General features: G+C 36.6%; 2 protein-coding genes and 7 non-coding genes across 9 annotated transcripts; 8 read left to right on the forward strand and 1 right to left on the reverse strand.

The window, feature by feature from the left end:
* The first annotated feature begins 23,310 nt into the window (after nt 1–23,310).
* LOC125250710 lies at nt 23,311–23,429 on the forward strand. Its single transcript, XR_007180848.1, has one exon. It is a non-coding gene; the product is annotated as a 5S ribosomal RNA (ribosomal RNA).
* A 1,718-nt stretch (nt 23,430–25,147) lies between these two features.
* LOC125250733 lies at nt 25,148–25,266 on the forward strand. The gene has a single exon (XR_007180861.1). It is a non-coding gene; the product is annotated as a 5S ribosomal RNA (ribosomal RNA).
* A 9,675-nt stretch (nt 25,267–34,941) lies between these two features.
* On the forward strand, nt 34,942–35,060 carry LOC125250609. The gene has a single exon (XR_007180817.1). It is a non-coding gene; the product is annotated as a 5S ribosomal RNA (ribosomal RNA).
* Nucleotides 35,061–35,129: 69 nt separating this feature from the next.
* LOC125250651 lies at nt 35,130–35,248 on the forward strand. Its single transcript, XR_007180828.1, has one exon. It is a non-coding gene; the product is annotated as a 5S ribosomal RNA (ribosomal RNA).
* Nucleotides 35,249–35,317: 69 nt separating this feature from the next.
* Nucleotides 35,318–35,436, forward strand: LOC125250696. The gene has a single exon (XR_007180843.1). It is a non-coding gene; the product is annotated as a 5S ribosomal RNA (ribosomal RNA).
* A 69-nt stretch (nt 35,437–35,505) lies between these two features.
* Nucleotides 35,506–35,623, forward strand: LOC125250716. The gene has a single exon (XR_007180851.1). It is a non-coding gene; the product is annotated as a 5S ribosomal RNA (ribosomal RNA).
* Nucleotides 35,624–35,882: 259 nt separating this feature from the next.
* LOC125250701 lies at nt 35,883–36,001 on the forward strand. Its single transcript, XR_007180844.1, has one exon. It is a non-coding gene; the product is annotated as a 5S ribosomal RNA (ribosomal RNA).
* Nucleotides 36,002–43,157: 7,156 nt separating this feature from the next.
* Nucleotides 43,158–47,093, reverse strand: LOC125265694. The gene is made up of 5 exons (XM_048186069.1): nt 46,990–47,093; nt 46,153–46,262; nt 44,521–45,474; nt 43,810–44,124; nt 43,158–43,505 (listed from the first exon to the last, which is right to left on the reverse strand). Exons 1-5 carry the CDS (start codon nt 47,046–47,048, stop codon nt 43,399–43,401), a joined length of 1,545 nt encoding a protein of 514 aa, XP_048042026.1. The 5' UTR covers nt 47,049–47,093; the 3' UTR covers nt 43,158–43,398.
* A 134-nt stretch (nt 47,094–47,227) lies between these two features.
* Nucleotides 47,228–52,732, forward strand: LOC125265685. The gene is made up of 5 exons (XM_048186058.1): nt 47,228–47,263; nt 47,766–47,844; nt 47,987–48,095; nt 49,275–49,299; nt 49,666–52,732. The coding sequence occupies exons 3-5, from the start codon at nt 48,018–48,020 to the stop codon at nt 52,272–52,274; spliced, it is 2,712 nt and encodes a 903-aa protein (XP_048042015.1). The 5' UTR covers nt 47,228–47,263; nt 47,766–47,844; nt 47,987–48,017; the 3' UTR covers nt 52,275–52,732.
* The last annotated feature ends 19,357 nt before the right edge of the window (nt 52,733–72,089 follow it).

Here is a 72,089-nt window from a genome sequence, read left to right on the forward strand (position 1 = left end):
GACCTATCACAATGCTTAATACGGATTTAAAGATTTTAGCAAAAATTTTAGCAAATAGATTGAAAGAGATAATGCCAAAGATAATCACAACAAACCAGGTATATGGAGTAAAAGGAAAAGACATTGCGGATACAACAATGAGTATAAAAGACACGATAAGGTACATGAGAGATAAAAAGAAAAAGGGGTACATCATTAGTTTAGATTTTGAAGAAGCATTTGACAGGGTAGAACACAAGTATCTTTTTAATGTTTTAAAAAAATTTGGGTTTGGGGAGAATTTTATTAAATGGGTTCGTATTTTATATAAGGGAGCGGTGTCAAGAATAAAATGTAATGGCTTTTTAACTAAATGTTTTAGAATAACTCGATCAATAAGACAAGGTTGTCCTTTATCGGCACTTTTGTACTCGTTGGTGGCAGAACCGCTTGGACTAGCAATAAAACAGGAAAAGAGGATAAAAGGAATAGAGATTGAAGAAATCATAGAGGAGAATAAAATCTTTCAATATGCTGATGACAACATTTATTGTGAGAGGAGAAGAAAGTGTTAAAAAAATAATGGAAATAGTACAGAGGTTTTGTAAGGGGTCGGGAGGAAAAGTGAATGAAGAAAAAACAGTATACATGAGATTTGGAGAGTGAATTTAACAGAGAATTTTAAATTCAAGGAAGTTAAAGAAATGAAGATTTTAGGGATTTTAATAGGGAAAGACGAAGAAAAAGTGAGAGAAAACGTGAGAAGAAATAGTGGGAAGTATTGAAAGAAGAATGAACTTTTGGAAACTGAGGACACTTAATCTGAAGGGGAAGGTCTTAATCTTGAATGTTTTAATGTCATCGAAATTGCGGTATTTTTTATATGTGACATTTATGCCAGTGTGGGTGGAAAAAAGGAAGGGAAGGGAAACCAGCTAGAATTGCATATAATACTTTAATAGGGGTGGTAGAAAAAGGAGGTTTGGGATTAATGGATGTGGAGCAAAGGAAAAAGATTCTAAGAGTTAAATTGGTTAAAAAGTATCTGGATGAAAGAATTAAAGCAGAATGGAAAACAACAATGGAGTATTTTTTAAACAAATGTGGGAATTTTAATCTGGGAGACATTATTTTATGGATGAGAACAAAAGAGTGGATGACTAAGGGTTTGCCAAAGTTTTATAAAGAGGTTTTAAGCGCTTGGGGGAATTTTTTTTTAAATGTACGGTACAATTTACATGGAAGAGAAAGTATTTTAAATCAACCTTTATTCCTAAACACTGGCATTTTAAATCAAGGGAAGGAAATTTATTTTAAAAAATGGTTAGAAGTTGGAATAGTTAAAGTGAGAGATGTTTTATATGAATACAAAGAAGGTTTTTTACCGATACAGTACATTGTAGATGTGATGGAGGAAGCGAAAGAAGATTTTAGTAGACAAGAATTAAAAAAAAAGTATGAAATTATAAAACATGCGATACCTAAGCAATGGATAACAAAAATTGAAACTATGGAAGAAGGAAAAGATGAAAAGGATGTAAATGTAATGCTGGGAGAAAAAATGTGGGTTTTTAAGGAATGCACAGTGAAAATGTTTTATGGAATTTTTAGAGATGCAGTTTTTAAGAAACCAATTATAAATGAGTTTTGGAAAAAGACATTTGAAGGTTTAAAAGAAGAAAATATTTGGAACAACATGAAAGGGAAGATTATTGAAATAAAATTGGGAAATTTGGAGTATTTTATCAGACATAGAGTGATCTTTACTGATGTACTGTTAAAAAAAATTGGGATGGAGCAAAGTGCAACATGCAAAGTATGCTGTGAGGAATATGAGGGTTTTTTACATTTGTTTTTTATACTGTAAAGCTTTGAAAGATTTTAATGAAAAATGTAGGAGTATTATGGGAAAATTAAAAGGGGAGCAAGAAGATATAGAATGGAATAAGATTATAATGTTAGGGTGTGACAAAAACAATAAAAATGAAAAGACGATTAATCTGTTGGTAATGCTAATGAAAAGCGCAATATGGGGAAGAAGAGTAGTTGTTAAACAAGAAAAAAAGGTATTGGATGTATGGCTGGTGTTTAAAAGACAATTGGAAAAATATATGGAATGTTTGTATTACTATTTTAAACAGGAACAGAAAATGGATGATTTTTATAAGGTCTGTACGCCTGAAATTTACTCTGTTTTTAAGGATTTTAATGTGGTAATGCCAGGAAAAGAATAATGTATTTATTTAATTAGGTTTATTAATTTGTTTGTAATGAAATTATTTATGTATTGGGGGAGTTTTATTGTTTTTCTTTTTAAGGTTTTGCAAAGAATGCATTTTTTAAGAAAATAACACTTTTATGTGGAAATGTATGTTTTGTATATTGTATGATACAAAATTTTCAAAAACAAAAAAAAAAAAAAAAAAAAGCACGCCCGATCTCGTCTGATCTCGGAAGCTAAGCAGAGTCGGGCCTGGTTAGTATTTGGATGGGAGACCGCCTGGGAATACCAGGTGCTGTAAGCTTTATGTTTTTTCTGAAAATATAAAGAGTGTCTGAATGTCTTAAATAGATTTCGCTTACGGCCATACCACTCTGAGCACACTTGGTACAATCCAGGAAGTGTTTGACTGCAGAAGGGAGAGAAAGGCTCTCCCATGTGCTTTCTCTGCTTTATTTGTTTGTTTATTGAAGTTTTAAAACTCCAAGCAGTTTATCTGCTTGGAGGAATACAGTTTTAAAAATTATGGACGGATCAAAACGGTAAAGACCCAGGAACGGCAGGAGGAGCAGAAATGGTAATCGACCAAGATGCAATGGACAATGGATTGAGTGAGCTTAATGGATTGAATAAGGAGTTTGATGGACTGAAAAGCAGTAAGAAGAAAGTGGAATACCTGAAAGAAGCAATAGTGGTGATGGATATAATGGAAAACAAAGGAATAAAGGTAGAAGATATCATCAGAGCAGTGACAAAGAAAATTGGAAATGGTAAACTACTGGCATTGAGACCAAAGAATATTTTGGAATATGAAGTGACTTTGATGTGCAGATGACTGCGAATATCTGATCAATGTGTGGTCTCTTTTATTCACCTGCCTGCATATGTGGAGGATGGAAAGATCGAAGACAAGTTAAAGCTGTGGGGAGTTACCCCCATAACAAAAATAAGGATTGTACCCTGGAACAGACATCGCAGACAGCACAAGGTATGTCAACATAAGATTTCCAAAGGAGGTAACATCGCTGCCTTATAGTGCCAAATTTGAAACATCAGACGGAGAAAGGTACTTTAGGGTAATTCATGATGGACAGAGTAAACTCTGCCGAATGTGCATGCAACCTGGTAATATTTTCAAGGACTGTCCAGATTTTAAACGTTTTGATTGTGCTGAGCAAGGACATTTTGCGAGAGGTTGCAAAGCGGATAAGTGCTTGGACTGTAACAAAGCTTTTATGTAATGTGTCTGTGAAATAGAAAGTGAAGTGGATAAAAGCAATGAAGAGATTGAAACAGTAAATGTTGGAAGTCCTCTGAGTGAATTTGAACAGAACACGCAGAAAGAAAGAAATGGGGTGAATTTGAAAGACTTAAATAAAGAGGCTGGACAAAAAATTGAGATGGTGACAGAAACAAAGGATGGTGTGGGGAAAATAGGGAAAACTGATGAAAATAAGAAAATTGACAAGGAGATGAGTGTATCCTCAATTTTATGCATTGGCCCTATGAGTAAGGAAATAGAAGGAAATGTATTGTGTAATGTGAACATGGATGAAATGGAGAAAGAAGTTGAGGTTAACAGAAGAGACAGAGATAATAATGATGAGGAAAAGAAGGCTGAAACTCAACAGGTTAAGAATCAACAGGGAAAGAAATTTAGGGGAGCACGTGTGGCAAAATATGAAGCAATACCTAATCTGAATCTTGTGTTGAGAAAACAAAAGATAAGGAGAATGGCCTTAAAGGAAAAAAAGAGAGAGAACATGTTCTGAAGTTTATTTGAGAGCTCTTGACATGGAATAGTTGAAAATATTTATATGAAGGTAAAGTATGTACTGTGAATGTAAAACTGAATGAAAATGTTTGTATTATTTCCATGTTTTTAAAAAAAGTGAAAGTGTAAACATTTGGTTTTATAAATAAAAAATAAAATAATAAAAGCACGCCCGATCTCGTCTGATCTCGGAAGCTAAGCAGAGTCGGGCCTGGTTAGTACTTGGATGGGAGACCGCCTGGGAATACCAGGTGCTGTAAGCTTTATGTTTTTTCTGAAAATATAAAGAGTGTCTGAATGTCTTAAATAGCCCACTCTTGGCTGCAGATTTTGCTTACGGCCATACCACTCTGAGGGCGCTATTGAGCTACAGGAAGTGTGTTTGGCTGCAGTTAGGAGAGGAAGGCTCTCCTCCATTTTTGCTTTTCTTACTTGTTTTTTGTGTTTTTTCATACTTTTAGTTTATTTTTTGTTTTTTGTTTTTTTTCTTTTAAAACACCTAACAGCAGCTTTTTCTGGCTGGAGGGTGGTTAAACCTCTTTCTTTTTTTCTTTTTTGCAATTATGGACGGAATAATGGATAACGATACTGGACTGGCTGGAGGAAGACGCACGGCAAACGACACTGGACTGGCAGGAGGACCACGAACGGCAAATGACACTGGACTGGCAGGAGGAACACGTATGGCAAACGACAATGGAACGGATCAACGACTACAAGCAAAGAATGGAAAGAACCAACAAGTAAGAGAAAAGTTTGCTGAAAGGAAATACTTAAAGGAAGCTACAGTCATTGTGAATGTGGAGAATGTGATTGAGGTGAAAGCGGAGGACATTATTAAAGCTGTAACGGAGCAATGTGGACATGGTAAAATTTTAGCACTGAGACCAAGGCAAGGTAAAGAATACGAGCTGACAATGGAAAAGAAGGAAATATGTGATAAACTGATTGAAGGACTGAAAGTTAAAGGAGTGATGTGTGAGGTGAAAAACTTGCAAAATCATGATTATGTTGTTTCCTTCATGCACCTGCCCGTCTACCTGGATGACGAAAACATTTTAGAAAAATTGGAGGGTTGGGGAGTTGATCCCATCAGTCAAATTAAAAGGAGATGCTACCCAGGCACCGACATAGAGGACGGAACAAGATTCCTAAAGGTCTGGTTCCCCAAAGATGTGGCATCCTTGCCATACAGCACGAGGCTTGAGACAGCCGAAGGGCAGCAGTATTTCAGGGTGATGCACAGCCATCAAGTGAAAACTTGTAGGCTGTGCATGAGCCCGGATCACCTGATGAAGGACTGCCCAAACTTCACGTGCTACAAATGTAAGGAGAGGGGACACTTTGCAAGGGATTGCAACGCTGTTAGGTGCCCGGAGTGTCAAGAGGTTTTAAAGAAATGTGAATGCTGGATGGAGGGAGAGGAAGGAGGAAGGAGGAAGGGAAAAACAGGTGGGCGGACAGGTGCATGAAGGAAACAATGAGGAGGATGGACAAATTGATGAAGCACAAGAGGAAGAAGGACAGAGCAACAGAGAGGAAGGAGAAAGTGAGAAAGACAACTGTAATAATAATGAACAAACGATCGAGCAGGACACTCAATGGACGGAAATGGAAATATCGGACAGTTTTAATATTTTTATGGAGGACGTGGAGAGAGATGGACATGGAAGGATGGATCAAAATAAAGAAACGGACAGTGAAGGAGAAATAAAGATGGACAGCATGGACAAAGACAGAGGGGGGAGAGGACAAATAAGAAGAAGAGCTTTAAAGGTAAAACCAAATTTGGAAGGTGCAAGAAAAAAAAATGACAAAAAGTAACAGATATGATGTGTTAAGGGGCTTGGAGGGAGAAAATGGTGAATAATGGTTTTTAAGTATTTATTTGTCTTTCTTTTAATGGTTTTAAGTTGTGCTACTTTTAATGCAAGGGGACTGTTGGACATTGGGAAATTTGAAAAAGTAAAAGAGAAATGTAAAAGGGAAGATATTATTGCACTACAAGAAACGAACTGGAGAGAAAATGTTATGATTGATTATAAAAAGAGATGGGATGGAGGTATTTTATATAATAATGGAGATGGGAGGTTTGGGAGAGTTGTGGCTTTTTTAATGAAGGATGATGTTTTTAAAGTGAGTAAAATTGTGTATAAGGACAGGATGGGGAAGTGTATGGTAGTTGAGACAAAGTATGAAGGAAGAGATTTGATTTTAGTAAATGTACATGCACCAGTGGAGGAGAAGGAGTTTTTTAATGTTTTAAGAAATATTGTAAAGAAGTATAAAGAAATAATAATGATGGGGGATTTTAACACAGTTTTTAGCAAGCAAGATATGGCTCAAGGAATGGTTTTTAAAACGGATACGGGAAGAAAAGAATTAAAGGCATTAATGGAGGAAAATAATTTGATAGATGTGTGGAGAGAAAGGAATGAACAGAAAAAAGAGTTTTCAAGGAGACAAATAGTGGGGAATTTTGTATGCCAAACTAGAATTGACTTTGTTTTATGTAGTAGAAATGTGGAGAATTTTATTGAAAAGATTAAGTATGAGGAAACAAGTTTTAGTGATCACAAGTTTTTTTTTTTTATAGTGGACTGGAGTAAAATGCAAAGAGGGCCGGGAGTATGGATTTTAAATACGCAGATTTTAAAGAATGAAGATTATGTTACAAAAGTTAAAGAAATTATAGAAAAAGAAAAGGAAAATAGAATGTATGAAGAGGATAAGAGAATATGGTGGGAGAATGTAAAGTTTTTAATCAAAAAATTCTCGATAAAATATTGTAGTTTAATACAGAAATGTAAAAGATACAAAGAAAGAGAAATAAAAGCAAGTTTGGAAAAGGAATTGAATAAAGAAAATAAAGACATACAAAAGATAAAGGAAATAGAGGGAAAATTTAAAGAAATAGAAGAAAAAGAATATGAGGGGGCAAGGTTAAGAAGCAAAGCAAAATATGTGGTGGAGGGAGAAAAATGTACAAAGTTCTTTTTTGATTTGGAAAAAAAGAAAGGGAAAGCTGAAATGATAAAAGAAATAAGAGGAAAAAACGGGGAAATTGTAGAAAGTAATGAAAAGATTTTAGAAGAAATAAGGTATTTTTATGAGGATCTATTTAGTGCAAGAGGTGTGGAAGAGGAGGAAAAAAAGAAATTGTTAAATCAGATAAAAGCAAAAGTAAGCGAGGAAGATAAAAAAGAATGTGACCAAGAAATCAGAGAAGAAGAGATTGAAAGAGCAATAAGTCAACTGAATAAAAAGAAAAGTCTGGGTATAGATGGTTTGGGAACTGAATTTTATATATGTTTTAAAGGAGTTTTAGTAACGATTTTATAGACATTTTTGAAAAAGAAGAAATTAATGAAAGAACAAGAATGGGGTTAATGAAACTGGTATACAAAAAGAAAGGAGAAAAAGTAGATTTAAAAAACTATAGACAGATCACAATGTTGAACACAGACCTTAAGATTTTAGCGAAGGTTTTAGCGAACAGGTTAAAGGAAGTAATGCCAAGTATAATTAAAACAAATCAAGCTTATGGAGTAAAAGGAAGAGATATAGCGGATATAACAATGAGCATAAGAGATACAATATGGTACATGAAAGAAAAAAAATGAGGAAGGATATGTAACTAGTTTGGATTTTGAAAAAGCTTTTGATAGGGTTGAGCATGGGTATTTATTTGAGGTTTTAAGGAGTTTTGGTTTTGGGGATTTTGGATTGAGATTTTTTAAGGGTGCACTAACAAGGATTAAATGTAATGGGTTTTTAACAGACTGTTTTAAAATCACACGTTCATTCAGACAGGGTTGTCCGCTTTCTGCATTATTATATTCACTTGTATCAGAACCTTTAGGATTGGCAATTAGAGAAAAAGAAGGAATAATAGGGATTGAAATTTAAGAAAATAAGGCTGAGGGGAAAGTTTTTCAATACGCTGATGATACGACGATAATTGTAAAGGGAAAAGAGAGTGTTAAAGAAGTAATGAATGTTGTAAAAAAGTATTGTAGAGGATCTGGAAGTAAAGTAAATGAGGATAAAACAGTGTATATGAGATTTGGTAAAGCTATGGTTTTAACGGATTGTTTTAATTTTAAGGAAGTGGAAGAAATGAGGATTTTAGGAGTTTTAATGGGGAAGAATGAGAGGAAATGTGGGAGCAACTAGTTACAGATATAGAGAGGCGTTTAAATTTTTGGAAATTAAGAACTTTAAACTTGAAGGGGAAGTTTTATATTGAATGTTTTAATGGTTTCTAAACCTTGGTGGTGTTTTATATGTGTCTGAAATGCCTTTATGGACAGAACAGAGGTTGAAGAAATGCTTTCTTTTTTTCTTTTTTTTTTATGGGAGGGGAAACCAGCGAGAATTGCGCACAACACGATTTTAGGGGCGGTGGAAAAAGGAGGCTTAGGATTAATAGATGTGGAACAACGAAAAAATGCTTTGAGAGTAAAAATTGTTAAGAAATACCTAAATGAAGAATACAAAACTGAGTGGAAGAAAACAATGAAATACTTTTTAAATAAATGTGGTTGTTTTAACATGGGGGATGGAATTTTATGGATGAAAACAAAAAATTGGATGACTGAAGGATTACCTGCATTTTACAGAGAAATTTTTAGTGCTTGGGGAAAATTTTTAACGAAAATTGAGTATGATCTGCGTGGGAGAGAAAACATTTTAAATCAACCTCTGTTCTTAAATAACCCCTTAAAACAAGGGAAAGAGATATTTTTTAAGAAGTGGATGGAAGTGGGCATAATGAGAGTGAGAGATGTTTTATATGAGTTTAAAGAGGGGTTTTTACCAACACAATATGTTGTCGATGCAATGGAAGTAGCAAAAGAAGAATACAGCAAACAAGAAATAACAAATAAATATGAAATCATTAAAAACGCTATACCAAAAGAGTGGATTAAAAGAATTGAGTGTGTGGAAGAAGAGCAAAAAGAGAAGAACATTTATGTGAAACTGGGAGAAAAATTGTGTGATTTTAAAGAATGTACTGTAAAAATGTTTTATTGTGTTTTTAGAGATGGTGTTTTTAAAGAACCAATTGTAAATAAGTACTGGGTGGAGAAATTCAAAGATTTAAAAGAAGAGAGTATATGGAGAAACATGAGGGGAAAATGTGTGGAGACAAAGTTGGAATGTTTGGATTATTTTAATAATCCAAACATTATTATTTTATTTTAAATAAAATCGGGATGGCACAAAATGCAATATGTAAAGTGTGCCAAGAAAAAGAAGAATGGATTTTACATATGTTTTTATATTGTAAAGAATTGGAGGATTTTTTAAAGAAATGTAAATGTGTGGTTAAAGAATTGACTGTGGATTGGGATGAAAATGTAATGGAATGGAACAGAGTGGTGATGTTTGCTTGGGAGAAGAAGTGTCGAAACAAAAAGTTTATAAATCTGTGGGTAATGTTGATGAAAAGTGCAATATGGGAGAGAAGAATTGTGGCGAAAAAAGAAAAATTTGTGTTGGATGTTTGGACTGTGTTTAAAAGAAAAACAGAAGTGTACATGGTAAGACTTTATGTGTATTTTAAATGTTAAAATATGTTGGATGTTTTTTACCATGTTTTTACTCCACATGTTTGTTGTGTTTTAAAAGACCTAATGTGGAAGCTGCCGGGGAGCGAAGGAGATTTCTGAATTATTTATGTAAATGTATGATGTAAGGTAAATGTGTGATGTGTGATGTAAAGGAGATATGAGATGTAAAGGGAAAACTGTAATTTTTATTGTATTATTTATTGTATTGTATTTTATTGATTGAAATTTCTTAATTTAAAAAAAAAAAAAAAAAAGTACGCCCGATCTCGTCTGATCTCGGAAGCTAAGCAAAGTCGGGCCTGGTTAATACTTGGATGGGAGACCGCCTGGGAATATCAGGTGCTGTAAGCTTTATGTTTTTTCTGAAAATATAAAGAGTGTCTGAATGTCTTAAATAGCCCACTCTTGGCTGCAGATTTCGCTTACGGCCATACCACTCTGAGCAGTAGACAGCAACAGGAAGTGAGTTGGCTGCTGTTGGAGAGTAAGGCTCTCCTCCATTCTGTTTTGTATTATAGTTTTTTTGTTTGTTAGATTACGCTAAACAAAGCATTTAATTTATTTTTTACGTTTTAACCCCAGACAGTTTTTAAAACTGTTTGGGGTTGAGTTTGATTTTTGGTAGTGAAATAAATTAACAAAGAAGTATATAATGGAGAACGGAACCCAACTGGAAAAAGGATATGAGAAAAATGACAATGAATCTGAAGGAGAGATTAACTTAATCAAAAGGAAAATGGAAGGAAATAATGAAAATCAAGAAAATGAAACAAATGGGCAAATGTGGTATCAAGAAAGAAGAAAAATGGAGTTGATATGGATAAAGGAAGGACTGAACAACAACAACAACAGAAGATACAAGGTAAAGAAAAGGATCATTTAAACGGTGAAAAGAGACAAGAGGAATGTCAAAAAGATGAAATGATAAATAAATTGAGAGGAAAAATGAGATACCAGAGAGAGTATAAAAAAGAAACAACGTTGACAATGAATGTGAAAAATCCTGAACAACTAACTGTGATGATGATAATAAAAGCTATAGAAGACAAAATTGGAATAGGTAAACTATATGGACTAAGGGAAAAAAATGGACTATGAATATGAACTCACATTGGAGAAAGAAACAGACTGTGAGAACTTGATGGATGGAATACTAATAAATGGACAAATTTGTAAACTGAGAAAGCTCTGTGCAACAGAGAGGATGGTTTCTTTTTTACACCTGCCGAATTATATAAATGATGATGATATTCTACAAAAACTGACAAGCTGGGGGGTGACACCGATACTGCCCCTGAGAAGGAGGTATTACCCTGGGACAACAGTGGCAGATGGAACTAGATACATAAAGGTTAAATTTCCAAAGGATGTAATGTCACTTCCTTACAATACAAGATTTGAAACAGAGGATGGAACACAGTTTTTCAGAGTTATTCATGATCACCAGGTAAAAACGTGCACAATTTGTGCAAGTGTTGATCATGAAAAGAAGGATTGTCCTCAAATGGTGTGTCGAGAATGCCTGGAGCAGGGGCATTATGCGCGGGACTTTGGTGCCAAAGACATTGACTAAGGTAAGAGAAGCGGAAAATGGAGAGAGTACATCTGGGATGGAAAACAAAGGCAAAGAAAGACTGAATAAAAGTATACCAAAAGAAGGGATATACATTAAAAAGGTTCTTTTAAAACAAAAGAGAAGAAGAGAAGAATTAAAGGAAAAGATGGAGAGGAAGAAAGATAAGAAAAGAGAAGCAAGATTAGGATTTCTGGAATAAAATTGAATAGAATGATGACTGGTTTTTGGGTGTTTTTATTTTTATTTCTGATGAGTACTTTGTTTTGCATCGCTGAATGCAAGAGGATTGACAAAATACAAGAAAATGGAGAAATTGATGATTTTGACCAAACAATGTGATGTATTATGTTTACAAGAAACATTTTGGGAAGATAAAATAAGTGATGAAATAAGGAAATTATGGGATGGAGAAATGTATATGAATTGTGATTTGGAGAGAAAGAGGGGTGTGGCGATATTAATCAAGAGGGATTTTTGAGGAAAATGACATAGATTACAAAGACACAAATGGTTGAATTATAATAGTTAAACTATTATATAAAGATAGAGAAATAAAATTGTGCAACATTCATGCACCAAATGAGGAAAGAGAAAAGTTTGAATTTTATAAAAGTTTAAATATTTTAATGGAAAAACAAGAAAACGTTTTTTTGGTTGGGGATTTTAATACAGTGTTGCAAAGAATAGATATAGATGATTCAATGATTTATAGAGCTGATAGAGGAAGGAATGAATTATATAATATAATGAGTTGGTAGAGACTTAAAGCAAAGTAGAATAGATTTATTTTTATGTAAGAGAAAGGAATTACACTATGTTTTAAAGGCATTTTATAAAAATTATAGTGAAAGTGATCATGATTTTTTATGGATGATGGATTTTACTGAGATTATCAAAGGACAAGGAATGTGGATGTTAAATACAGAACTTTTAAAAAAGGAAATATACAGAATAGAAATAGAAGGTATAATACTTAATAGTGTTAATGATGAGATGTATGAAGAAGACAAAGGATTTTGGTGGGATAGTTTGACAAATAAAATAAAGAGGTTTTCGATAAACTTTTCTAAAAAAGTACAGAGAGCTAAAAGATTGACAGAAAAATAAAGTTAAAAAAGAATGGAATGAAGAAATTAGAAAAATAACAGAGGGAGAGAAAAACATTGACAGGATAATAGAACTGCAAGAAAAATTGAGGAATATAGAGGAAGAAAAGTGTAAGGGAGCAATAATAAGAAGCAGAGCAAAGGATATAATTACGGAAGCCCTGAACCGCATGGTGAAAAAAAAAAAAAAAAAAAACTTGGTAGGGAGGAAAAAAAAAATCAAAAAGTTATCTCGTTATTTCAACATAATAAGTCGTTATAACGACATAATATCTCGTTATTTCAACATAATAAGTCGTTATAACGACATAATATCTCGTTATTTCAAGATATTAAGTCGTTATAACGACATAATATCTCGTTATTTCAACATAATAAGTCGTTATAACGACATATCTCGTTATTTCAAGATATTAAGTCGTTATAACGACATAATATCTCGTTATTTCAAGATATTAAGTCGTTATAACAACATAATATCTCGTTATTTCAACATAATAAGTCGTTATTTCAACATAATAACTCTTCATTATCTATCAAGTATGATAAAGGACATGTATTTATCAGTGTCCCCAGTGGCGCAATGCTAAAGTATTGGACCGCCAGTTTAGCTTTTACTGTGATCGCCGCGGTTTCGAATCCGCCTTTTGCCGAGTTCGTTCTTCTCTAGTTTCACATCACATATCAAAAAAGGCATTCATTTTCAATAAAAATTAAAACAATGTTATAAAAGTGCAAATAACCTGCCTAACGAGTGTTTAATAACATTAAAAGTATTTATTGGGCAGGGTTAGCAGCATGTTCGATATTACCCACTAGAGGGCAGAATAAGACAGGGAATCAATTAAAGAGCGCAATAGTTATGTTGAACTACTGTAACAATTTGGTGCTCCAAAATCCCAGAGGTTTATCATGGGAATTTGCGTTCATCCCAGGCTAACCTTTATTGAGGTTAAATTTATTAGACCATAGTAAATAAAACAATTTACAGTGCAAATGTCAGGGCTGTCAAACTTACAGCCCGGTGTCCAATCTGATTTGAACTATAATAAAACATAGAGATGCATTAGTCCAGGGGCCAAAAACGTTTTTAAGCGGGGGTTTTTTTTTATAATTTTTTTTATTATTATTCAGATTATGTCGTTATAACGACTTATGTTGAAATAACGAGATATTATGTTGTTATAACGACTTAATATCTTGAAATAATGAGATAGTATGTCGTTATAACGACTTATTATGTTGAAATAACGAGATATTATGTCGTTATAACGACTTATTATGTTGAAATAACGAGATATTATGTCGTTATAACGACTTATTATGTTGAAATAACGACTTATTATGTCGTTATAACGACTTATGTTGAAATAACGAGATATTATGTTGAAATAACGACTTAAGTCGTTATAACGACTTATTATGTTGAAATAACGAGATATTATGTTGAAATAACGACTTAATATCTTGATATAACGACATAATATCTCGTTATTTCAACATAAGTCGTTATAACGACATAATAAGTCGTTATTTCAACATAATAACTCTTCATTATCTATCAAGTATGATAAAGGAGGTTCACCTATCAATGTCCCCAGTGGCGCAACGCTGAAGTATTGGACCGCCAGTTTAGCTTTTACTGCGATCGCCGCGGTTTCGAATCCGCATTTTGCCGAGTTCGTTCTTCTCTAGTTTCACATCACATATCAAAAAGGCATTTATTTTCAATAAAAATTAAAACAATGTTATAAAAGTGCAAATAACCTGCCTAACGAGTGTTTAATAACATTAAAAGAATTTATTGGGCAGGGTTAGCAGCATGTTCGATATTACCCACTAGAGGGCAGAATAAGACAGGGAATCAATTAAAGAACGCAATAGTTATGTTAAACTACTGTTACAATTTGGTGCTCCAAAATCCCAGAGGTTTATCATGGGAATTTGCGTTCATCCCAGGCTAACCTTTATTGAGGTTAAATTTTTTAGACCATAGTAAATAAAACAATTTACAGTGCAAATGTCAGGGGTGTCAAACTTACAGCCCGGTGTCCAATCTGATTTGAACTATAATAAAACATAAAGATGCACTAGTCCAGGGGCCAAAAACGTTTTTAAGCGGGGTTTTTTTATTATTATTCTGGGCTTGCAAACAAACTGCTTTGTAATATAAAAATCAAAATAGGTGCTAATATATTGAAATAATAGGACACGGAGTGTCTATTTACAGTAAGTGCTAATAGCGTCCCTTGTTGACAAACACTCTTTACAGTATAGCTCCAATGTCTGGTTGGGCCACTCAAGTTTAAAAAGGGACAGTTGTAAATCGATGTATTCAGTGGCATAACAATAGCATGTAGGGTTTCAGATTTTGGCTTTTACAGCGATCGCTGCGGGGTCGAATCAGCATTTTGCCGAGCTCACCCAATAATAGAGCTCACTCCTATTTTCTCATAATATACATTTTCAAAAAAATGAAAATAATGTTCAAAAAGTGGAAATTGGAAAGTGTTTAATAATATTAAAAGTGTTCATTGAGTAGGGTTGGTGGAAAGTGGAGGGGTTTTATTCTCCCAATAATGCAGCATCCATTTAATAATTTTAATAAATATAATCACTCTATATGATATTATTGCATCCTGTACAAAAATACTGAGGTACAAATAGTATCTGCCAATACTAGCCTACAGCATCTAAATACTATTTACACTTCTTGCAAAGAACTGATAGGCTACTTTTACATGGTGTCAATAGAATATATTGCTATTTTCACTTAGTATAAATAGCATATCGTGAAAATGCTGCTATTGTCATTTAGTATAAATAGGATGTATCATATTTTCACTTAGTGTAAATAGCATCTACAGTAGGGGTGTCAAACTCATTTTAGTTTGAGGGACGGACTGGAAAGAAATGAACCATATGCAGCCCGAATTACCTTCTTCTTATAATAACCTTTGTGCGCTGATAGTTGCATTGATATTAAACATATGAACAACAAATTAATTTGCAAGAAAACTGCATTGATTTTTTGTTTTTTTACAGTGAAAAGACTATTCGATTTTTAAAATTATTTTTTATTTAATATTTTTATTAGCATCTATTTTAATTTATCATGGCCAATTTCAATTTTTATAAGAAGCAAAACATCTGATTCTGATACTGGTTGCAGGCAAACACTGGCATTTGGATATTAGAGGCATTTTTATCATAGTCAAAGATGTTATGCACATGAGCATGAGCAGTTGTTTTTAATTTAAATTACTGAATAATTTCAAGATTAACAGCAAAAAACTAGGTCTGGTCTGACTTTAGCTTTGTGAAATTATGCTACATAACAAAACAAAATCAGCAGACGGACTGAATGAATATTACTACTTTATATGGAGATAAGAGGAAAAGCCATCAAAACTTTTCTTAAAACAGTTGCCTTCGGAGATATATTCATATCAATCCCACTGTAATTAGGGCCCAAGCGAAAATTCGCGCAGGGCCCTCTTGTTCTTCTAAGGATTATTAGGGCCCAAGCGAAAAATTCGCGCAGGGCCCTCTTGTTCTTCTAAGGATTATTATTATTTTTTTTTTTTTTTTTTTTTTTTTTTTTTTTTCCGTCTTCCGGGGCTTTTTGGGGGCCTTAACATGCTCAAAAACTCTTGAAAATTGGCACACACATTGGAATCCGCGGCCATTAGGACGCCGGAGAGGCTGGTACCCGGGCGTGGCAGGGGGGCTCGACAGCGCCCCCTTGAAAAAAGTCTGAAAATTTGGTCCATATATTAAACACGCTTGCACGTATTAGTATGAAACTCAGTACACATATAGACCTCATCGGGCCGAACAACTTTCGTGCTCTAAGTTAAACACCACGCCAACAGGAAGTCAGCTATTAAGGGTTGTTTGAAAAACGCATGCTCTGGAATTTGATATACTCCTCCTAGACGATTAATCCGATCGCCACCAAACTCGGTCAGCATGAAGTCAAGACACTGATGATTAAAAATTGCCAGGGGATTTTTGATATCTCGAACGGTTTGGCCGTGGCGAGGCAACGAATTTATGGCGAGAAAAAGGAAACAGGAAATGTGTTATAACGTCTGCATACATATATTGATCTTTATGAAACTTCACGAGTGTGTTCGTTATAGGAGTCTGATCACATGGATGTGACTATTGTGAGTCAAAGTTATAGCGCCACCAACTGGCAGCAGGAAGTGTATCACTTTTTGAAATGTTTTGAGATCACCCTCTATTTTTACCTGATTTGCTTCAAACTTCATCAGTGTAATGTCAATACACAGCAGATGTAGACCTATGACAGGATTTTTGATATTTGAAATATTGTTGCCATGGCAACAGGTCAAACTGTAATAATATTCTTGAGTGTTTTTGAGGCTCTTAACATGCTTCAAATTGCATGAAACTCGACACACACATCAATATTGTCAACCAGTAGACATGGACAAAGCCATAGAAATGGGCGTGGTGGAGGGGCTCAGTAGCGCCACCTTTTGACAAAAGTGGGGGGGTTAGTTTTTCCTACAATCACCAAACTCGGTACACATATTGTTCTCATCAAGCCGGACAATTTTCTAATTTACATTCATTAGCTCCGACCAACAGGAAGTCAGCTATTTTGGTTTGAATGTTAATTTTTTGAAAAAACAGGCTATGAATTTTATACTACTGCTCCTACAGGGTTTATCCAATTTACACCAAACTTTTTTTAACTTGTTGCTAACACATTGAAGTTGTTTAATTGCAAACGGATTTTGGATATCTCAAACGGTTTGGCCGTGGCGAGGCAACGAATTTATGGCAAGAAAAGGGAAACAAAAGTGTTATAACTTCTGCATACATTAATTGATTTTGATGAAACTTCGGCTTAGTCTTCGTTGTACAAGGCTGATCACATGGATGTGACTATTGTGATTCAAAGTCATAGCGCCACCAACTGGAAGCAAAAAAAGGTGTCACTTTCAGCATACATTGAGATCACCCTCTTATTTTTACCTGATTTGCTTCAAAATTCATCAGAATAATGTTAAAACTTGGCACATGTAATCCTTTGAAAATGGGCAGGGAGGAGGGGCTCTATAGTGGCACTTGTAGTGCAGTAAATGTGGAGTGAATTTGACATAGTCCTTTGATGTTTAACCGTTTTAAGTGCCTATTGCCCGCTGTGCACAGTTGCCCTGAAGCCACCGGGGTGGCGGTGCCACCGGGCTTGGGCCCGCCATCGCTGCTCGCAGCTATATTTATTATTTTTTTTTTTTTTTTTTTTTTTTTTTTTTTTTTTCCGTCTTCCGGGCTTTTTGGGGGCCTTAACATGCTCAAAAACTCTTGAAAATTGGCACACACATTGGAATCCGCGGCCATTAGGACGCCGGAGAGGCTGGTACCCGGGCGTGGCAGGGGGGCTCGACAGCGCCCCCTTGAAAAAAGTCTGAAAATTTTTTTCCATATATTAAACACGCTTGCACGTATTAGTATGAAACTCAGTACACATATAGACCTCATCGGGCCGAACAACTTTCGTGCTCTAAGTTAAACACCACGCCAACAGGAAGTCAGCTATTAAGGGTTGTTTGAAAAACGCATGCTCTGGAATTTGATATACTCCTCCTAGACGATTAATCCGATCGCCACCAACTCGGTCAGCATGAAGTCAAGACACTGATGATTAAAAATTGCCAGGGGATTTTTGATATCTCGAACGGTTTGGCCGTGGCGAGGCAACGAATTTATGGCGAGAAAAAGGAAACAGGAAATGTGTTATAACGTCTGCATACATATATTGATCTTTATGAAACTTCACGAGTGTGTTCGTTATAGAGTCTGATCACATGGATGTGACTATTGTGAGTCAAAGTTATAGCGCCACCAACTGGCAGCAGGAAGTGTATCACTTTTTGAAATGTTTTGAGATCACCCTCTTATTTTTACCTGATTTGCTTCAAACTTCATCAGTGTAATGTCAATACACAGCAGATGTAGACCTATGACAGGATTTTTGATATTTGAAATATTGTTGCCATGGCAACAGGTCAAACTGTAATAATATTCTTGAGTGTTTTTGAGGCTCTTAACATGCTTCAAATTGCATGAAACTCGACACACACATCAATATTGTCAACCAGTAGACATGGACAAAGCCATAGAAATGGGCGTGGTGGAGGGGCTCAGTAGCGCCACCTTTTGACAAAAGTGGGGGGGTTAGTTTTTCCTACAATCACCAAACTCGGTACACATATTGTTCTCATCAAGCCGGACAATTTTCTAATTTACATTCATTAGCTCCGACCAACAGGAAGTCAGCTATTTTGGTTTGAATGTTAATTTTTTGAAAAAACAGGCTATGAATTTTATACTACTGCTCCTACAGGGTTTATCCAATTTACACCAAACTTTTTTTAACTTGTTGCTAACACATTGAAGTTGTTTAATTGCAAACGGATTTTGGATATCTCAAACGGTTTGGCCGTGGCGAGGCAACGAATTTATGGCAAGAAAAGGGAAACAAAGTGTTATAACTTCTGCATACATTAATTGATTTTGATGAAACTTCGGCTTAGTCTTCGTTGTACAAGGCTGATCACATGGATGTGACTATTGTGATTCAAAGTAATAGCGCCACCAACTGGAAGCAGAAAATGTGTCACTTTCAGCATACATTGAGATCACCCTCTTATTTTTACCTGATTTGCTTCAAAATTCATCAGAATAATGTTAAAACTTGGCACATGTAATCCTTTGAAAATGGGCAGGGAGGAGGGGCTCTATAGTGGCACCTTGTAGTGCAGTAAATGTGGAGTGAATTTGACATAGTCCTTTGATGTTTAACCGTTTTAAGTGCCTATTGCCCGCTGTGCACAGTTGCCCTGAAGCCACCGGGGTGGCGGTGCCACCGGGCTTGGGCCCGCCATCGCTGCTCGCAGCTATATTATTTATATTATTCTCCCTATTTTTTGCAAACAGTGAGCTTGTGCATGGTACAGTAGTTCCTCTGCTGGCCGGTCTGTTCTCTTTGTGTCCGTATTCAGCGTGTTAAAGTCCTGCTTACATACTTCATAAATACACAGATGAAATTTTGGGAAAATATTACAAAGCAGTTTGTTTGCAAGCCCAGAATAATAATAAAAAAAACCCAGCTTAAAAACGTTTTTGGCCCCTGGACTAGTGCATCTCTATGTTTTATTATAGTTCAAATCAGATTGGAGTAAGTTTGACAGCCCTGACATTTGCACTGTAAATTGTTTTATTTACTATGGTCTAATAAATTTAACCTCAATAAAGGTTAGCCTGGGATGAACGCAAATTCCCATGATAAACCTTTGGGATTTTGGAGCACCAAATTGTTACAGTAGTTCAACATAACTATTGCGCTCTTTAATTGATTCCCTGTCTTATTCTGCCCTCTAGTGGGTAATATCGAACATGCTGCTAACCCTGCCCAATAAATACTTTTAATGTTATTAAACACTCGTTAGGCAGGTTATTTGCACTTTTATAACATTGTTTTCATTTTTATTGAAAATGAATGCCTTTTTGATATGTGATGTGAAACTAGAGAAGAACGAACTCGGCAAAAGGCGGATTCGAAACCGCGGCGATCACAGTAAAAGCTAAACTGGCGGTCCAATACTTTAGCGTTGCGCCACTGGGGACGCTGTTAAATACATGTCCTTTATCATACTTGATAGATAATGAAGAGTTATTATGTTGAGATAACGACTTATTATGTCGTTATAACGACTTCATATCTTGAAATAACGAGATATTATGTCGTTATAACGACTTATTATGTAGAAATAACGAGATATTATGTCGTTATAATGACTTAATATCTTGAAATAACGAGATATTATGTCATTATAACGACTTATTATGTTGAAATAACGAGATATTATGTCGTTATAACGACTTATTATGTTGAAATAACGAGATAACTTTTCGATTTTTTTTTTTCCTCCCTACCAAGTTTTTTTTTTTTTTTTTTTTTTTTTTCACCATGCGGTTCAGGGCTTCCGTATATAATAGAAGGAGAAAGAAGTACTAAATATTTTTATGAATTAGAGAAAAATAGACAGAAAGCAGATATAATTGCAAGCATTAATGCACAAGATGGGAAAATAGTGAAAGATAAAGAAGTTATCTTAAAGGAAATTAAAACATTTTACAAAGATTTATTTACAGAAAATGAGTTAAGTGCAGAGGATGAGGAATTTTTTATTAGAGAAAATTAAAAGTAAAGTGAATAAGGAAGACAATAGTTCAGTTAAGAAACGGAAAAAGCCCAGGAATAGATGGATTACCAAATGAATTTTATAAAGTTTTTAAAAATATCTTATGTCCTATTCTACATGAAATATATATCAATGTTTTAAAGAAAGGTGAATTAACACAAAGTATGAAGAAAGGAGTGGTAAAAATAATATACAAGAAAAAAGGGGATAAAGGAGACTTAAAAAATTACAGGCCACTAAGCATGCTGAATACTGACTACAAAATATTAACTAAAGTATTAGCAAATAGATTGAAAAAAGTGGTACCAAATATAATTACTACTAATCAAGCATATGCAGTTTTGAATAGAGATATCACTGACATTACTAACAGTATTAGAGATCTGATATGGTACATGAGAGATAAAAAAGAAACGGGTTATATAATAAGTGTAGATTTAGAAAAAGCTTTCGATAGGGTGGAGCATAAATATTTGATGGATGTAATGGAGAAGTTTGGATTTGGTGAGATTTTCATAAAATGGATAAAATGCATATATACAGACATTACAAGTTGTGTTAAAGTGAATGGGTTTTTAACTTAACATTTTAAAATAACAAGATCGATAAGACAAGGTTGCCCCATGTCAGCATTGTTATACACTTTAGTGGCTGAAACTCTAGGACTGGCAATAGAAGTGGAATAAAATATCAAAGGAATATCAATAAAAGAAGAAGAAACTGAACATAAGATATATCAATATGCTGATGACACAACATTGTTTATTAAAGATATTAAAAGTATAGAAAAAGCAATGGAGGTTTTGGGAAAATACTGCAGAGGAACGGGGCAAAAGTTAATAAAGAAAAAACGACATACATGAGAATTGGTACAACGAATGAATTACCTGTTAAAATACCATTTAAAGAACAGAAGGGGAATATGAAAATTCTAGGAATTAGGGTTGGAGAAAATGAAAATGTGATCAGGAATTTGGTATGGGAGGAGGTTTTAAAGGGAATGGAAAAGAGGTTGCATTTCTGGAAATTAAGAAAACCTGTTTTTAAAAGGGAAGGTTTTAGTAATAAATTCTTTGTTTTTATCAAAAACGTGGTATGTATTAGGATCTGTGAGCATGCCATTATGTGTATACAAAAAAATAAAATATTTAATTTAAATTTTTTATGGGAAGGCAAACCACCGAAAATTGCATATGATACTTTAATTGGGAAAGTTGAAGAAGGAGGGCTGGGATTATTAGACCCATTAATAAGAATGAAAAGCATAAGAATAAAATTAGTAAAGAAATATTGGAAGGATGAAAAATATGATTGGAAAGGGGTAATAAGATTTTTCTTAAACCAGTGTGGTCAAATAGGAGATGTAGTGTTATGGATGAAATTAAAGGAAAATATGATGAATGGAATACCTGAGTACTATAAAGAAGTATTAAAAGCATGGGGAGATTATAGTAATCATGTTGTTTGCACGTCTTTTAATAAAGATGAGATTTTAAGACAACCACTGTTTTTAAATAAGTCACTTAAAAGGGGAGAACACACAATTTTTTATAAAAAAAATGGTATAATGCAGGGATAAGACAAATCAAAGATATAATGTATGAAGTAATACCCATTTTTTGCCGACCCAAGTAGATGCAAAGATGCAATTGAAGAAAATTATGAAGAAGAAAGTAAAGTAGTTTTAGAAAATCAATATGAAAAATTAAAGGAGATAATACCAAATGAATGGATACAAATTATAGAAGAGAAAATAAAGACAAATGACAGAATGGTGGTTAGTGTTAAAATCAATGATGAACAACATGCTTTTAATGATCTAAAGTTAAATTTCTTTTATTCATGTTTATATAAAGATGTTTTAATCGAACCAAAAGCAGGAAAAATATTGGAAGAGACTATATCCCAATATGGAAACAAAGGAATTGTGGCAAAATTTAAGATTATGGTGGAAAAGTCCTGATTTAGAGAATTTTGATTATATGTTTGTTTGTTAACTGAAATGAGACTGTGTGAGATTGGCATATCAGGAGAAGCAAAGTGTAAAGTGTGTAATAGAGAAGATGAAGGAATATTGCATTTATTTTTTAAATGTATAAGGTTGAAATGTTTTATTAAAAAATTGAAAGAAATAGTTAGAAAATTGGGGGTAGATGAAACAATTGTTGATTTGAATTGGGAAACAATATTCTTGTTTGGTTTTAAAGGTAAAGTCAATAATGTTTGTTTTTTAAATTTGATTTTAACAGTTGCAAGATTAATAATTTGGAGAAGGAGGAATATTAGTAAAGGAAAAAAAGAAGAATGTTTCTGTATGTAAACTTTTTAAGCAAAGGATGTGTTTTATTCTTCAAGTATTATTTGATTATTTTAAAATGTAAGCAAAAGAAGAAGTATTTAACAAGAATTTTGTTCAGAATAACCCTTTTATTGAAAATACATGGTTTAATTTCAATATAACATTTCCTGAATGTGATTCAGATTGTTTTTAAAATGTAAAAAAATAAAAAATAAAAAAAAGCATGAATGGTGGAAGTTTGGGTTGGAATGTGTACATGGAAAGACTGCATGTGTATTTAAAAAAAAAAAAAAAAGCACGCCCGATCTCGTCTGATCTCAGAAGCTCAGCAGAGTCGGGCCTGGTTAGTACTTGGATGGGAGACCGCCTGGGAATACCAGGTGCTGTAAGCTTTATGTTTTTTCAAAAAAAAAAAAAAAAAGAGTGTCTGAGAGTGTCTCACCTGGGAATACCAGGTGCTGTAAGCTTTATGTTTTTTCTGAAAATATAAAGAGTGTCTGAATGTCTTAAATAGCCCACTCTTGGCTGCAGATTTCGCTTACGGCCATACCACTCTGAACACGTCTGATCTCGTCTGATCTTGGAAGCTAAGCAGAGTCGGGCCTGGTTAGTACTTGGATGGGAGACCGTCTGGGAATACCAGGTGCTGTAAGCTTTATGTTTTTTCTGAAAATATAAAGAGTGTCTGAATGTCTTAACCCTCTGGGGTCTGAGGATTTTTGGGGCCCTGGAGAAGTTTTGACATGCCCTTACATTTGTGCTTTTTTCAGTTGTTCATAAACATATAAATGACAAAAGTGTCATTACACTGTATTCAGCACAAACTAGGCTACAATAATATGTGAGGAACATGTATGTACATGTTTGTATTTTTGAAGGAATAACGTTTATGTGTGGTTATTGAAAAAACAAAAAACTTAAGTCACTGAAATAAGGCCAAAAAATATATATTAAATCTGTGTTCACAAGACTTCTGGGTATTGGAGGTTGTAGACTAGTTTTTGCTTCAGAATTATGTAAAAATTATGCTGCCTACTCCTTCATATAAAACAATAGAGAGATTTAAATTTTGTAAGACACTTTTTGTCAAGAAACACAGTATGCGTGGAGGCGTGAATATTCATGAATAATGGATGATTCTCACCTGAGAAGACAAAAGATTCGCATAATAATGACCTGAAATGACTTGCACAATAATGAGCTCTTTCAGTCAGGTAGGCTGTGAAAAAACCCTCTGTTGATCATGTCTCAAGCAATCATGGTGTAAATCAAACATACAGAAAAAACAGCAATACTGCGAAATATTATTACAATTTTAAAAAATGGTATTCTATTATATACTTTAAAATATAATGTATTTCTGTGATGCAAAGTGTCTGAATAATTATGCTACCTATATGGCATTTCATATAGCCTTATAGCTTAAAAGCATGCACATTTTGAGAAATATTGATGGATTCTCATATGTTTATGTCAATTTTCTATACAGAGGAGTAATATTTATTCAATATTTATTGACATCACTATGAACGCTGGATACTGTGTTTTCAATTCATACTTGCAGCCGGAGGGCACTCTGTACACCTTTAGTCCACAAATTCATCTAAAGAAGAACAACCATGTGACTCACCAGGAACTAACAGAGGCCAGAGATCGCTATAACATCCAGATAAACACTTTTCAAGACAATAAATACATGATTGAGACGATGAATGCATGTATTGACTGAATTTACATCTGAATAGCACTGGCTCCGTGGGCGTGGCCGCATTAGCGGATAATGAGCTGAATCACGGACTTCTGACATGGCTCTCTTTTCATACAGATTACATAAACACAGAATTTTTGTTTTCGATTTGACTTACACGATTTAAAACCTGATATTTCAACGTTTGTTTAGACAGAAGTCTCATTTTTTTGTGATTAGTGTTCACTAAGTTACAGTTCATTTTCTGAGAACTATCAGATTGGACTTCATTCAGAGGGAGACGAGAGATCAGGCATCATGTTAGTTTTCTTTATTTTACAAAAAGCACAGCATTTTGTTTTTACTCTGAGTGTACACAAATAAAAGAAGATATTCCACAGATTAAAATGGTGTATAGCTCTTAATTGTATGTGCAATATTGACGGAGTATTTTGAGTCTCTTTCACACTGGTAAGAAAAAAACCAAGGTGGTCATGCCGGCGTGGATGGGAGACCGCCTGGGAATACCAGGTGCTGTAAGCTTTATGTTTTTTCAAAAAAAAAAAAAAAAGAGTGTCTGAGAGTGTCTCACCTGGGAATACCAGGTGCTGTAAGCTTTATGTTTTTTCTGAAAATATAAAGAGTGTCTGAATGTCTTAAATAGCCCACTCTTGGCTGCAGATTTAGCTTACGGCCATACCACTCTGAGCACGCCTGATCTCGTCTGATCTCGGAAGCTAAGCAGAGTTGGGGCTGGTTAGTACTTGGATGGGAGACTGCCTGGGAATACTAGGTGCTGTAAGCTTTATGTTTTATCTGAAAATATAAAGAGTGTCTGAATGTCTTAATTAGCCCACTCTTGGCTGCAGATTTCTCTTACGGCCAATAGTGGTACAGTCCAGGGAGGCAGTTGGTGAAGATCTAACAGGGGAAGCAGCGGTTTGCTGATTGGGGGGCCAGCAAAGGACTGTTTCGTGCTTCTCCAGGATGGATGTAGAAAGCATGGCAGCAAACAAAGGAAGCAAGATGAGGGGAGGACAAACAAACAACGGACCAGGCATGCAGAGGGTCAACGGGAGCGGACTGCAAACCTCTAAACATGTGGACAATGAACAAAGGGAAGGAGGAATCAACAGAATAGAGGTATGTGGAGAACGCCATGAGGGTTGTCTCAAAGAGTTGAAGTGGAAGTGACAGGAACTGAGAAAATTTCAATGATGGACTTATTAAGAGGTGTAAAGAAGGAGTGTGGTGAAGTAGTAGGATGCAGAATGAGAGGAGAAAGGTCATATGAACTTACATTGAAGGATGATGTGACAAAGAATAAATTAATGGATGGAGTGAGGGTAAAAGGAGCAATGGTACATGCCAGAGACATTGTGAAAAATGAGATGGTGGTGTCTTTCATTAACCTGCCAGTTTACTTGGAAGACCAGAAGATTCTGGCAAAGTTGGATGAGTGGGGAGTGAAACCGCTGTCTGCCATAAAGCGGCGGGTATGGCCGGGAACAGACATTTTAGATGGAACAAGATTCCTGAAAGTTCGGTTTACGAATGAAGTTTGCTCACTCCCGTATTCGACCAGGTTTGAGACGTTAAGAGGCGTGGAGTATTTTCGGGTGATACATGACAGGCAGGTGCGTGTCTGCAGGTTGTGCATCAAAGAAGGACACTTGTTCCGAGAATGCCCAGAATTTAAATGCTTCACGTGTGGCAAAGTCAGCCATTATGCAAGAGAGTGTGGGGAGAGAGCAGCTGGAGTGTCAGATGAGGAGACTAGACAAAGTGAAGACGGCGAGAGGGGAGAGGAAGATCAAGCGGGGAAGCTAAGAACGAAGAGCGGTGACGGTCAGGATATAACTAAAAGGGGCCAAAGAGCTGAGACAGCTGGTGAGGAGGCTGATGATGAGGAAAGAATGGAGGAGGAGGAGCAGGAGCAGGACGAAGAAGACAAAAAGGAGGGAGAGGATGAAAAGGATGTAAAGGTAGTGGGAGCTAAGAAAGAGGAGAGGGTGGTGCAACAACAAAGTATGATCCCGCAAAGGATGCAGACGGTATCACAAAGACTGACTGCCAAAAGAAAGGCGGAGCGAGATAAGGACAGAATTGAACTGATAAAAGAACAACGCTCTGGTACTTGAATTCTGGTATGGTATTAGATGTTTTGTGCCAAAAAATATATATTTTGTTTTCTTTGGGTTGCTAGTAAGATTTCTGTTACTTCAGTAAATGCAAATGGGTTAAGAAATATGAATAAGTTGAATGAGTTAAAATTTACGTATAGGAGTGATATAATTTGTATTCAAGAAATGAATTGGGATGATGAAAAAGTGAGAGAAGTAAGGGAGGTATGGAAGGGAGACATATACTTTAATAATGGTGCAAGAAACGCAAGGGGTGTAGCGATAATGATTAAAAAAGATAGGATTGAAAATGTAAGGCAGGTGTACAGAGACCAGGTAGGGAGAATTTTGGTTATAGAATTTAAATACAAAGAAATGGAATTCAGACTAATTAATTTATATGTTCCCAATGTGGAAAACGATAAGAGGAGGTGCATAGAGGAGCTAAAGGATCTAATTGTTGGAAGGTGCATAATAGAGGGCGATTTTAACATTATATGTAGTAGATTGGATGTTGGGAAAGCGGGGAGTTTCAGGTGGGAAAAATCAAGATTAATGTTAATGGAAGTAATGAGGGATAAGGGATTACTAGATGTATGGAGACATGAGAATCCAGAGAAGAGAGAGTTCACAAGAAGCCAGATGAAAGAAGGGATATTAAAACAGAGTAGGATTGATCTTGTGTTGGTACAAGGAGACACCGTAAGCTATATAGATGAAGTAAGACATCAGAGGAATAACTTTAGTGATCATGATGGGGTTAGCTTGGGAATCAAAGTTGGAAGAAGAGAGGTGGGTGGGGGGATGTGGATATTAAATGCAGGGTATATTGAGGAAGAGGAGTATAGACAACAGATGAAAGAATTATTACTTTTAGAAAATCAGTGGTTGGAGGAATGCTTAGAGGAAAATAAATTAAATGATGATATTGGAAAGAGATGGGAGGAGGTAAAGAATAAAATTAAAGTTTCAAGCATGGGGTATAGCAAGAAAAGAAAAGAAAAGAAAAGAAAAGAAAAGAAAAGATGATGAAGGAAGAAAGGGAGCTCAGGGAACAAGTGAGGATGGAACTCAGCAGAGTACATGATGAAGAAGGATATTGTATAGAAAAGTATATAGAAGCGAAAATGAAATTAGAGAGATATGAGAGGGAAAAATGTAGAGGAGCAATTTTGAGAAGTAAGGCAAAATATGCACTGGAAGGAGAGAAGTGTACCGGATATTTCCTGGGTTTGGAAAAAAGAAGGCAAAGTAAAACATATATCTATGAAATACATTCAAAAAAGAGAGACATAATAACAGACTATGTAGATATCTTGGAGAGGGTACAAGAGTTTTATGGTGATTTGTATAAGAGAGGATGTGAGGATGAGGCAAGTACAGAGGAAGTACTGAAGTGTGTAGAGAGTGAGCTGGGGGAGGAAGATAGAAGATGGTGTGATAGAGAGATAGAGGAAGAAGAGGTTATAGTTGCAATAGAAGGTTTAAAAAGTGGGAAAAGTCCAGGAAGTGATGGGATAGGGACAGAATGGTATAAAGTATACAAAAATGATGTAGCACCAATATTGGTGGAGGTATATAAGGGAATAGAGAGAATGGAAATAATACAAAGCAAAATGGTAGAAGGAGTTATAACACTAGTTTTTAAAAAGGGGAATAAATTAGATTTAGAAAATTATAGGCCGATTAGCTTGTTGAATACAGATTATAAAATACTTACCAAAATCAAATAGGATGAAAAGAGTAATAGGGGACATCATTCAGCCAACACAAAGTTACAGCGTTCCAGGATGAGACATAGCAGACACAATTGGAACGATCAGAGATGTAATTGAGTATATGAAGAGAGATGGGAAAGGTGGGATAGTGTTGGGGATTTTTATTTAAGGTCTTAGAAAAGTTTGGTTTTGGGGAGAGAATGGTAGGATGGTGAGGAGATTGTATGGAAGTGCAAGAAGCTGTGTAAAGGTGAACGGGATATTGACGGATACATTTGATGTGGGAAGGTCAGTGAGGCAAGGCTGCCCCCTATCTGCTTTATTATATTACTTGTTCAAAGCAATAATGCAAAGAAATGTGTTGTAAATATGGAGGAGATAATGTGAAGAGTTTTTTTGTAACTGGTAATAAATTCATAAAAGAGGGGGAGCGAAAAGAGATTTTGTATAACTGGTAAAAAAATTATGTTCTGAAGGTGTAAAAAATGTAAACGAAATGATTATGTTGGTTAACTGAAATTGAACTGTAGATGTGTGAATTTCAATAAAAAAAAATTAAATTAAAAAAAGAGCATGCCTGATCTCGTCTGATCTCGGAAGCTAAGCAGAGTCGGGCCTGGTTAGTACTTGGATGGGAGACCGCCTGGGAATACCAGGTGCTGTAAGCTTTATGTTTTTCTGAAAATATAAAGAGTGTCTGAGATGTGATTGTGAAAGTGAAAATGAAGAGGTAAATGATGAAAATGGAAATGGTGAAACTGAGAACAATGTGGAAATGATGGACAGTGCCAATAATGAAGAAGAGGGGGATGGGTCTGTTGTAGACAATTGGGGCAGTAAAAGGCATGAGCAAGGAAAAGGGGGAGAAAAGGAGTTAGGTAGAGGGGAGGGGGATAAGATGGAGGGAAGCATGGAAGAGGGGTTGGGGGGTCCAGTGGATGATACAATAAAAGAGAGGAGAGAGGACAAAAATGAAAAGGAACAAGTAGAGGAATGCATAGAAGTGAATTTGGAAGAGTTGAGGAGGGGAATGAAAAGAGGAATGAGGGATGTTAAATTAAATGTAGAAGAAAGGAGGGAAAAGGGGCAGAATGCACTCAGGTACAGAGGAAGGAGGAGTTTCAATGGGGGAATGGGGAGAAGAGAATGAAACTTGAATGTGTTGTTGCTAATGGCTCTATGTATTGTTTCACTCAATGTGAGGGGATTAACAAGTGTGGATAAATTTGAAAACATGAAAGAGCTATGCAAAAAAGCTGATGTAATATTATTGCAAGAAACATTTTGGAAAGATGAAATGATGGACAGTTTTAAAAGAAGATGGAAAGGAGGAATTTTCTATAATAATGGTGAAGGGGGAAGGGGAAAGGAGTTGCTGTTTTATGTAAAAGAAGCATGAGTGATGAATCATGTATCGGGATAATGAAGGAAAATGCATTATTGTGAAAATGGTTATAGGAGGGGAAAATGTTTTTTTGTGTAATGTGCATGCACCAAATGCAGAGGCTGAAAAGAAAATGTTTTTAATAGTTTAAATGGCTTGGTAGAAAAATGGGAAAGGTTCATTTTAATGGGTGATTTCAACACAATATTCAGTAGAATTGATATAGCAAATACTATGGTTTATAAAAGAGACAGTGGGAGAGAAGAATTGCTCAAATTAATGGATAAATATGATCTTATAGATATATGGAAGGAGAGGAATGAGGGTGTAAGGGATTTCTCAAGACGACAGTTAGTGAAAGATCAAATGAAGCAAAGTAGAATAGATTTCATGTTGATCAAAAGAGACATGAAGAGAGAGATTGATAAGATTTATTATAAGATGACTTCTTTAAGTGACCATGGAATGTTAATAGTGAATTTGAATGAAAAGGGTGTGGAGAGAGGAAAGGGGATATGGTGTTTAAATAATGAACTTTTAAAAGATGAAGGATATAAAATGAAGATAGAAGAAATAATAACAAATGAGAGGAAGAATAGAATGTATGAAGAGGATAAGAGGGTATGGTGGGATAATGTAAAATATGAGATAAAGAAATATTCAATAAGGTATAGTATTTTGATACAAAAAGCTAAAAGGAATGAGGAGAAAATGGTTAAAAATGTTTTGAAAGAGGAACTACAAAAAGAAAATGGCGATATAGACAAGATTTTAGTATATGAGAACAGATTAAAGGAGATTGAAGGGGAAAAATGTAAGGGAGCGATGATAAGAAGTAGGGCAAAAAATGTAACAGAAGGGGAAAGGTGCACAAAATTCTTCTTTACCTTAGAGGAAAACAGACAAAAGGCGGACACAATAAAGGAGATTTTAAAACAAGATGGAAGTAGAGTGAAAGGAATCAAAGATATATTGGGAAGTGTAAAAAAGTTTTATGCCTTTTCAAAAGTGAAGGGACTCAGGATAAAGAAAAGCAGTTTTCATTAAGTAGAGTTAAAGCAAAAGTAAATAAAGCGGATAAAGAAATGTGTGATATGGATTTTTTAGATGAAGAATAGAGGTGGCAGTTTCACAACTGAATAATGGGAAAAGTCCGCGGGCTGACGGGTTGACGAGTGAATTTTATAAGGCTTTTAGGAATACTTTAATACCAGTTTTGAAAGAAATATACAAGGAAATTTATGATATAGGGGAAGCCAGTCAAGGGATGAGAGTTGGGATGGTGAAATTAATTTTTAAGAAAAGGGGGGATTCAGCAGACTTAAGGAATTATAGGCCTATTTCAATGCTAAATACAGATTTTAAAATTTTAGCTAAAGTTCTAGCAAATCGATTAAAGAAAGTTTTACCACAGATTATAACAACAAATCAAGCATATTCAATTATAGGGAGGGAAATCACAGATACGGTTTGTAATATAAGGGATAAAATTAGTTATATGATAGAAAACAAAAAAGAAGGATATATGTTGAGTTTAGACTTAGAGAAAGCATTCGATAGGGTTGAACATGATTATTTATTTGAACTTTTAGAAAAATTTGGTTTTGGGAATAATTTTATAAAATGGATTAGGGCTTTATATAAAGATCCAATTAGTTTTGTAAAGTGTAATGGTTTTATGACGGAAGTTTTTACCATATCAAGGTCAATTAGACAGGGATGCCCTCTCTCGGCACTATTATATAGTATCGTAGCTGAACCGTTGGGTTTAGCAGTTGTGGAAGATACAAATATTAAAGGAATTAGCTTTGGGGGATTAGAGAAAGAACAAAAAATCTATCAATACGCAGACGATACAACATTGATTTTAAAGAGCATTGAGAGCATTGAAAGAGCTATGGAAAAAATTAAAAAATATTGTAGGGGTTCGGGAGCAAGAATTAATGTAGAAAAATCTGTAGTGATGAGAATAGGGACAGCAAAACAATTACAGGGCGATCTTAATTTTAAAGAAGAGACAGAAAATATGAAAATTTTAGGAATTGGAATTGGGAAGAGAGACATAATATGGGATGAAATTGTAGGAAGCATGGAGAGAAGGTTGATTTTTTTTGGAGACAGCGACTGCTGAACTTAAAGAGGGAAAATTTTGATAGTGAATGCCCTGATGCTTTCTAAAATGTGGTATGCTTTAGAGGTCACTTCTTTACCAATCTGGGTTCATAAGAGGTTGAAAAAGAGTATTTTAAATTTTATATGGGAGGGGAAACCAGCAAAAATTGCGTATGATACAATAATAGGAACTGTTCAAGAGGGAGGTTTAGGTTTGCTAGATCCAAGTACAAGAATGAAGAGTTTGAGCGTTAAGATAATGAAGAAATTTTTAAATACAGATAACAAACAAGAGTGGAAGGGTGGAATGAAATATTTTTTAAATAAGTGTGGAGGTCTTAATATGGGGGAGGGAATAATTTGGATGAAACTGAAGGAGCACATGTTAATGGGTGTACCAGAATTTTATAAAGAAGTTCTAGGGGCATGGAAGGAATTTCTACCAATAGTTGTATATAAGCCAGAAGGAATGAATGAGTTTTTAAATCATCCATTGTTTTTAAACTCTAATATTTTATATGAAGGAAACAGTGGATCGCAGCAGGGCTAATTAAAGTTAGGGATGTTTTATATGAGGTCATAGATGGTTTTATACCACTACAGGGTATAATCGATGAAATTGAGGGGATTGAGGAAGAGGTGGAAAGGGATATTGTTAAGCAACAATTAGATAAAATTAAAAAAGCAATTCCGAAAGAATGGATAGATGGAATAGGGAAGAAGAATGAAGGAAGGGGAAAGGTTGAAGTGTTTTTAAAAGAAACTGGAAACAAAATGTCAATTCAATAATGCTCTCTCAAGTTGTTTTATAATTTTTTTAGAAAGATGATTTTTGTTCAACCAATTGCAAACGGTTTTTGGAGTAGGCTATTTCCGGGAACAGAAAACGAAAACATTTGGGAGAATTTGAGAATTAATTTTATGGATCCAATGATTGAGAATTTTAATTTTCTTTTAAGACATAATGTAATTTATACAAAAATGAGATTATGTAAAATGAGAATTGTACAGAATGCAAGGTGTTATGTTTGTGAAAAGGAAGACAAGTGTTTTTTACATTTGTTTTTATTGTGTTTGAGTCTTCAAGATTTTATGGGAGAAATTAAAAAACTTCATAGAAAGAATTTTGGGAGAAAAAATTAAACAACCTAATGAATGGAATAAATTATTTTTACTTGGAGTAAGAGGAAGAGGGAAGAATAGATACATAGTCAACTTTATTTTAAATGTGGCAAGATATGCAGTGTGGTGCAGACAGAATGTCATGAAAGAGAAAAAAAGGTAATATAAATATGTCGGTTTTCTTTAGGAGAAAATTAGAGGGGCATATACAGATATTGTATGAATATTTTAGTATGAAGGGGCAAACTGAGATGTTCTATAAAATAATTGCGGGGAATGATACAAGGGTAGGAAAGTGGGGTGAGTTGTGCCAGTTTTTACTCAAAGTGACTTTAAAGTGAGGCCATGGCAGTAATGCCTTCAACTTAAGAATGTACATATATTTCAGGATGTGGTGCATGCCTGAGAACAATAACTTTGGATCTGAAATAAACTGTTTCAGAAATATAGCTTTTGGAAAAAAAGTGGTCTCGTGGCACAACTTGTTGTGCCTTTGGGGAGAATACGTAGGGGTAATTTGTGCCAGTCATTTCTGAAGTAAAACAGAACATTTTAATGTTATGAACTGTAATGCTATATGAAATCAAGACAAATTCAATACAAAATTACTCATTTAAGGTTTATTTAGATATTGTCACCCTGTTAAACTGTTGGAATAGGCTAAGTCATATTTTGTAGTTTTTGGGAAAACACAAACTTAAATACACAATATATGATATTTGTGAATCATTTCAGGCAAAAAGGCTTTGGCAATAGATGCCTGTTGACATACATAGAACGCTGTCTGTCAATTATAAGAATAACATAAGAATACGCCATGTTACAAATTATTATGCAAGTGACATATCAGTAAGATTTCAGTACAATAAACATTCAGTCTGTCACAGTTTTCATGCAAAATGGGGAGGAAGAAAGATCTTTCTGAAGATGAAAATACCTGTTTGCTGCTGAACACTGGCTTTTTTTATAGCTGCCCTTTTAATACAATTAATTTTTTTTGACAGGAACTTTCATTAATAAGCCTTTATCTGACCGAGTTCTGCTGTGCTCTAAATCACTCACAAATCTTATGATAATTCGATAATCTCCATTCAGTTTTCACACAATATTAGTTGTTTTCATGCCTTTTGCACAACATTGGACCATTTCATGCTTTTCATCTTCAGAAAGTGCATTTTATAAGTGCGTGGCATGATGGGTTTTGGTCTAAAATCAAGAATGTCACATAGTTTAACTGCTAAAATGTAAGAGTACAATGTACAATTACAAATTAATAATATGTTGAAAATAATCATACGTGGGGGTGAGTTGTGCCACTGGCACAACTTAACCCAGGCACTCTGGCACAAATCACCCCGGACCCACAAGTTTGAAAAACTAGCATGATCCAGCAGTTAAGAGCTAACATCATACTAACTGTATAGACTCATTGTGTAGCCTGCTAAAGCACTAAAACATGTGTGAAATGATTTCAAACTTATCTATAATTGTTCAGACACTACAATCAAAAGACCTTGATCATAGAAATTTTACTTTGAAAGGGAAAAAACAGGTTTTTTTAGCTAAAATGTGCTTTCCTCTCATGCCATGTGTCTCTCTTCTTTTGGAGGATGAGTAAAATGGATGGCTTTTCAAAATTATGTGGTCACATGACCAATTTCTTCTATGGTTTTCCAGAAACAATGGGTGGAACTACTTCCCCCCCTGGCACAAATCACCCCACTCTCCCCCTATTGGTTGTTTTCGAATATAAGATAATATGCCTGCTATTGATGCCTGCTGGTACTTGGTGGGAAACTTATATTTGATATGCTTTATTTATGCGTTGGTGAATTTTTAAAAAAAAAAAAAAAGAGCACGCCCGATCTCGTCTGATCTCGGAAGCTAAGCAGAGTCGGGCCTGGTTAGTACTTGGATGGGAGACCGCCTGGGAATACCAGGTGCTGTAAGCTTTATGTTTTTTCTGAAAATATAAAGAGTGTCTGAATGTCTTAAATAGCCCACTCTTGGCTGCAGATTTCGCTTACGGCCATACCACTCTGAGCACGCCCGATCTCGTCTGATCTCGGAAGCTAAGCAGAGTCGGGCCTGGTTAGTACTTGGATGGGAGACCGCCTGGGAATACCAGGTGCTGTAAGCTTTATGTTTTTTCTGAAAATATAAAGAGTGTCTGAATGTCTTAAATAGCCCACTCTTGGCTGCAGATTTCGCTTACGGCCATACCACTCTGAGCACGCCCGATCTCGTCTGATCTCGGAAGCTAAGCAGAGTCGGGCCTGGTTAGTACTTGGATGGGAGACCGCCTGGGAATACCAGGTGCTGTAAGCTTTATGTTTTTTCTGAAAATATAAAGAGTGTCTGAATGTCTTAAATAGCCCACTCTTGGCTGCAGATTTCGCTTACGGCCATACCACTCTGAGCACGCCCGATCTCGTCTGATCTCGGAAGCTAAGCAGAGTCGGGCCTGGTTAGTACTTGGATGGGAGACCGCCTGGGAATACCAGGTGCTGTAAGCTTTATGTTTTTTCTGAAAATATAAAGAGTGTCTGAATGTCTTAAATAGCCCACTCTTGGCTGCAGATTTCGCTTACGGCCATACCACTCTGAGCACGCCCGATCTCGTCTGATCTCGGAAGCTAAGCAGAGTCGGGCCTGGTTAGTACTTGGATGGGAGACCGCCTGGGAATACCTGGGCTGTAAGCTTTATTTTTTCTGAAAATATGTCTGAATCTGTGCCCACTCTTGGCTGCAGATTTCGCTTTATGTTTTTTCCGTGAAAATATAAAGATGGTTAGTACTTGGATCTGAATGTCCAGGTGGGAATAAATATGTTTTTTTTGAAAAACCCACTCTTGGCTTGCAGATTTCTGCTTACGGCCATGTACTGGCACTCTGAGTTTTGTTTTGAAAATATAAAGAGTGTCTGAATGTCTTAAATAGCCCACTCTTGGCTGCAGATTTCGCTTACGGCCATACCACTCTGAGCACGCCCGATCTCGTCTGATCTCGGAAGCTAAGCAGAGTCGGGCCTGGTTAGTACTTGGATGGGAGACCGCCTGGGAATACCAGGTGCTGTAAGCTTTATGTTTTTTCTGAAAATATAAAGAGTGTCTGAATGTCTTAAATAGCCCACTCTTGGCTGCAGATTTCGTTTACGGCCATACCCCAACACTGCACACTTTCTTTGTCTCCCTAATCAAACACACCTGATTAACTTGGATTAACCGCCTGGGAATCAGTGTTGATTAGGGAGACAAAGGAAACGTGCAGTGTTGGGGGTCCTTCAGGAGCAGGGTTGGGAAACACTGCCATAGAGAGTACTGTTGCAGTAGTCCAGTCTGGAGGTGATGAGGGCATGCATGAGATTGATGGATTGGACAGTTAGTTTATCAATATAGAATATGGGGTTATGTATGCACTACAATGCACCGAAGTAAGCACTGGTCTTTCCCGAAAATTACTGCCCCCATGCTGTCTTATGATCCGAGGATGTCAGGGCCCTTGACTTGCCAAAGCAGGTCAGCTATGAAACTGGATATATTTTAGCAAAACATATACATCCTTATTTATTTTGCCAAAATTGCACATATCTTTATGTTTTATGGTTGTGATTATTGTTCATGACATGCTCATGAAATTGTACTGTATCTCTGCATATGATATGCCTGGTGTGTGTGTGTGTGTGTGTGTGTGGGGCAATAAAATGACATATGTTATTTAACCAGATAGAAGGAAGCATCTGAGGAAATCTTACTGCCCCTGGACCCCAGGTTATATCAGTAGAGCCCACCAAAGGTGTAAAAAATGGCACATTCAAAAAGGCTTGAATCCTTGAAACACTGGTCAGATCTTTCTGAAATGTTTTATGCTAATTACTTAAGATATGGTTTATAATGATTTGTGTTTAGGCTTAACAGGCTGTTTGATTGGACAGCCGTGTGGTAAAAGCGGCATGAGGTAAAAGCAGCAGCAGCACCACCACCATTGTCCACTGGAACATTCTCATCGTCTTGGGTATTCTTTTTGGGTCCTTCTACAGTCTCACCGCCACAATATAACAAGAGAACCTAAAAATCAAATTGGAAAAACATAGATTTATGCCCAAAATGCTGGTCATTATTGGGAAATAAGTCCCTTCAGGATGAAGCAAGACCTGGTCGCCTTGTAGGGAGTTATTTTCAATATAATGACTGGCGTTCTGCACATTATCCCTTACTCATTAAATTACTACAGTCATTCACAGGCATATTGTGTGGCTGTGAAATGAAAGTGAAAGATGTACTTACCAAGGATCAACGAGCAAACAGTGGAGTGGGACTACTACAGGGAAGTGGGGCACGACAAAGACCGGCTTCTTCAGCTTGCTTCTGGTAGGGGGGGACAAATATGTAATGCTCAGCTGACATTTTCCAGTGGGTGTACAGAAGTTGGTAAAGTAAAAAATTGAGGATGTCCAAAACAGTACAACACCAAATAATGGAGTGGGACCACATCAGCCTATCAGGAGCAGTGACTGGTAAAACATCAGTAAAGGGGACAGATGTAAGGTCATTTAAACCACCAAAAATAACAAGTTTCAGCTAAATCAATCACACACAACCCCCCCAAATAATCCTAAATTAACAAATATTGTAAATAATCACACTACATCACCTTCTATTGTATGAATGTTGGAAACTGTTGAACAACTGTTGCAGGAAATGTTGAACATCTACCATCTACCATAAACAACACTTTACTTTGTATAGAAATATCACAAAATTACTATAAAAAAACTTTATTGAATAAGCAATGTACAATAAAAAAATAAAACAACATATATTACAAAATTAATTAACTTAAACAAATGACTCCTTGGGCTCCCAAGTAGGAGTCCACTGTTTCCCACTGAAAACAGAATGGAGACAATTACGTTACATGTGATATTTAAGTTATTCGATTGGGAATGTTAACTTCAAACACATTTGCACATTCTTCAAAACAGGTCTAGGTAAAAGCGATTGACTTCAAAACGAGTGTGAGAGTGAGAGTGAAATAGAGAGTCAGAGCAATCTTATTTCTGTATTTATCATATAGTAGAACACATACCATGTTGCACAAGGCTCCCAGTCAATTAGCAAATCTGTTTGGCCCTATGACAGGAACAACAATACATGCTTACATATTTTTTGCATCAGGCTTTGGAAACAGCCGCCATGTTTCCTGTTTCATGTTTTACCATGATATTTAAAGTATTTTAGTCAAGAGGCTGTAGTATATACTATATACAATATTTACATTATTTGACTATTTCCCAGCTTCTGTGATTGACAGGTATTTTAACTTAACATCTTGACTTAAATCTTGGCTAGTTTGACGTAAATAGAACAAATAAAGAGAAAAAAAAATATCAATATCATTAAAAAAAACCTGACAAATGCAAAACATGCCTGACTTCCGCTTTCTCTTCCCTGTTGACCCTGTAGTTTTGAAGAAGTCAGATGTCAAACTAAGTATGGAGTGGCAAACAATTAAGGACTATCTAATTATATCTTTTTATACATGTTCATTAAAACAGGCACACATTCACACACTCACTTGCTCACTCACACACACACACACACACACACACACACACACACACACACACACACACACACACACACACACAGAGAGAGAACAATACGCACACAAACCCTCATGTGTAACCTATGTCATACCACAAAAATGATCATGAACACCCAATCAGAACTAAATCAATCAGTTGATAAGTTGCCAAGCAAAATTGCTGAAAAGTTGTTGCATACAGTACATACCATACTTTTACATTTCTTATGTGTGCAATAATCTCCATTGTATCAACTGACATCATTAGCTTAGCTTAGCCAAATCACAGGAGTACTTGGGCCAAGCTAAGCTAATGATTTCAGTTGGAGACAACTAGCCTTCAGCTTACATGCTAGTCGGCCCCTCTGACTTCAACTGAATTAGGCTAATAGGGGGATATGTTGAACTGGGATGTTGCATGCAAATACAAAAAAATTATATGTCCCTCCCTAATCTAACTCTCTGCTAGACAACAAGTGAGTGAATTAACCAAAACACAGCGGAATGTTGCTTTAAGAGCTTTAAAAGTTAGCTGTAAGAGTTACCTTTTGTAGGTAGCTGTATTTCACCTGCCTCCTCCATGAGGCCTTCAGCCTCCACATCAGGGCTTTTCAGCCCCACCTTCTCCAAAAGACCTGCTGTCTCCACAGGGGGCCTTTCAGCTCCGCCTCCTCCACAAGGCCTTCATTCTCCACATGGGAGATCTAGTTATATGTCCTCCTCCACCAGGCCTTCCAGCCCTGCCTTCTCCACGAGTCCTTCAGCCTCTACACCGGGGCCTTCCAGCCCCGCCTCCTCCATGAGGCCTTCAGCCTCTACAGCAGGGCCTTCCAGCCCCGCCTCCTCCACGAGGCCTTCAGCCTCTACACCGGTGCTTTCTAGCCCCGCCTTCGCCACAAGGCCTGCCATCTCCACAGCGGGGCCTTCCAGCCCCGCCTCCTCCATGAGGCCTTCTGGCCCCGCCTCCTCCACAAGGATTTCTGGCCCCGCCTTCGCCACAAGGCCTGCTCATCACAGGGGGTGAGGGTCAGGGTGAGGACAGTGTCCTCACTCGCCTTCCAACCTGTTCAAATTTGATTAGAAAAAAAAGTAGGAATGAGGCTGAACTATAATGTATTATAAAAATTCAAAAAGGCAGATTATTTGACATTCCCGCACACAAGAATTTTAAGACTATATTTCTTAGCCTATAGCCCATTTTTTGCCTGTATTTCAGAAATATGTAAATGCATACAAGCTATTTTTCACACTGGATGCAAGTTTACATGATGTTGGTTAAGGCGTGAATAGCTAAAGGCGAAACAATGGGGAAAACAGGGAAACTTGGTACAGCATACACCAAATATCGAACTGGCATCTAAAGAAAACCCAGCTATGTTTTACCAAATTTTCAGACTACACTTGGTAACCTATATTAACAGGGCTATGTATTGAACATGGCTGGAATTATAACGTTAAAACACCAGGGTATTGTTTATTTATTTATTTTTCGACTTAACTTTTGTTCGACTTCAACAAAAAGTAGTTCTAGCTTCAGTGTACAGTCTTGTTTGCCACGATTGTCTCGTCCATGTAACCAACATTCCACAACGTTGAAATGTAATAAGGTTGTCATTTGTTGTATAAACTATAAATATTTGATAAGTGCTGAAAAAATAGGGAAGGATTGACAATCAACTGTATACTGTACATCTCACTTGTACAAACCAACTCATAAAATGCTGTCATTTTGCTGAGGTGTTGTGTAGCCAGAGGGTCCAGCTCGCATCTTGGGGTGAGGGAAGTTATTTTAGGGTTCTTGCCATTGCCTTCCTTCTGAAGGAGGAGGAGTGGCTTGTAGCCCATTGCATGTAGCTTTTCAAGCTGCAAAGACATGTATTTGTTAAGGATAAAAAATATGTTATCAAAAAACCTGAGTGTAAATTCAGTTTGAGGCAAGACTTGAAATTTGTTTTAAGACCAAACATTGACAAAAAACTGCCCATTATTACATGTCATATTATACTATGTTTCTCTGATCAGATTGACAGAATTTGAATGCACTTATGACCAGCAAAAGCAAAATTACTGAGTCATCCTCAAAAGTGAATTTTCTATTTTGTCAAATTTACTGTGTATGAAAAATAATCTCTGGCTTGAATTTGATGTTAGAATTATTAACAGCCACTTGTATGAATTTGGTAGCCAAGGGCAACCATTAATGTTGAGCCCTGTAGATGTATAGATTTTTTCCATCCATCTTTCATATTTACCACCCCAAATGAATAGGTTTACACTGAAAATCAATGCATTTCAATACATTGCAAATACATAACAGGATTAGTTCTACGAGGAGGAAGGTGGGACATCTAGGATCCAGGATTTAGTAAAATACACAATATAGCTGTGTTTTTTTTTTTTTAACAATGTGGTTTTTTTTTTTTTTTTTTTAATTATACAAGACAACAGACGGTAACAGGGAAACACATTTCCAATTTGTCACAGTTATTTCCCACCCAAACAATAGAACACATCACTCATTCCTCCCATATAGAAATACACAAAGGTCTCAAACAAGAAACAATCTAAATGCAAAACAGATATCGCAAGGTACCCAAAAACCAAATATACATTACTGTACTTTACACATAAGTTACATTTTCCTGCAAAACACAAAACGGCACAGAAACTAACAAACATTCATACAAAGTTACGTCTCCTGTAATAAATGACCAATATTATTGTTGTTTATGTAGTAGTTAAATGGCTTCCATATTTCTTCATATACACCCATTTTGTTCTTAAGAAAATATGTTATTTTTTCCATGGCCATACACTGCGTCATGGCATTAATCCACGCTCCAATAACTGGCGGGTCAGGCCTTTTCCAGCTTAGAGCTATCATTCTTTTAGCTTGTAATATAGCATAATCTATAAATTTCCTCTGCTGAGGATTTAATTTAAGGTTCTTTGGATATAAATGTAACAGAATCATTTTTGCATCCAGAGGAATATTCAAGGATAAAATTATCTTTGTAATATTAATCACTTCCACCCAAACAGTCTCTAATAATATTGCATTCCCAAACCTTGAACCTCTCTGCATTTAAAGCATGTATCAGGAATATTTTTATTAAACTTATTTAGTTTGACAGGAGTTATGTAAGTCTGCATCAACCAGTTATATTGAAGTAGTTTTAGGCTAACGCTACCTACCTGTTTCTGAGAGTTTTTACAGACTTGTCTCCATTCATCCTCAGATATATCCTCATTCAGTCCCACCTTCCATAATTCAAGTTTCGGGGCTGATGATTCAGTAGACCCTGATGTAAGCCAGTTGTAAAAAACTGATATTAATCCTTTATTATTGCATTTTTTAGTAATTAATTCCTCCAAAGAAGTAAGTACTGGCAAGTTTAATGAATGATTCTGCATAGAAAGAACAAAACTCCTTATCTGTAAGTATTTAAAGAAATGCTTTCTTGGAATTTTATACTTAGTAGATATCTGCTCAAATGACATCAACGTTCCCTCCTCAAAAAGATCACTGATTTTGCTTAAAGGATTACTCCACTTTTAAATAAACTTTTGCTGATAATTTACTCACCCCTATGTCATCCAAGATGTCCATGTCTTTCTTTCTTCGGTCGAAAAGAAATGAAGGTTTTTGATGTAAACATTCTAGGATTTTTCTCCATATCATTCATTTCAATGGGCACCAAACGGTTGAAGGTACAAATGGCAGTTTCAGTGCAGCTTCAAAGGGCTTTAATGACACCAGACGATACCAGTCGATGAATAAGGGTCTTATCTAGCGAAACAATTGGTCATTTAAAAAAAAAAAAAAAAAAAGTTTAAGTTTTATAAGCACAAAAGCTGACCTTGCTCTTTTCTCCGATGCGCATTCGTGACGTCACGTAATACGCAATTACATTGAAAAGGTCACAGTTGACGTAGGCGGAAGTATCGAGTCAGTGCCCAGAGGAAAATTTTACTGCTCAAAGTATGCTTTTCTATAGCTCAGGAGACAAATGTGAGATTCTCATCTAAGCCTTATTTTAATCTCTATTTTGTCTAAAATGTTTCTCATATATTTCTCCTAAAATTCACTAGGAGCAATAGGTGAGACAGAATAATCAGAGGGAGTCATACCTGAGACTAAAAGGAGATGCCTTGCTAATCTCAATTCTGTGTTTTTAATGACTCCTTTATTTCTCCTTTGAAAAAGAAAATGAGCAATACTGGAGCAATATCCGAGTCTCTCGCTCACTCTCCCTCTCATTCACACAAACACACACGCACGCACATGAATTACTAATTCAATCATATGACCTTTTCCTTCTACCAGACTAGATTCACCATTCTAAACAACACAGATCATCCACTTCAGAACACCTTGATGGACCAAAGAAACAACGGACGGGAATGCTACTCTCTCTTCACTGCAGGACAGACAGAAGATCTATCCACAACCATCAGGCTTTAAAAATCTATAGCAAATGGCAGATTAGCTGATGTAATAAAGAAATAAAGAAATCTGAATCTGAATCTTTATTTAAATCAAAATAACATTAACAAATTTAAAGACATTTTAAAGACAGCAAAAACTGTTTAAACATGGTCATTACAAAATATGAACTAAAGTGCTTTTTTTTTGTAAAATTAACAAATTTAAAGACATTTTAAAGACAGCAAAAACTGTTTAAACATGGTCATTACAAAATATGAACTAAAGTGCTTTTTTTTGTAAAATTCTGTTTTTAAAACAGTAACAATTTTAACAATGTTATGAGCAGTGGCAGGCCAGGTTTACAACAATTCACAACAATAAACTTGAGTCTCTGACGCCAACATACATAATTTGAAAACAAGGACTTTTTGTGAACATTGTCATTTCAACAAATGTCCCATATTTACAGTGTTGTGGCCCTGATGCGGCATTTGTTTATGAAGGCTTTTTTGACCTTACTTTTTTCAACCGGTGTCCAACCATCCAGTGTACTACAGCGCATGATGTAAGCTGCAAGCATAAAAGAAAAGAAAGCACAAATTACAGATTGCATTGAGTAACCGCAGTTACCACAACAGTATTGACAACTTTTTTCATCCTGATACGACAAAATTCGCATTGTAATATCTCTATGGATCACACATTAGGAAATGCAGCAAAACTGTGAGGACAGTGAAACAATCATAACACACAACGTAGCTATGTGATATATGGGTATCCAACACCTCTTATTGGGTTCCCACACATTTTTTACCTATGAATTTTCACAACTTTTTCCACAAATTGTTAACAACCACATGAGCAACAAACTTACTTATAATTGCATTGACTTTGAACTTATCCAGGACTCTCTTCCCATCTGGCACCTTTCCGTGTTTCCCAAATGCCACAGCATTCTGGCACTCCTCTGCAGTAAAGAATTCATCAAAAAGAAGATGGAACAAGCGAAGGCAGTCCTTCTTTGCGGATGCATGGATTGCAGCCAGGTGAGTCGAGGACAAGAAGAGGCCACTTCCTGGATATAGCTCCTGCTGCCGAGATCTGCCTTTTGGAGCCCAAACACCAGCCTGAGGTTGGATCTGTTCCACTTTGTCCAGAAAACTTCTGAATGCATCGAGGTGCTCACCACCTGTGACACAAAAGATGTATATTACCTTACAGGGACACAGCAGCATTCATTAAGTAAAAAAAACAAAACAAAAGACAAGTTTTTAAAAAGTCCAAAATATTTCATGATTGGATAAGAGTTTTACCAAATTGTTAAAAGCTTTTAAGATTTAGCTTAAGCATCAAATAACTCCCAATGTCCAAAGTAAGACAATGTAGTAGAACTTTAAACATATACCAATATAAAAACATAATTACAATTTTATGTTGCACAATTTAATACACTAGATTATTACCCACGTTTTTTTTTTTACACAACTCTTCTGAATAGATATTAGGTGTGTTAGAAAAACTTTGAGAGAAAAAAAGAAGTGTTAAAAGAACAAGTAATTGCAACAGAGAAACAGAACATACTTACTTATGCCACACAGCACATCATGCAGTTTGGCCTTTTCCTCCACTAATTTTTCCACCTCTGTCTTGCATGCTTCGCATGGCTTCCACGATCTGTCTTCTGCTGACTCAGGCGAAATGAAACATGGTTCTCTTTCTGGAATTGGATCATGTTCGATGATTAAAGCATCTGCAGATGAGCTTGAAGTCTCATGTTCAGAGGTGCTTGTCTGGCTCTGGTCCCCAAGAACAGCAGGTTTTTGATGTGTATTAGGACTGTGCAACATTTTGAGGAAGCTTTCTTTGGCTGTAGGAGCTGGTGGCTGTCTCCGCTGATCCAAATCTGCCAAAACAGGCTGCTGTTGTGTTTGGTCTGAAGGTGTGGGTAGTGCTGTGTGAGGCTGGTGATGCTTTGAATACTGCGAAAGCCTGGAATTGTGTGGAATTGGAGACAGAGTAGTTCGATACTGGTTGAGCGACTGGAATGGTGAATGCTGGTAATGTTGTGGCGTATTTGGTGATGACTGGGAAACTGGAAGTTGGTACTGTGGCCAGGCAGTTGCATGCTGGAGCTGTGGCTGGACAGGTAGAAATGACTCTGTGGGTGGAGGCTGGTACACTGGCCAGGTTGTTGGAGGCTGAATGACATTTTGGTCCAAAGTATTTAGGTGATCCTGTGCAGAGGTGGACTGGCCTGCTTGAGGTAGGAATGGAAGGTTGTAGAATCTTTGTGCAGCTGCATCTCTTTTTTTCATGTCCTTCTTAGTCGCCTTCTTGGTATCCACCGTTTTGTCAGCTGTTCCAGTGAAGTCTACTGTAGCTTTGTAGAACTTATTGTCAGACCATCTTGCAAGTACTTCTTCTCCTGGTGTCAGATCTCTAAAGCAAGCGATGGGTTTATCATCTTTGTTAAGTATATCACAGAGATTAAAAATCTTTGCTGTGTATCCATCTTCAAAGGTCAAAAATACAAAAAGTCCTGAAAATGAACACAAAGTAAACAAAAAGGAGATTGTGAGTAAATCAGTGCAGGCTAAAAATCAATCTTATTTAAACATGCTACTATATCTTTATTGTCTTATTTCTAACCCTCTTAGCAAAGCAACAAAATGACCTCTTCACTTTAGCCTTCGACTAGGATTAACTTTATTCTTTTAGCACTTTCAAATTTATTTGCTCCTGCAACTCTTTGATTTATGCACTCTCTATTCTATTTTTTCAATGTTTTTAATCCCTTTCATTATTTAATTATCACACATTTTATTTGTTTATTTATTTATTTATTTTACACATTGTCTATGAAGAGTATGGTGCAGGAATACTTTTTTGTAAAGAACTTTGAGCTGCAATTCCTATACAAATTATTTTATCCCTTAAATTTTGAGATGACTCGCAAAATTCAGTCACTAAAATGTACAAATAAGTTTCACTCCTTTTTCATGACATTCCTTTAAAAATTCCTGTAGGCTATAATCAATATGTGTGCCTCAAGCTACCAATATACAGTATTTATAAAAATTCCAGTAATAAGAGACCAAATACTGACGAATATTTTGGTTAGTAAAGTGTCCAAAGTACGTTAAAAATAACCACTTAAACCAGTTTTAATACTTAACAAAATTAGCTAAGCCGTAGTATAGTAAAATAACTAAATTACCATCTTGGTTATCTCTGGGGGAGCTGGGGTCTGGTTCATACAAACTCATCTTTTTCGGAGGGTTTCGCGCTCTTCTGGGCAGTTTTGTATTAGTTCCTTCTGCACTCATTCTGTAAAATAAACAAAAGTACAACACATTTAATTATTGGGGTCTCACTGCACGAGATCAAATTTTTCCAATCACACACAATTTATGTAACTTCAAGAATGTATAGCTACAAAATACGACCAGTTTTTTCAGAGAGTATCAGAACCCGCATACACTCGCCATTTAAAATGCCTAAATTATGTTTTAAAAAAACATGTTGCTCATGGGATGATATTAGACTCAAAAAGATTAATGAATGCACACACAATTATCCATGTACTAGATAAATGTTATGAATGTATCTTACTAGCCACAAACAAATGCCATTCGATTTGTAGGCAATACCAGCTCGGTAATTCAGCGACTGCCATCTAGTGGTAGCTGCCTGCCTTGCCTTTCAGTTGCGTGTGGATCATACAAGCTAAAAACTGCGGAAAGGAAGTCTCAAAATCCAAATGAACCGAACGCGATCCACTTGAACAACACGTCAATAAATGCATGCGTGTCACCTGATTCACAAATGCACAATTACTTATTGAATGAGCAATTTATGATTTATGAATGTAGAACAGAACAGTTTTATTCGCAAACATGTACAAATCGCTGCACAATCATTCAAACCCGAATTCCACAGATTCAAATTTGTTTGTGGCTAGTAGGATACATTCATAACATTTATCTAGTACATGGATAATTGTGTGTGCATTCATTAATCGTTTTGAGTCTAATATCATCCCATAGTTGCTTACCTTCTTTTGAGTCTTGCAACTGTTTTTTCCTCCATTCCGACTGCCCGCCGCAACTCCATACGTTAACTAACGCGCGCCTTAACCTCGTTGATTCAGCAGCGCCCCTCCACTGTGAATTAACCAATGAGGATGCAGCATTTGTGACTGATGGCGCTCTCTTCTAATGCTGACGTCGGGGCTGCATCATCTACAAGGTTCAAGGTTCACAGTGTTTTTGCGCCAACTGAAGCTAAAAAAAAAAAAAACAAAGGTGGCGGTTCAGCATCTATAAGCGGTGAGTGACTTTTTAATAATAGAATAAACTTACTTGTGTTTTCTTTGTAATTTAAGGTTTTTGTGAGCTTTGTAAATGTACAACACATTATCTTTTAGTACTTGATTTTTTGTTTTTACATAAAAAAAAATCTAGTTTTATTTTTATTTCAGTTAACTGAAATAGTTCTTACACGCCCATTATTTCAGTGTCATATAATTTTGTTTTAATTTACTACAATAATGAAACCCTTATAATGAAATGGTTAGTAAAATAAGTGATTGTCACATGCCAAGAGTTTTCACTTGTGCATTCTGTACCAGCTAATGAATGTTACAACTGCGATCATTTTCATTATGATCATAATTTAGTCAACTTTATGTTAATCAATTTCTATTTAATAGGAAAGGTTGCACGTGTGTATAATTATTCATTTAATGTAACCCTTTTCAGTCTGAAAAAATTTAATATATTTTGTGCCCTTTTATGAACATTCTGTACCTTTTTTTTCTGTCAACCACAGGTTATTTTCCCTGCAGCCTCCGACTCCAGTCAATATTGCTCTTCCATAGAGGTTACTGATACATTTAATAGTAGGGGGGGTAAGTGTAACACTATTTAACACTGTGTATTAGACTGCACTGTCTATACCACCATCATCAAAGAAGAGCATCTTCTATATTTGTGTGTGTGTGTGTGTGTGTGTGTGTGTGTGCGTGTGTGTGTGTGTGTGTGTGTCTACAGTTGGAGCTACATATATTTTTAAAAAAATAGAATGGCGCAGAAGTACAACTCACGCTGGAGGAGAAAGGTGAAGAGCCAGCAAAATACTTGCAAAAGATACAGAAGAAAGGTTGGGAAATTTACATTTTATTGTTTTTATATTGTCATCTGCAGTGATTGATTATAAGCACATTCACCCAAGTTCTGTATTTACGTACCATTTGAGGTGTTGGTACTTAACTTGCCACTTGATATTTCCACTCCACTACATTTTAGGGAAAAATAATATGGTTGCACTTTATTTTACAGTACGTGTACTTACATGTACTTATAGTGTACTTACAGTGTATTTATCTAAGAAAGTTCTGGTAATACAAGGTAACTACATGGGGTAGGGTTAGGTTTATGGGTAGGTTCAGGGTTAGTACCTAATTATTACATAGTTATTGTAATTACTATAATAAGTACATAGTATGTACATGGAGAACAGGACTGTAAAATAAAGTGCTACCAATAATATTTTAATGTTTACTACACTACATTTATCTGATAACTACCGGTATAGTTTCCATTTGCTTTACAGATTACATTAAACTTCAGAGTCAAAACAGCACATTTTCCGATTAATTTACATGAATGACTTAACTGATTCAGGTCAATAACAAATCTGATAATTGGCCAGGACATAATCAACCAACGCATACATGTAAATATTATGTAATTTACTTACACTTTTGAAACTGAAGTACATTTACTGTGATATCATATACTTTCATCTTCTACTAAAGTCTTTTTCATGTGGGTAACTAGCTTTTACCAAAGTCATATTTTAACAACTTCCCTTTTACTGAAGTGTGTCTTTCAGGTAATTTATAAAAATAAAAAAATAAAAAATATATATATATATTTAGCTGCTATGTTCTTTACTCAGCTACATTTCATCAGCTCCATTGGTTCTGACAATGTTCCTCAATAATTTTATATAACAATAAAATATTTGTTTGAAATGACAAGTCTGTTAAGATCACCTTTATATGTGGAATTAGCAAAATATTAAGAACATGTCTGACCTATGTAGTAGTGTTCTACAGCACTACAAAGTACAGTTTAAAAAATGGCCATCCAAGTAAATAATCACCTCTTTTAAACAGTTCCAATAAAATGTTAATATTTTAATCCCCATGAGGGGAGAATTTATAGCAGGATTTCCTACAGTATATACTGCATTGTTGTAACCTAGGTATGTCTTATAAATTTGCATGTGAGTGTTAAATATGCTTAATGTATTATCATTCTCGGTTTTCTGCAGGACACACAAGGACAGGAAAATAGAGGTAAAACATGTGCAAAAATGTAAAACAACTAACTCCATTTCCTTCAGTCTCCAAGATGGCATGTAGTTTATTTATTCTGTGGAAATCGCATGTTGCAAAGCTTTAAATTTTGATCGACTGGAGCGTTAATTCAAATAAAAGTTAATGTGTCCAATAAAACACTGTTACTGAAGTGAGACCTTCAAACCTCACTTGGGTTGTCAAGGGTTTACTGACAGCTCAGGTGATTATTATAACACTTTAATAGTCTAGTAATTAGTAATGTGTTTAGCATAAGTATAATGAAAAATAAACATGTTGAGACTAGTAAGCCATAAATTCACCAATCAAGTAAAAGCAAATTAATCAATTGTTTTTTTTTTCTAGAAGCAACAAACTGGAGGTCAGATGATTGCAGCACCGAGCAAGTGACCAGATCTGCTAATTTGGAAGATTCTTCAAACACAAATGTGTGTAACATCCATTATGCCAACCATTCATCCCAATGCTATGGACACACAAGTGAGATGCATCACTCTGGTCTTAATGTTGAATCAGAGCCTGAACAGCCTATTTACATGCAAACATTTCCTGAGCACCTACCTGAATTTGTTGAAGAAGGGACTTTAGATGACAATGCGTTATTTGATGAAGACTTTTCAATTGATGATGACCTCTCATTTGAAGACAGTTTTGAGCTTAACCTAGAGGAGGGAACAGAACTCGAAAGCTCTACAAACACTGTAGATCATCCACTGTACAGAAATGCACCAATTTCTGTTGCAGAGAGTCTTCTCCTCATAATGACTTTTGCAAACAGACACAAAATAACAGGAAAAGCTCTCAGTGATTTGCTTACATTAATATCTCTGCACTGCCCCTCTGATACACAGACTGAGTGTCTTAAAAATTTACACAAATTTAAACAGTTATTTGATGATCCCTCCTCTCTGCTTTTGCACACATATTGTAGCTCATGCTTCATGATTGTTGAGAGTATAGACACCCAGTGTAAAACCTGTGAAGCCAATGTGTCGATGGAGGGGTCAACCTCCTATTTTATTGAGGTTCCCATTGAAGCACAACTGAAGAGATTGTTTGCTCAGGAAGGTTTTGAAGAAAAACTTAAGTTCAGGTTTAATAGACATAAAAAATGTCATGACAGTATTGAAGAAATATATGACGGAAAAACCTATCAGAAATTAACTACTTGCAATGGGCCTCTCAGTGATTCCAGAAACATTTCGTTAATGTGGAACACAGACGGTATACCTATTTTTAAGTCTTCAAAGTTTTCTGTTTGGCCTTTTTATTGTGTCATAAACGAGTTAAATTTTGTTGAACGCACGAAACGAGAAAACATGATATTTGCAGGTGTTTGGTTTGGGGATTCAAAGCCGTCAATGTTGACATTCCTTGAACCACTGTGTGGCACTCTGAACAAAATTGAAAGAGAAGGAATTTCTCTTCAGTTTGCAGGAGCTCAAGAACCTTTCATATGCAAAGCCTTTACAATTGCAGGAACCTGCGATTTGCCTGCAAAAGCTTTGGTACTTAATACTGTTCAATTCAATGGACATTTTGGGTGTCTAAAGTGTGAACAGCCAGGTCAAACAGTGAAGACTGGAGAGAGAGGTCATGTCCATGCCTTTCCTTTCCAGAAGACAGATCCAAAAGGCCCGCCTCGTACTCACAAGGGGTTTGTAGATTATGCTAAGATGGCCTATGATTCCAACAGCGTTGTTCGTGGGGTGAAGGGACCTACGTTTCTCAGCAGACTAACAAGCTATGATTTGGTCTTGGGCACAGGTATAGACTACATGCATTGTGTACTACTGGGAGTAATGCGTCTATTGATGTTTTTGTGGTTTTCCACAGAGTTCTCTCGATGTGCATTCAGTATGGTCAGATCAATCAAAGAAGTTGACAAACGTCTGGAAGAAATAAGGCCACCATTTATGATTCGATTCCCTCGTTCTGTGTCTTCTCACAGGATGTTCTTTAAAGCATCTGAGTATCGGTCCATTTTGCTGTTTTTCGGGCCAGTTGTATTCCGGGGCATTCTTGCAGGACTGTACTACAACCATTTCCTGCTCCTTAGTGAAGCAATCTTTATTCTTCTGATGGAGTCAATAACCCCTGCTCAAATAGATCATGCTGAGAAACTACTCTGGAATTTCTGTTCTCAAATGAGTGGACTCTATGGTGAGCGATACATGACAGCCAATTTGCACTTACTTGTCCATTTAGCTGATAGTGTAAGAGCTCTTGGACCTCTGTGGACACACTCTTGCTTTCACTTTGAAGACAAAAATGGGTACTTGCTCCGTCTTATACATGGAACCCAGAATATACCTGCCCAAATGGTAAATGCTGTAAAGACTATACAATATCTCCCTAGCATCACACAAAACATAAAGCTGAACATAGTAACTACTGAGTTTTTGGCCAGAATGACAAATAGCAATAGTTATCAACCAAGTAATGTTGTCAATATTGTGGCCATGTTAGGGGCATCATTCAATAGATGTCTTGAAACTGATGATATTTTTCTTCTGGAACAGTTTCTTGGTCAGGCTTTACATAGTAATGTGGTCAAGGCATATAACAGAGCTCAAATAGGGAAAATAATTTACACTTCCCAGCAGTATGTCAAAGCCAAAAGACGAAACAATTACACAGTGTTATTTTGTGATGGTGCGCAGATCAAATATGGACAGATTAAATTATTGTGTTCCTACAAAGAACCCAATGAAGGTCAGAATGAGATAAAACTTGCGTTTTTGAATGAATTTGCAGTTGCAAGCATAAATCTTCTACAAGATACTTTGACAGGTGGAACGTGTTTCCATATTGTTAGCCTCCTGGAAGTTCCTGTGAGAAAGACAGTGGTAGGACTTGAAAGTATTTTGGCAAAGTTGATGTTCATTGATTTGTCCTCGATGCCTGGTATTGTGTTTGCTGCACATTTCCCTAACAAACTTGAAAGGGACTAAAGATATTATAAAGTCAAAGATATGATCTTATTTTGAACAAAAGGGCCCATGATTTAACTAGTTGAAAATCCCTACTGAAAATGTAAAATATGTTGATGGACAACTGTGATGCCATCTCAACTGTTTTATATGGGCAAATCTATTGTCATACAAAAAGGTCACTTTGGGGCTAACATGAGAAGATGCATACATCTGAATATACAACATTAAAATTATTAATGATATGAGTTTTTGGCAGTTAAACTTTGATACATCTGAAATGTTGAAATTGTAATTTCTTTGCTCTCAAGTTACCAATAAATTACTGTTTTTAATTTTGCAATGTGTTTTGTGTGGTTAATAAAATTATTTTACTGAATTACATGCAGTGAAATATTTCAAATCATTTATAGAAAATAATATAAAAGAAGAGGGTCTTTGTAGCCTAAAATAAAAGATTTACAATTAATTTATTCATACAGGAATACATTATATTTAAAAAATCATGTGGATTAAGATATCATATGAAACATCCAAGACAGTGATCCAAGTCTTAGAATTCAATGAGCACTTGTGGAAATCTCTTCCTTTGCTCTATCTGAGTTAAGCATGAGATGCATGAATTGAAGCTGGGATAAGATTATATTGAGTTCATGGAGAGAACTCTGTCTGAGATCACAAAGAGACACAGAAGTTGAGAAACTCTGAGCATTATATTAGAGCTTGTTGAGATCTATTCTGAAACTTAAAAGGAGACTAAATTGAGATTTAGTGCATCTTATTGCTCCAGAGAAAAGCCTGAGACACAGGAGAAATAAACCTTTGTCTCAGTTTGGTGTCATATGGATCTCAAAGTTGTCTAGGAGAAATAAATGAAACATTTTGGAGATCTCTTTTCAGATTTTCTTTTCCTCTGGGGTGTTTACATTACAAATGTGCGGAAGGAGGATCGTATACACATATTCATATGTCTTTGTGTCAGTTTATTGTTTAACCCTTTGAGCGGTACGTTCCCACATATGGGATGTTTATTTCTGTGCCCCTGGGGGGCGTACGGTTCCACATATGGGATTTAGGATGTTCAGCGACGTCAAATAACTGCTAGATTCAAACTGTGCTTTCGCGCTCTGGCTGCGAGACGGACGCGCGCTCTCTTGTCATCACAGCTATGCAGTGTTTTCAGCCACATAATGTTTCTTTTAAGGTTTCAGACATTTAAATACGCATAAGCACCATTAAACAATACATTTGGAGTTTATAAAATACATACTGATGTCAGACGTCAGTGGAATAACGTCAATAAACAGTGAATTCAAATATAATTTGCCGACATTTATTCATATCAGACACACATAATGGGTCTAAGTAACTATAAAGTTTACTCTCTTAGGGGCCGTTCACACAGAACGCGTTTTTCTATTCCAATGCGCTACTTTCCCATTGTTTTTCTATGTAAACACGCGCTTGACGGACGTGCATGACCTTTACGCTCACGTCTCGCGTCTTTTGCAGCGCCTCTCACATGAGCGCCGCGTTTTTAAGACGCCGTGTCAAGTTAAAAGAATTTCAACTTTTACATGCAGCGCTGCTCATCAATGTCAGTTCCAAAACAGTGGACCAATCAGAAGAACTCGGAGGCCGGGCGAACGTTGCAAGCTTCTGTTTACAGTAGCAAGTTGGCATGACAACTGTTTTATATGACGGCAACATGGCGGAGGAGGCGCTCATTATTATCTTATTTTCTTTTTTTCCATGTCAAAACTTGTATCTGTCAATTCTGCTATTTGCCTATTTCTATTATTTCCGTTATTGTTGTAATTGCATCACTTCTCAAAGGCGCGTCTCGAGACTCTCGCGTTCTATGCTGCGCTTTTTTAAAAACCACTCCTGAGTGCTGTCTCTTGCGTTTTTATACGCAAAGACGCGTTCTGTGTGAACGGCCCCTTATTCTTCCAGTTCACCAGCCACTTACTTGCATATATTTCAGGAGAAACTGATGTATTCACCTGCTGTAAATCAGACTGACAGAACTCTGTGAACTGCAGTGCAAACTAAGAAGGCGGCGCCCATCTCGCATTATAGATCAAGATAAAGATCATTTATAAAGGTTTTTAAACGACAAAACACTCACTCACACATATTTGAGAATCAGAATATCATATAGTTAAAGACATGTAAGCAAGTTTGCGAATATTTTAAATAAAAAAGGAAAAACAAAATAATAGTGATCCATCTCTCATAGTGTTATAGAGGGTATGCATCGACGTCACTTTCCCGCCGAAAACGCGCTCCCTCAGCTGGACTGAGTGGCAAAAGAACCTGCTGCGTGACTGGATTTAACAGGGGAAACTGCGAAAACGCGAGTAAAACTAAGGAATTACACTAAAGGTTGGAATTGAATGTGTTCCTTACAACTTGTCAAATAAACCTAATCCATGGATATTGACATGCAGCCTGGAGTCGTGTTTCCTGACATTTATATGTGCCCGATTTCGACGGCGGGGAGACACATAAAGCAAATCTGCCTGTGAATATTTTATATAACTAAAATATCGGTAGGTTTAAATCCACGTAATCACTTATATCAATGTTATATCATCATATTGTCCAGCCCTAAAACATATATAGTTTTATAGTATAGTTTTTGTCAGTGTTGTTTATTTAAAAACACCCAGTTATGCAGAATATAAGATGGAAAATAATTAATTGATGAGATGTCAAACTAATATATAACAATACAATATATATGTATGTGTGATTTTACCTCAAAATCCAACAATTTGACACAAAATGATATTTGACACATTGTTTTATATTTTTTTCTGAGTCGTAGCTGGGCGCCGCGGACAGACGCCGAATGTCGCCGCCGGTGTGCGTACACTTATAGTTCTAAAACAATGCGTTCGAATTTTAAAGACGTGGCGAGGCGCTGAGCTTCGCGTCCGGTGTGCGAGCCCCTTAAGTCTTTTGCCACTCAGTGGCCGTGACCGCAGTCGTAACAGTCGACGGTGACGTCACGTGCATACCCTCTATTGTGGCTACGTTCAGCGCTCGTGACACGCACGCGTCGCCATGGAAACAATAAGGGCAAACGTTCTAAAATAAGGGTCGCCTTAAAAAAAACTCACTCTGGCGGTCAGTCATATATTTTTTTACATTTTTGAGAATACAATACACAAAGCACAAACACACACCCATCTTCGTTAATCTAATTTTGACTGTTATTTTATATTTTCACTACACCTGCTCAAAAGCATTTTTTTTTATTCATGATTAATATTGCATTGCATAATGTGTGCTTATACAAACTGACAACCACAAGTGAATCACATTCACATATTTAATATGGACTAAAAAATTGTGTTTGCAATTTCAAGTAGGTTATATTTACATACAACTAACCTGACAGTTGAGTCTTTTACACAGGTTTTGTAATGAAAACTAGTCTAAAATTAAGAAACCCTTAGAAAAGAGTAAACATTGAGTTTATATGTGATTCATTTAAAATACTTAATTTATTATTCCAATATCCAAATATGCTAAAATATTTGGATATTGGAATAATATTGGATATACTAAATCCCACAGAAAAAAAGGTATCTATTTGTAACATGTTTGTATTGGCTAACCTTTAATCAGCGAATGTTTGTCTTGTTCAAATACAGCATATTTATAGAAAACAGTTAACAGTGAATAGACAGTACCCATAAGTGCAAAACGAATCGAGTATTCAAGAATATCAAGAAGTTAGTTATATAACGAGGGGTTGTGTTAACTAAAGAGTCCATCATTTATCGAAACTTAAAAACACGGGTGGATAATTAAAAATGTTTTCTGACAAAAAAATAACACAAGCAAGAACAAATTTTAAACCAAGCACGTCAATTTTCATTTTACAATGATCTTCCCTCTCTGTGCTCGCGCGCGTTTGTGTGTATGAGAGAGAGCTCGCGCAGCACTGAGACAACGGTGCTTTTAAATGCATAAGTAACTAATGTGCTAGTTTTCTTACAAAATAAGTAGGCTATGTAACATAATTAGGTACTTTAGTTAGTATTAACACAATAACGCAACACATGTAGGCTATACGTATCAAGAGAATAAATAAATAAACGCCTGTTTCTCCAGACTCACGCTTGTCAGTCAGTCACACATCACAGCACTTTCATAATCACTAAGCCATATAGCGATTTCAATTTTATTTAGATTTGTTGTTCGACATTACTTGAGCATGTTATACCCGTTTACCTCAAGGAGTCAGAAGTACCGTGACTGCTGTACTGTCCTCGCTTGAGAATTCAGTCACTGAGACTGCAGGAGTGGAAGGAGGATCGCGCGGGATTTTGTGTTGCTGTCGATTTGCAGTCTCTTTTTATTGATAGGTCAATCATCCCCGCTTGCTATTTGGGGAAATGAACCCAGCGATATGATTGGTCAAACTCTTTCTTTTGCTGGATTTGAGCACTACGCGTGCACAGAGGACTCACCGGGTTTTTGCGTAGTATAGAGTGACAAATCGTACCAGCGTACTTTGAGGTCAAAATGCGTACCTGGTACGCAAAATGCGTACATGTTGGCAGGTCTGCCTACGTCAACCGTGACCTTTTCAACGTAATTGCGTATTACGTGACGTCACGAACGCGCATCGGAGAAAAGAGCAAAGCCAGCATTTGTGCTTATAAAACTTAAACTTTTTTTTTTTTAAATGACCGATCGTTTCGCTAGATAAGACCCTTATTCATCGTCTGGTGTCGTTTAAAGCCCTTTGAAGCTGCACTGAAGCTGCCATTTGGACCTTCAACCATTTGGTGCCCATTGAAATGAATGATATGGAGAAAAATCCTAGAATGTTTACATCAAAAACCTTCATTTCTTTTCGACTGAAGAAAGAAAGACATGGACATCTTGGATGACATGGGGGTGAGTAAACTATCAGCAAAAGTTTATTTAAAAGTGAACTAATCCTTTAATCCTTTTTCACCCCACAGACGGAATCCTGAGTCCTTCGTGCCTGGCTTGAATAGTGTGTTGCCCCAAATAGGGCTAAACTGGGATAAAGAATCAGCAATTTTCATGTACTCTCTAACTTCATATCATACTCTAATCATATTACAAACAATGGGGTGTGTGGTGGCTGTTTTCAGTTGTTTAAACTTATCTGAATATATATACAAGTTTAATGGCAACGCAAAACCACCTGACTCCATATCCACCCAGGATGGTTTATTTCCAGAGGAAAAATAAAACATTATTGTTCTTAATTGTACGGCTAAATAGTACCAGTACTATAGCGTTATTTTACTGTCAAATGTCGAGAGCACATTATTGTGACGCGAGAGTATATCAATGTAATGCGCGAGCGCAAATCTGTCCGCTCGCACGCGGATTTCCTTTGCTCTCGCGCAAACCTGGACGCGCGCTTTCAAATATACAGTGCTCTCTTATGAACTGCCTCTCCTCTCGCTCAAATATTGCGTGTGCACGCTCAAACTGTTTCCTGCGTGCTCAAACGTGTCCTGCGCGCTCAAACTGCACCTGTGCGCTCACGAATCTCTCCGTGCTCTTGCAGAAATTAATATGCTTTTGGATTAAACGCTGTCAAAAGTTATCAACCAATCAGAAGAGAAGACTGATCCATGAAAATTATACGTGGAATCTTATTGGCTGAGAGTGAACTGCGCCTGGAATTCTAGGTCTTTAGATGTTGATTCCATTATAGCGTTATAATTTGTAGAAATTATATTTTCTAATTGGGGAACAATTTTGATACCCAGATATGTAAAGCTGGGTGATATTTTCAAGGTAAATAAATGTGATGTATTTGGACAGATAGCTTTATTAAGCAGCAATAATGATGACTTTGATGTGTTCACTTTATAACCAGATATAGTTCCGAATTGATTGATCAGATCTAAGAGTGCTGGTATAGATGTGTTTAATTGTTTTAGGAATAACACAACATCGTCAGCGAATAAAGCTATTTTATGTTCCTTGCCTCCCATTGTAATCCCTTGTATATGATTGTTAGATCTTACAGCAATTGCTAGTGGTTCGATAGCCAAAATGAATAAGAGTGGGGACAATGGTGAGCCTTGAGGGCAACCTCTTGTAATATTAAATGGCTCAGAAATCATCTCATTTGTTAAAACTTCAGTCATTGGGTTGGAATGTAATAATTTGATCCAATGTAAAAAGGAATTTCCAAATCCGAATTTTACGATGACGTCACAGAGATAAGCCCATTCGATTAGATCAAAAGACTTCTCCGCATCTAGCGAGAGAAGAGCAGTATCCTTTTCCTCTTTTTGGCTATGCAAAATAAACGCGTCTTACGTTATGAAATCCCTGTCTGTTCTTAATGAACCCATTTTGATCATCACCCACAATGGGTGATGGTGCACCCACAAAAGCACCATCTCTAACCTTTTTGCCAAGATTTTACATATTATTTTGGTATCTGTGTTTATTAGGTTTTCCTGGTTTTGGTAAAAGAATGATCAAAGACTCTCTCATAGAAGTAGGAAGGCAGGCACTATTATAACATTCTATATACATATCATGAAGTGGCTTAACCATTTTATTGCTGAAATATTTATATAGGTCGATGGGCAGGCCATCAGGTCCTGCTGTTTTACCACCTTTTAATGTATTTATAGCCTCCATAATTTCAGCTGCAGTAATCTCACCATCTAATTGAAATTTTAGTTCCTCAGATATTTTAGGAATGTTGAGATTACCAAAAAACGCAGAGTGGGCATCAGTCGTGGCCTTATATTCAGAGCAATATAGCTTTTCGTAGAACTTTCTAAACGCTTCATTAATTTCCCTCGGATCTACAGTCATATTTCCATTTTCATCTTCAATACTAGTAATTGCTCTTTCTGATTCCTGTTGTTTTATACGCCAAGCAAGAAGTCTGCCTGGTTTTTCTCCCTGATCATAAAATTGTTGCTTTAATCTTAACAAACTGGCCACTGCTTTTTCATGTGTTTTTTCATTATATTGGTCTCTTAACAATAGCAATTCTTTTAACACATTATCATTATTTTGGCCTGCTTGTAAACTTTTTTCCTCGAGTAAGCGAATTTTTGTTTCAAGTTGTAGTGAACAGCACATTCTAGGGCCCAGTTTATGGCCGGGCCCCTCTCTGTCCGTAACAATGGACAAAGGTTTGCTACATTTTGATTGGATCTCGGTGGACTAACACAAACAAACTGTCCTACGCCATCAGATAAAGATGGAAGGACAACATCCAGACCTCTCTTAGAGGGTAAGAAGAAGACCTCTTGTACCAAGCCTGGGAAGGACAAGGCTTCTCATTGGTCCACAGGCAGTTACTGCCCTTCACCCATCTAGACACTACTTCCTAAGGTTGGCCAGAGACTGCCATAAAAATTCCTCGGGACCTTAGCAGAAATGGGTGAAACAAAGAGAGATCACAAAGATCCATCCAAATCCATTCAAAACTATGTTTGAAAACCTTAGAACTGATGCAAACTACACATCCATTTCATACTTATTCACAGAAATAAGTATTCTCAGTGACAGCTATTTGTAGTGCAACATCTGATACAAATTCAGCTGTCAATGTACAATTGAATGACAGTTCAATCTTTTTCCATCATGTTTGGTCTCTATTTGTTTAGAATATTGCCAAAGGTATTCTGGTGGTGGTTTGGAAAGTGAGAAATGCATTGGTAAACTTTAAAGACACTGTAAAGACTTCCAACTTTGTGCTTTATGCAAATGAGTTCCACAGGAGAAAGAAGGGTGGGTCACACTTTGTGTGTCCCCTCTGATGCCAGCAGCCAATCACAGCACTCGAATGGAGAAGCACCAAAATGCAATCTCCTCCTCATCGGAAAGGGATAAAGGTACCCTTTCAACAGACACTCCTTGTTCTGAGTCTGTCCGTCAAAGGGGATAGACATTAACAGATACACAGTTCTGAGTCTGCCCGTCAAAGGGGAAAGACACAACAGATACACGGTTCTGAGTCCCAACTCTGTAAGGAGTGAGACATTAACAGATATTGTTCTGAGTCTCCCATCGGAGGAGACATAACAGATATTGTTCTGAGTCCCGGCTTGCGAAGCTGAGACACAACAGATACATCGTTCTGAGTCTGCCCTGCGAAGGGAGAAGACATAACAGATATACCGTTCTGAGCCTCTGGTCCATCCAGAAGAGACAACAACAGATCCCATGATCTGAGCCTGCAGCTTGTGAGGCAGCAACAGAGATGACCACGTTCTGAGCCTCTAGCCTGTGAGGAAAGAGACATTGACAAACACTACGTTCAGAGTTTCCGTCCAGCGAGACAGTAACGACATCTGCAACAAGGTTAAGCTCAGCAGAGTAAACCTTCACTTCAAGGTACCTTCGTCTGCGTGTTCCAGATTGTTAAGGACCTTCTGCACCTACACCAGGGCCTCATCTGCGTGTTCCAGATTTTAGGACCCTTTGGTGCTCCAGGAGATCAGCATCCCACAGAGCTTTGTGTTCAAGACTGTTGAAACAGATTCTGGCTCCTCTCCCCACTGCATTGTTACCCAGCACAACCAGTGGAAGACGTCACCGTCATCGGACTCGACCAAGTGGAACGTAAATATCACTTAACCAAACCTCTTTCCAGAGACCTTGGCATTGTTGTATATTATCAGTATATAATTTCCTAATTTCCATTAGATGTAATATAGCTGATGTTAGTTAATAACAAATAATCTTTCATTTATTTGTTTGGTGCATAATAAGGTTATCCACCTTATTATTTTCAGAGAAACAGTTTATCTTTCCATAAGATAGCGTAACTCTTCCATAGCCACACCCAACTTAATCACTTGTATTCTATGCAGCTTATGCACTTTATTCCTTTATCATTCATGGTATTCATTTAGTAGTTGTGTTAGTTATTCTTGTTTATCTTTTTGTTAATAAAATTTATTTTATTACACTTGTGTCTTCCTTGTGCTGATAATACAGAAAAGGTTCTACAAGTTAGCAATTTCACCAATCTTTCAGATAAATCAGCTGACCACTTTACATTAATTCTAAATGAATGAAAGCCCCTGTTGGGACTCGGGAGTGTTCTCATACTGCCAAGGTAACAGACCTTGACTGGTGCCCTGAACTAGGGAAAAAGGGGGAAGTGGTCATCTGATGTACTCATAACCACACCTTAAGCGACGTGTGTCCAAAAATCACAACGTCAGCGGTGACTTGAGTACCAATCCCTATTTTACTTTGTGTCCTAGGATGGACAAAGTAAAAATCACTACAAAGTGTTTTAAATTTCTCCTGTTTCTCTTTCGTCTTCCGACTCGTATAACTTATAATTTGTCCACGTATAAAGGCCTTAAAGGCTTCCCATCTGATTATAGCTGATGTTTGGGTGGTGTTATGTTCAAAATAGTAATCAATTTGTTCTCTGTATCTGAAATCTCCATTTAGTACGATTATAAGTAAACTTTGGTTCAACGTACTGTATGTCAACGACACAGGGGCATGATCTGATATAAGAATACTACTGTACTGACAATTTCTGATACATGAAATTAGTTCAGCTGATATCAAAAAGTAATCTATTCTTGAGTATCCTTTAGAAGTACTCGACCAACATGAATATTCCCTTTTTATTGGGTTTTGAGCCCTCCATATATCCACCAAGCTGAGTTCCTTTATAAAATGTTGTAAAGCTTTTCTAGACCTTATATGAGTGTTATCGAACCCAGATGACCGGTCCTTACTGGGCTGCAAAACACAATTGAAATCACCTGCCACAATATGTTTTCCGGGCATTGTGGAAATTCTCAAAAATAAATCATTATAAAAATCTGCGTTATCATCGTTAGGTCCATATACATTAACCAGATTAATCCGAGTTGATAGAATGTTTCCTTGTACAATCAAAAATCTACCTTTGGGGTCTTTAATTATTTTATCAATGCGTAAAGGAATAGACTTATGTATCATAGTTATAACTCCTCTGGAATTAGAATAGTAAGCTGACGACAGTACCTGACCTGGCCATCTACGCTTAATTTTAATTATCTCATGATCTAACATGTGTGTTTCCTGCAGGAACACAATTTTGGCTCTTAACTGTTTTATTCTACCTATTACTTGTTTTATTTTAGTAAGTTTACGTAGGCCTCTACAATTCCAAGATACACATTCAACCAAAACATCTGTCATTTATTATAATGTCATAATTAACATAGAAAGAGATAAATTACCTTAGTGCAAGAACAGCAGAAAAAAATCTATAAAGGGTACCATTTGAGATAAAACCCAAAAAGAAAAGGAGGAGAGCGACCCACCCAGAACCCAAGCCTGCCTCACTAAAACAGCTCCCCCAAACCCCTAAATAACTTCCCTCCATTATCGGGAATAGGTCCACGCTATACTGAGGAACTATTCTCCAGTCGATCAAAACTCAGCTCAATTGCTTATCTATGTACAAAAAATATTCCAGTTAAGCTAGTTTATCTGTCAACTGAAAAAAAAAAAAGAAAAAAAGTGCGTCATATTACATGCATGTACTTCTCAACACTCACGTAAGAAGCACCTAATTGCTCTTTAAGAAGAAACCACAAGAAAAACAAAGTAAAGTATAGCTTTAACCAAGGCTTATTAATACTTTATACTATTATTTTAAAAGAATCAAATCTGTAAGTAGGTCGATGCCAGTCTTCCAGCAGAATTAGGCCCTACATACCTCTTAGTCTCCAGCAACCATTTTTAAAGAGAATGTACGCTTGTTAAGAGTTCTCATCAAAGCACACTTAATTTAGTCATCCTCAGTCGTTGGCTCCAGTTTTTTGATGTATTTGTTTACATCCGCTGGTGTATTGAAGACGACGGTGCGGTCATCGTTGGTCAACAGAAGCCGTGCGGGGTATATTACCCGGTGCTTGTCCAGTCCGAGTTCCCGTAACCGCTTTCTCACTCTGTCGTAGCTCCTCTGTTACTTATACACCTCCGTTGGCAGGTCAGGAAGGAAATCTTATTTTGTTGTTTTGGTATAACACGCAGGTTATTACGTCTACTCCTCCCTTCTAAGTCTTCGACTTTGTTATTGAGGACTTTTGTCTTGCTCTCAAGTTTTTCCATGGTTTCTTTCAGGGTTTGTATCTCGTCTTCTGCCGTAGATATCCGCATTTCGGCCTCCATGATACGCCCACTACAGTCTTTCACGTCCATTTGAACAATTCTTATTTCCGTCAATACACCGTCAATTTTTGTGTTAAAGTCTTGTTTGAATGAGGTTATAGCAAGCATGAGGTCCTTTGATGAGGGGTTATCCATGTTTATGACTTGTTCAGCGTCCGCGGAGACATCAGCATGTGACTGCTCCGGTGAACATGGCTCCCCTTCAGCTAGCTCCTGACCTGCATCCTCACAGTTCTCCATCGTTTTCTTCTCCTTAGCCACTTTCTTTGGCATGTTTTAAGCATTTTACTCTTATGCTTACAATTTTAACTCTTTATATGACCTCTCTCTGGAATATTATGCAGGATTTATTGAAAAGCAACTGAGCACGAGGAAAACGCTTCTACTCACTTGCCGCCATAACCGGAGATCCCATAGCTGTGTTCTTTACTTTGGTGAACCTATTCATACTGTATGTTTTTTTTTAAGGTTAAGTGCTCACAAAATAAATTAATTTTCGGTCCCCCCCCAATATTTAACATTTAATACTTTTGATAACACTGATATTCTGTGCAATTTCATTACTGTTCAATATTTAATACTTAATATTTAATATTTAATACTTAATACAATCAAAATCACACAATATACAAATGTAGGGACTCGTTCGACAGACGTTACCAAATGGCTTCATCAGCCAGAGGCATGATTGAACAAAGCTTCATTTGGTCCAAAAGATCCATTTCCTGAAGTGATGACGTGACTTCTTTTAACAAAGGACTCTGTCAAAAGGACTTCTTAGCTCATCAGCAATAAACTAATCAGAACCCATCACGTGGATTTGATCACATTAAATCTATTGATTCTCTCACAAAACCCTCTTGTATTATCGGACGGAACAGGAAAATACCCATCAACGGATTTAAAGACGAATCTGTCCTATCAATACCTCCCTTGTGTTGACCGTCCATCGTGACCCGGTCACTCGTGACTCCAGTCAAAGTTAAAACTATGCTGTCCGAACAAGCTAATGTCAGAAGCTGGAAGTCAGAAGCTGGAAGCCAGAAGTCGGTCAGAAATCGCTCAAAATCGGTCAGAAGCCGGTAGCCGAAACACCGCTACTTTGACCACGGCGGAAAAGTCGCATGGGTCATTGATAACTGATTGACCGGGGCTGATTTTCCATCTAACACCCGATTTCAACCACGAGCTGCGCCGCTGATCATTCGACAGCCGTCACATCCAGACTCCGCAACCCTCTGTGAAATATCTGACCAAAGTCTCCCAAGAAGAGAGCCGCTCAAGCCAGACGCTCAGAACAGCGCACCACACCAGCCAGCAGCATCCTTCAAAGCTTCCGCGCAACCCACAGGGCTTTCCCGAGAAGACGTCACCTGAAAGACAGCCAATCCAGAACGGGATTCCGCTGTACACGAGTCACGGAACAACCCGATTACCTCAGCTGTCACAGCAAACGCAGGTACAAGCAAACTTCTCTCTCTCTTGCTGGAAACTGGTGAAACGCCTTTAAACCTAAAGAATCAAGCCAAAGCTCTGCTTTTGTGATTTTCCTCAGGTTATGAGTTAAGTTAGCACTGAACTTGGGACTTTTCATAACTCATCAACTCCGCGAACGTGTGAATGTATGTGTGTGTGTGTGTGTGTGTGTTTAGCCTTAGTTTCCTGTAATCATTAGAAGTAGTCAATAAATCTTGTTTTGATTTTCACATACAGAGTTTCTTGTGCTGTGTATCAAATTACTGTCTTAAACTCAAAGATCAAGTTACCTCTTGCTTATAATATAATAATTACAATAATAACAATAATCATAATAAAATATTGTTACTGTTGGCCGCAGAATAATATTTTATCCAGAATTGGTAAAATACTCTAACCTCAATTTTCGCTGGACGAATAATTGATGAAGTGTTAAATATTAATTCTGAATCATTTACAGTGAATCATTTACAGTTGATTCAATTCTTATTCCCTGTAACAATTAAATTGAGCTAATAAATAGGCTAAGTCCTTACATATTAATGGTGGAGAAAAATTCGTGCAGTTTAATCTAATTTGTACACAAAACAAGTAACTTGTGTGATTGTATCTTTTCTTGATCCGGAAGATAGATTAGAAACAGAAACGAGGCTTTTTGATTGTCATAACAATGATTGCACATAAGGCGCTGTGGAGGAATGAAATCTGAACTCGAGTTGTTTGTCTGTACGTTTTGTTGTTGTTGTTGTTGTTAAAACTGCAGTAAATGAATCTAAGATTGTCTGCCAAGACAAAAGGAAAGTCGCCTGAGAGCGCACCAGGACAGAGTGAGCGTGTTCCTTGCTTTGTTCTTTAAGGCCTTAGCTATAGTGGATAATATTGCGTGTTCCAATGTTATTTCAACTAAGCTAAAATCCCTGCATGGTCACATTAGAGAGTAGCTACCTAATGTGCCGCCTATATCCGCTCATTCGTGAGATGAGATATTAATACTCTAAACACTATACGTGTCTGAGTTTGATTTGAATGGGATTATTTTGAAAATTCTTGATCAAGTATTGTTGCAGTAAATCCTGCATGTTGTTGCGTGTCCAGAAACTGACACGAACGATTCAGATCGCCGAGATCTCAGTAATGTTACTATTATTAATTGCAGAAAAATCTGTGGATTAACGTGCCTCACTCTAACGTGTGGGGGTTGTTCAGCTCGGAAACATGAGAAGCTGAATGGTTCATTGTCATTGAGAACTGCGCCGTCAGTTCAATGATTAATGTGATTTTTGTATGTTCGTTATCTGTGTGCAAAGAGTATAGAACAAGCGTACTCTTTTGTTGTGCGTCACGGTCACCACGACAGTGACAGCTGTAACCCGGAAGCCCTAAGAAACCTTTCCCGGGGTAACCTTTAAGTGCGCATGCGCAGTCTGCCAGCGCCATATTCAACTGTGTGTAAACAAAGCTTAGCACAAGCTGAGCTAGCTAAATCTAGCACGGTTGCATTACAGTCTATGTAAAGCTAGTAGCATTGCTAAAGGGCTAGTGGCTAGCATAGCATTTTGTGGTCTGAATGCAATGTTGCAATGTTGGAATGACTTTCTTACTGAACTTTAATTCACTCTAGTGCTTTCACCTCCCTCTCTGTCTAACTTACACATCTTATCTTTTCTCATCTCCTCCCATTTGAGAGAACGTGACAAATGTTAAATTTAATAAACCTGGTTTTTAATATCATTTGTTTGAGAGTTCTCTCTCCTAAATTTACTCTTGTCAGTTAAACACTGTTTTGTTTTAGTAGCAATCGTCCTAATTACTTTAATGACATTTTATGTTATTTGTAATTGCTCTTATTGACTTTAATGACATCTGGGAATATGAATTTTTGATTGGAAACTTTAATTCGATTTCAATTTTAAATATAGCTGCAAGCAGCAATTCGGGGCCAAGCCCCAGAAGGGGCAGTAGCGCAATACGGAGCAGGTAGAGCAAAAACAGCAGAAATTGAATGTACATGCAAAACAGCTGGTTCAGAAGGACAGGTGGAAATGAAATGAAAATCAATAGAAGTTCAGATGAGAATGAACACAGAATGAACTAAAAACACTTGTATCTAATTCAAGAGGAATAAAGATTAGTACAATGCTTATTTGGATAAAAAAGGAATCAAAATGACTCATTACACACAATTGCATAATGACCACCCAACACGGGATTCGAACCCACAACCTCCAGGTCCAGTGTCCATTGCGCATGTCATTGCACCACTGTGCAGGTGACTGTTGACACAACTGCCGAAGTTCACTAGTTTATGTGAAAATGGACTCAAAAAGAAGAATTTTTATGAAACTGCACTGAATGTTATATTTAATAACTTTACTTTAGATCATTCTGCAGCTCATCATGCTGTAGCGCAATACAGAGCAGGAAGAAGAAAAACAGCAGAAAATGAACAAACATGAAACACCTGGTTCAGAATTATGGGCGAGAATGAACTCAGAAAGTACAGAAGCTTAGATGAAAATGAACACAGCATGAAACAAAAAGCATTTATTTCTAATCTAGAGGCAATAACGGAATCAAAACACACTAATTTCATAAAACCACTCCACCCGAGGATTCGAACCCACTATCTTTAGGTACAGGGCTCGTCAGGTACCTGGCTTTACACATTGAGCTACATTATGACACATGTTCAACATGTTGTGGAAGAGAACTTTTAGTGTAACAAAGAATTTACAAAAAAAAGCATTTCTTAGCATGCTAACCATATTAGCATGCCAAGCTAACTTAATGCTAATGAAGCTCATGGTTAACTTGATAGCTGAAGAGCCACATTAAAAAGAATGACAACTGGTTAGCATGCTAAGCAATTAGCATGCTAAGCTAACTAGCATAAGATAACAATCACAAGGAAGGTCACATTCAGAGACAAATATCTCGGGAACGGTAGCGAATATCAAAAATCCGTTCAGTCATTTCTATGCGGCTCGGTCCAAAGATCTTCTGAGCTGATTGTTGGACAAAATAGGACAAAATTTGTGGGAGGAGTAGCGAAAAAACTGTTTTTCATTTATTTCAATATGGCAGACAGGTACATTTAAGGAAAATGACAAATGACACATCGTTGGAATTGGCATTAGCCAGGGAATAAAATGACATAAAGTATACACGTTTTGGAAAGTGTTTTCAAAAGTTATAAGCATTTTTGCAAAAAACATTATATCTGTGGAACAGTAGGTGGCGCTGTGTTGAAACTTCTCAGGTACCTTCGGGACCTACTAAAGGTCATACATACTAATTTTTGTGAAGATATGTCAAATAGTTTAAAAGATATTGAAATTTATGACAAAATTCAAAATGGCGGACATGCTTTTCATCCGATGTTGACAAATTCAATATCCCCGGATTCGGCATGGCCCAAGGAATCCATAGACACCAAGATCTTGATTTTCTAATAAAGTGTTCAAAAGTTATTGGCCAAAATATCCATTTTACAGATCTCATGACCTGTAGGTGGCGCTGTTCCCAAATTCGGCAAGGAACCTCAGATCATGGTCTTGATCAAGTGTACGAATTTTTGTTTTGATTGCTCAAAGTTTGGCTGAGATACAGCCTCTATAGCAATTTTGGGTAAACCTCATTAACTTCGTGACATCATAACTTTTGAACAAAGATGAATAAAAAAAAATCTGCTTCAGTCATTTCTGTGCGGCTCAGACCAAAGATCACCTGATCAAAGTCTGGACAAAATTGGACAAATTTTGAAGGAGGAGTAGCGAAAAAACGGACTACTGTACTTTTCAAAATGGCCGCTACTGTAATGGGTGGAGACTTAATGTAAGAATTTGAATAGAATCAGCATGAAGAGACAAATCAGATGTACTAAATTGTATTTTTCTAGAGCAAATGGTTCAAAAGTTATAACCTTTAGAATGTTGAATTTTTGAACTGGTGGTGGCGCTATAGAGTTGGTCCTAGAGACTCCAAAATTGGTCAGATTTCTAGACATGACCATCACTACAAGTGTGCCAAATTTCATCATTTTCTCATGTTCCGTTGATAGGGCTGCCATAGACTCCCATTCGGGAGGAAGAATAATAATAATAAAAGGGAAAACGTACAATTACAATAGGGGCTACAGCCCCTTTGGGGCTTGGCCCCTAATGAACACAGCGTAAATGAAAACACATTTCTAATCCAAAAGGAATAAAGATCAATACAATGGTGACCAAGATAAAGGAATCATTTCATAAAACTGCTCCACCATGGATACAAACCCACAACCTTTCAATAAGGCACTCATCAGGCATCTGGCTTTACAAGTTGAGCTACTAGAGCACACACATTCAATATGCTGAACTTTTAGTGTGAGAAAGAAAATACAAAAAAGTATTACTTGGCATGATAACCAGATTAACATGCTAAGCTAACTTCAAGCTAATGAAGCTTATGGTTAACATGATAGCTGAAGAGCCATATTACAAAGAATGACAGCTGGTTAGCATGCTAAGCTATTTAACATAAGACAACAAACTCAAGCAAGGACACATTCAGAGACAAATATCCTGGGAACAGTAGCAAATATCAAAAATTAAATTACCATCATTATAAGTGTACCAAATTTGATAATTTTCCTACTTATGGTACATTGACTACCATTTGGGGGGAAGAAGAATAACTATGAATTTGGACATAAATAAATTGCATGTGATAGCTTCAGATTAGACCAGTTTTAGGCACAATGCCTAAAACGGACACAGAGCATTCAGGATCCATGGTGTAACACTAATCAGCCATGCATGTTCATCAGTCTTCTAAGCAGAGGTTTCAGTGTGAGAAAGAGTTCACAGAAAAACAATTAACCTGATGACTGAAGACCACATTAGAAAGTATAGCAATAGTTTAGCATGCTGAGCAATTACTGTGCTAAGCTAACTACCATAAGACATCAAACACAAGCAAGATCCCATTCAGAGATGAATATCTTGGGAACGGTAGCGAATATTAAAAATCTGTTCACTCATTTCTATGTGCTCGGTCAAAAGATCATCTGAGCCGCTTAAATTTGAACCCATGACACAGGATTCAAACCCATGACCGCTGGTCCAGTGTCCATTTCTAATCTCATTGCACCACTGTGCAGGTGAATGTTTACACAACTGCCGAAGTTCAGTAGTTCATGTGAGAATGAACTCAAAATGAAGAATTTTTATAAAACTGCACTGAATGTTATATTTAATAACTTTAGTTTAGATCATTCTGCAGCTCATCATGCTGTAGTGCAATACAGAGCAGGAAGAGGAAAAACAGCAGAAAATGAACAAACATGAAACAGCTGGTTCAGAATTACGGGCAAGAATGAACTCAGAATGTACATAAGCTTAGATGAAAATGAACACAGCATGAAACAAAAAGCATTTATTTCTAATCCAAGAGGCAGTAAAGGAATCAAAACACACTATTTTATAAAACCGCTCCACCTGGGATTCGAACCCACTAACTTCGGATACAGGGCTCTTCAGATAACTGGCTTTACACATTGAGCTACTTGAGGATGCACATTCAACAGACTGTGGAAGAAACCTTTTAGTCTAACAAAGAATTCACAAAAAAAGCATTACTTAGCATGCTAACCATATTAGCATGCTAAGCTAACTTAATGCTAATGAAGCTCATGGTTAACTTGATAACTGAAGAGCCACATTAAAGAGAATGACAACTGGTTAGCATGCTAAGCAATTAGCATGCTAAGCTAACTAGCATAAGACAACAAACACAAGCAAGGTCACATTCAGAGATGAATATCTTGGGAATGGTAGCGAATATCAAAAATCCATTCAGTCATTTCTGTGCGGCTCGGTCCAAAGATCACCTGAGCTGATTTTGGACAAAATTGGACAAAAATTGTAGGAGGAGTAGCGAAAAAACTGTTTTCCATTTATTTCAATATGGCGGACAGGTACATTTAAGGAAAATGACAAATGACACATCGTCGGAATCGGCATAAGCCAGGGAATAAAATGACATAAAGCATACACATTTTGGAAAGTGTTTTCAAAAGTTATAAGTGGTTTTGCAATAATCATTACATCTGTGGAACAGTAGGTGGCGCTGTGTTGAAACTTCTCAGGTACCTTCAGGACCTTCTAAAGGTCATACATACCAATTTGTGTGAAGATATGTCAAATTGTTTAAAAGTTATTGCAATTTATGACAAAATTCAAAATGGCGGACACGTGGTTCATCCGATGTTGACGAATTCGATATCCTCGGATTCGGCATGGCACAGGGAATCCATAGACACCAAGATCTTGATTTTCTAATAAAGTGTTCAAAAGTTATTGGCCAAAATAGCCATTTTTCAGATCTCATGACCTGTAGGTGGCGCTGTTCCCAAATTTGGCATGGAACCTCAGATCATGGTCTTGATCAAGTGTACCAATTTTAGTTTTGATTGCTCAAAGTTTGGCCGAGATACAGCCTCTATAGCAATTTTGGGTCAACCTCGTTAACTTCGTGACATCATAACTTTTGAACAAAGATGAATAAAAAAAATCTGTTCAGTCATTTCTGTGCGGCTCAGACCAAAGATCACCTGATCAAAGTTTGGACAAAATTGGACAAATTTTGAAGGAGGAGTAGCGAAAAAACGGAATACTGTACTTTTCAAAATGGCCACTACTGTACTGGGTGGAGACTTAATGTAAGATATTGAATGTGATCAGTATGAAGAGAGGAATCAGTTGTATTGACATTCATTTTTCTGGAACAAAGGGTTCAAAAGTTATAACCTTTACAAAAGTGAATATTTGAACTGGTGGTGGCGCTATAGACTTAGTCCTAGATACTCCAAAGTTGGTCAAATTACTTTTAATTACTATCACTACAAGCATGCCAAATTTGATAATTTTCCTTCTTATGGTTCATTGATTACCATACAGGGGGAAGAAGAATAACTACGAATTTGGACATAAAGGAATTGCATGTGATAGCTTCAGATTAGACCAGTTTTAGGCAGAATGCCTAGAACAGACACAAGTTCTGCATCTTTTCCTGCCACAGTACCTCATGCGGTCTGGGCATGTGTCACACTGAGTTTCGAACCCACGATGCAGAGCATTCGGGATCCGTGGCGTAACACATTGAGCTAATCAGCCATGCAAGTTCATCAGTATGCTAAGCAGAGGTTTC

Source organism: Megalobrama amblycephala, linkage group LG1 (genome assembly GCF_018812025.1).
Source record: "Megalobrama amblycephala isolate DHTTF-2021 linkage group LG1, ASM1881202v1, whole genome shotgun sequence".
NCBI lineage: Eukaryota > Metazoa > Chordata > Actinopteri > Cypriniformes > Xenocyprididae > Megalobrama > Megalobrama amblycephala.

Bases quoted from the DNA above. Each gene is read 5' to 3' on its own strand.
- LOC125265694 (XM_048186069.1), bottom strand. From the start codon at position 47,048: ATGGAGTTGCGGCGGGCAGTCGGAATGGAGGAAAAAACAGTTGCAAGA. The intron at 45,475-46,152 runs GTAATTTAGTTA...GTTCATTTTCAG, and splicing joins CCCCAGAGATAACCAAGATG to GACTTTTTGTATTTTTGACC. The intron at 44,125-44,520 runs GTAAGTATGTTC...TTTGTGTCACAG, and splicing joins TGATGTGCTGTGTGGCATAA to GTGGTGAGCACCTCGATGCA.
- LOC125265685 (XM_048186058.1), top strand. From the start codon at position 48,018: ATGGCGCAGAAGTACAACTCACGCTGGAGGAGAAAGGTGAAGAGCCAG. The intron at 48,096-49,274 runs GTTGGGAAATTT...GGTTTTCTGCAG, and splicing joins GCAAAAGATACAGAAGAAAG to GACACACAAGGACAGGAAAA. The intron at 49,300-49,665 runs GTAAAACATGTG...TTTTTTTTCTAG, and splicing joins ACAAGGACAGGAAAATAGAG to AAGCAACAAACTGGAGGTCA.